Genomic DNA, 72089 nt, shown 5'->3' with positions numbered 1-72089 from the left:
GACTCTTACCTACACATGCCTCCCTGCTCTACACCCCCCCAATACTGTTCTGCCCTGAAAAGAATTGGTTTGACATAGTGAAAGTTTTTTAACATCCATTTTCCAGATGGATCGCTTTGTTAAATAAAAAAAAAAAAAAGGAAAATAAAGTTAAACCATGTGGAATGGGCCCTGCATACTGGGGCTCGCTAGGCTTTTTTATTCCATCTTATGGAATTTTATGATAAAATATCAGCAAGCTCATAAAGAAGGCTGTTTTAAAGACCATAATCTTTCTAACCATAACAAAAGGGTGGTAAATATATTGTACAAGAGTGCGATGGAAAAATGTGCTAAAGCATTTCCATAAATCAAATGTAGCGCTTTGGCATTAGCTAGAAAGCATTAACTTTAGCAAATTAGAACCAGATGATTTTAAAATAGAAACTTACATAACTTGATGGTGTGATTTTTTTTTCCTCAGCACCAGTTTATCTTCATGAAGTTATGTTGGCTGCAACTGTAATAGGTGTTTAAGAAGTAAGGCCAGTGTCTGGTTATTATTCACCTTGGTGGCTCCCACGGTGCCTATTGTGAAGTTGAGCAATTAATATTGGAGAGAAGCAAGAACTCTCTGCAGCCATTAACAAGGACAAAATAATCGGCAAGGAAAGATGATACTGACATCTAAATGGATCGTTTACAGGTGCACAAGCCCCTGTTCTGCAGAACCTAACAAAAAGGATGTCTTACTTTCCCTTTCATTGTTAAAGCTGTGCCCCAATCAACCAGTGAATCTGTGTCACCAAGCTCTGAAGTACTGTCACCCAGCAATTTCCTAGTACCTGACTCTCCTTTCTGTTTCTGTTATCTTAGTGGCTACTTCTTCTTCTTTCATTGCACAATGCTAGGATGTATCTGGTACCTCACGGACAAGCCAGGAGTCCAGTGCAGCACACTGAGTGTCTGTGAACTTAAGACTTCTATGTGGAGGACACATGAATGGAGAGATGCCCTTGCTCTCTGGTAGAGGGTTAACAAAGACACTTTCTTGAGATGGAAAGTAGCTAGATTCAAATTAAGTGAGGGGGAAAAATATTTTTATTACCTGTCTTAGGTTTCTACTGCTATGATAAAACACCATGACCAAAAGCAACTTGGTGTTTATTTCAGCTCACAGTTCCACATCACAGTCCACCACGCAAGGGAGTCAAAGCAAGAACTCAAGGCAGGAGCCTGGAGTCAGGAACTGAAGCAGAAGTCATGGAAGAATGCTGTTTACCGACTTGCTCTTCCTGGCTTGCTGGGCCTGCTTTCTTACACAGCTCAGACATCCTCCCATGAGCTGGCCCCTCTCACATCAGTCATTAACGCAGAAAGTGCCTCACAGACGTACCCACAGGTGAATCTTAAAGAGGCATTTTCTCCATTAAGGGTCCCTCATCCCAGATATAAGTAGCTGTGCATCACGTTGACAAAAGCCAACCAGCATGTTATGAGTTAGGTGTCTCAGAGCACACTTCAGGCATGGCTGATTCAGAGATGCAGACAAGGTCAGGACTCTCTCCATTCTCCTGCTCCTAGTGTCTCTGCTTCATTTTGTTTGTAAACATCCTTTCCCCCTAAAGACGTACGAAAAGGAAAAGGCATTGTGGTGATACATTATTTCTGATTTATTAAATCTTGCCTGAGGATTCAGAAAACAAAGTCAGCTTCAAGATATAGAAGCTAGGCAGTGATAGCACTTGCCTTTAATCCCAGCACTCGGGAGGCAGAGGCAGGTGGATCTCTGTGAGTTCAAGGTCATCCTGGTCTACAGAGCGAGTTCCAAGACAGAGAAACCTTGTCTCAAAAAACCAATATATATAAATGCATTATCCCTCATCAAGGCATTTACTGCTAAGCATAGTTTATAGTGCACGAGCCAAAGATGGAATAGAATTGCCATGACTTGGACATGGATTGCACGTGAGAAGTCCAATTCAGGTGAGGGTTTGGCTCTAGGTGACTGAGACAATGGTAGTGTTTAGAATAGCACTTAAAGATTAGATTTAAGTAAACAACATACATTTGAGAGAGCTTCATATTTGTGTTATTCTCAGAAACAACAGCTGCTGCTGCTGCTGCTGCTGCTGCTGCTGCTGCTGCTGGTGGTGGTGTGTTGGTCAGCTTTCCATTATAACAAAACACCTGAGATAATTAAACAAAACTCAAATGTTTATTGGGGCTCAAAGTTTTGACATTTTCCATCTACTGTGAGCCTCAGTGAGCCTCATTGCATTAGAGCCTGTGCCAAGACTGCATATTATGGTGAGAGCACGTGGCCTAGAAAACTACTCACCTCGGGTACCAAGGAGAGAAGGAAGAGACTGGTGCCCCACAATCATTTTCCAGTAATTCAACTCCTTCCTGCTGTGGACTTCATAAGGACTTCATAAGGACTCTTCTACCTCCCACTAGAGCAGTCGTCGTCAACCTTCCTAATGCTGCAACCCCTTAATATAGGTCCCCATGCTGTGCTGACCCCCAACCACAACATTATTTCATTGCTACTTCTTAACCGTAATTTTGCTATTGTTATGAATCATAATGTAAATATCTGACATGTGACCTAGGAGGTCTTGACCCATAGGTTGAGAACTACTTCAGTAGACCCAGACACTTAGATGTAAGATATTAGCACACGGGGGCCATTGGGAAACAGTTGTCTAAAGAAAAACTGTGTAGAAGAGGAGGTGGATAGAGACAGAGACAGACAGGCACAAATTACGATGATTATGTTTTAAGAAATGGCTCACACTTCAACATATGCAGGGCAGACTGGTGGTCAACAAAGACCTCTCAAGCTGATGAAGCAGCTGAGCCTGAGGTCAATGTAGACGGAATTTTAGCGTCCTCGGAAGACCTTGACCTGTTTTTTATTAAGATCTTCAACTGCTTGGATGTGTGATGAGGGATCATAGCTTTATTCCTTGTCTTCAGATGTTAACGTTAATCTCATCTATAAAATTATCTTCATATTAGCATCTAGTATGCTAATTTGTTTCTGGGGTCCATGGCCTAGCCAGGTTGAGACATAGAACTAATCACAACACATGAATATGGAGGTTTTATGAGACGTCACTGGAATATTTGGGCACAGTAGGAAATGAATTTGTGACTCAGAACCTACATCATGAGATGCGATCATTATTGGTTTAAAAGCAAGAGTGTCAGTCATAGGAAAGGATGGGCTAGAGAAACAGGGAGATGCAGAAGGCCAACGTGCTATGGATGGAGCCTTGCGGAATGCCTGCCTGAAAAGAAAACTTGAAAGGATTGGGCAGAGGTGGGAGAGAATGAAAGGGCCTGCTGTCTGTTTGGAAACCAGAAGGTGCATCTAGCTCAAGCCCGAGAAAGTGGCTGGGCATCAGGTCCAGGGAGAGGTAAAGGCTTTAGCAAACAGAGAAAGCCTCCAGTTTCAGCAATAGAGAAGTTGGTGGTTCATGGGGGAGCATGGCCCCTCAAATGAGCCATGCAGGCCTCACATTGGGCTACATGCTAGACAGACCCACAGTAGGCAGGGCAGAAATTAAGATTGTGTTCATTCTTAACTCTCTGAAACTCTGACAGCAATGCTACAAGAGCCATTTTATAGTGGCTGTAATAATTCATCGTCACTGTCATGGTCAGAAGTTTGTGTTTCATGAACCGTTCTCATCTCCTTGTTCTAGAAATGTAAAACTCTAGAGCTACATTGTTGCTGCTTAGAACAGGTGTTGATGGTTGGAGCAGAGGCAGAGGTATAGGGACAGAGTTAGAAGGCTAATGTGTGAGACCCTTTGCTCTCTGGCTACAGAGATTAGTGGGCACTGGGTAAGGGTCAGTCACAATCGGGAGACTCTGAGGACTTGAGGATGTATTTGGACTGCCAGAAATATACAAAATTCTAGGACTTTTACATAGCTTACTTGGACACAAACCTCCTAGGATTGACCCAAGGTTATTTCCTTCACAAATCCTCTAAAAGATGAACGAATCTGCTCATGGGATCAGCCTGTAACCCCAGGGGAGCCTTTGCAATCTAGGGTAACAAGGAGCTATGAATCTGTATATATGGGGAGAAGATCTGGATTAATTCAGGTCATGAAAGACTACGGAACTGAGGACAAATAGGATGGCTGGGGAGTTGGGTCCCTCACTCAACTTGAGAGGAAAGAAAGAGCTGTCTGGAAGAGGGACTTTTATTCTGACAACAGGAGGTATATAGTTCTTTCCTATATTGTGGGTTCTGCATTCTCCATTCAGTCAACTGTGGACTGAAAATGCTTGGAAAAAATTTGCATGTTTGTTGAACTTGCACAGATGTTTTTACTTGTTACTATCCCTTATATCACCTAGTTACATAGCATTTACATTGCATTGGGTATAATGTGTTAGCTGTCTAGAGAAGATTTAAAGCATACAGGAAGGTGTGCATGGGTTCTTTGCAAATGCTAGAACATTTTCATACAAGAGATTTGAGCATCCATGGATTCTGGTACCCATATGAGGTCCTATAAACCAATCACTCCCCTCCCAGAAATACCGAAGGAGGAAAGACTGCAGAGTGATTTGGGGATGGCAAATTGAGTTGTGGCTTCTGCCACCAAAGGTCAGCAGAGGCCTAGGTCTTGCTTCTAGTCACTACTTTCTGCCCTTCCTAAGACCAGAAGCTCAAGTTTAGAGCATGAGTCATGGAACCGCCAGTCATCAAAGTTTGAGGAAACCCTTGTAACACCCACTTGTCTACATCTTCAAGGATGAAACCACAGAGTGCCAAGACTCAGCAAATGAAGGGATCTCATACTCTGTAAACCTCAGCTTTTACGGAGTGCACATGAGTAAGACTGAGAAACTTGTGCCTGCTCATTAGCACGGCCTTCTCTTCAGCTTTTCATATGAAGAAGGGAACTGCCTCTTACTTCTCAGCTTCTGAGGGCAGAAAGGAATGCGCCATCCACACTCCACTGGGCAAGTTGAGGGTGGACCCCAGTGCCTCTGCCACCACCTAAGCCTGGGGCCCACACTAGATGGGCATTTAAAATAAAAGGTTGCTGATAGCTAGAATGCTCTTGTTGTTGTTGTTTTTTAATGAATCAAACTCTTCAAAAGCTAGGCTGGAACTGGGCACAGTATGCTGTGTCTCCAACCCACATTCTTCTCCCTCTGCCCCCTCCACCAAGCCCTGCATGGCTGGGATTCCATCTCCTGGCTCATCGGCACCAGCTGGCAATGAACTGGGCTGGACAAATAGGCCTGAGGCCCTTGGGTCTGTGGATGTTTGCTGATGATGTGGGGGCACAGGACAGACTTTCTCTGAGGATTGGAACAGCTAAGCTTCTTTAGGACTGCTGGGTGGGAGTAATACATCTCTAACCCGTAAATAAATAGCCGACTCCAGCAAAGTGGTCATTTGGGATTTCCAATCCCCTCCCTGCCCTGTATTGTCCCACCACCACTGGCTCTGGAGTTACTCTAGATGCTGGATGCTGAAAGTGACTGTCAACAGCCACTGTGCCCTGGAAATGGCAAAGCCCTTGACACATTGAAAACAGAGGACCCAGCCCCACCCAGGAGCTAGGACCCAGAGTCCATGGTTTCTTCAGCTTACTCCACCAACACAGGTACTGGGCAGGTGAGACAGGAGGGTACCTAGGGCTCTCCTGCCAGCCAGTCTAGTCTAAAACAGCAAGACCCATGTCCTGTCAAGAGAATCTGTCTCAAACACTAACATGGACAGGGGCTGGAGAGAGAACACAGCAGTTAAGAGTGCATGTTACCCTTTAAGAGAAGAATGCCCAGCACCATTCTGGGTGGTTCAAAACTGCCTGTAGCTCCAGCTTCCAGCTGTAGGGGGCTGGGAAGGATCCAGTGTCCTGTTCTCTGTGAGCACCCACACAAGTAGCATATACATACATGCATACAATACAATACATACATATATATTGTCCTCTGACCTCTGCAAACATCCACACCCATACACGCACAAACATATGTTACAATAAATCTTTCCACCAAAAGGGGAGCCCCACCGCCACGTATGCGCTTTACACCAGCCACCCACCCGAATTAGGCCCAAATAAATACACAGAAACTTGTATTAGGTACAAAGCTGCTTGGCCAATGACTAGGATTCTCATCTGCTAGCTCAGTCTTAACTATCATAAATCTATATGTGTTATAAGACTTATCTTATTGGACGCCTTATTGGCGTCCCTCCTTGCTGGTGGATCACATCGTGCCGCTGGAGCAGGAGCTGAGGGGAAAAGAGAGCCCTTCCTGTTTCTCCTTCACTTAAATATGAGTCTCCTTGCTATGTCACTTCCTGCCTGGATCAGCACTTCTCTACTACATTTCCCAAAATCCTCTTTGACTCCTAGTCCCGTCTACTTGCTGTCTTATTGGCCAAACAGTATTTTATTTAACAATCAATAAGATAAACATACACAGTACATTCCCCATCAGACATACACAAAGCACATACATCCACACACATGCACAATTAAATAAATTCAATTAAAAATAGGAAGAGTGTTTAAAGCAAGAAGTACTTTGCAAGCGTGACACTGTATGAGTATTAGCAAGGGGTAGAAACAAATGCCTTTGTATTTATCATTTAAAAGATGTTCTGCAGCACTGTTAAGTGGGGTAGTGCTTGTAAAAGAAAACTCTGTTTTATCCAGTCATGGGCTTCCTGTTTGTTTGGTATTGGCTGATCACCTTGACCTTAGTAAAAATTCACAATCTAAAGTTTCTATTTACCAGCAGAAGGGGTTTCCATGGAAGTTTCATATAACAAGTTGGACAAAGTAAAGTATGCAAGAACAGATCACCTTAAAGCAAGAGAAAACGGGCGTGCATCCTTGACAGGCAGCTTGCACATTTTTGCTTTTAAGCCCCTTCTGTTCTGGTGAACATTGTGCCTTAGTCCAACTAGGTACGTACTAACTATAGAAATATGAAGCTTTGCAGATTTACAGAACCCAATACATGCAAATCTTTATTGTATGCTTCTGTATTTTTCTTACAACTCCATCCCTCAGCTAAGTCTTTCACTGTTCCAAAGAAAGGAAATACTAAGTGCTGAGTGGAGCCCCACAATTGCTTGTCATATTTCACTAGAATTGAGTGAATTCACTTAGTATGTAATTTAAGCTGTCAACCTTCCTTAGTTCTTTAGGAAGAGAAAGAGCGGTAATTAAGTATTCCCAAGTTAACAGCATTAAACATCAAAATTTCACAGTTGCACAAGTTTTCAATGTAAGTCCAGATACTGCCCACAATCATTCACTCCAATTACAATGGTGTGCCTGGGTTTATGGATGATTGGCTGGAACTAAGACACCACTAAGTCTACCACTGCATTCTCAGGACTGGAGCTAGACATGGGAGAGGTAGCAGATTTTTTAGAAGACTGTACAGTGTCATGTGGTAAAAGTTTGGCTGAAGGTAAGACCCCATGAAGTCATTCCAGTGCCATGCAGTAAGAGGGATCATTTCCAATTCATGTAATTCAGAGCCCCACCTGGCCCCAGGTGACCTGTCATTGAGTTAAGGAGAAACCAAGTCTAAAGTAACCCAGGGAACATGAATCAACAAGACTTTTTAGTATGTACTACTTTCATCTTCAGAGACAAATTTTAAAGATATATCCCTCTGCCAACCCTTTCAGGAAATGGAATTTATTCCTAATTCACTGTTGCTAATAGAGAGAGTGGGAGGGAAGGGGTTAAGTAGCCCATGTCCCATATCTTCTAGGCTGGAATACATTAAAGGGGTTGGCAGGGGTGGTTAGGAGCTGTTGAATCTAACATGTAGAGAGAAGGCCAAACAGTCATGATTGTTTCTTAAGGGAAGTAGGATTTGGGAAGCCATGACCTTGGCCTTAAATGATGGGGACCCAGGGAGGGTGGGAGCCTGAGATGGGAGAGTAGGCAACAGTGAATTTTCCAGGACAAGTTTCCTGACAGAGATGGGCTGCAAGCTGGGACAAGATGAGATTTAGGTAAGCCAGCGATGAAAAGGACAACGAATAATGAAATGAACCGTGTGTGTGTGTGTGTGTGTGTGTGTGTGTGTGTATGTGTGTGTGTGTGTGTGTGTGTTGACGATATTTGACAGTACCACAATCTGCTTCTCAGATATGTCTAGTCCTTCACTAAGCTGTAGACTTACCCTTAAAGAAGCAATCAACAGGGTTCAGATGACGGTGCTGAGAAGAAGCCAGGCAGGCAGTGTAGCCTATGGTTGAGGCCACAATGACTCAGGGAGGAGAACGTCTGGGTTTGTACTGCAAGCATGTCACTCCTCTGCCCTGTAACTTTGTACAAACAGTATGTAAAACCTTCCAAAGTTTCCATGTTGTAATATATGAACTAAGGGCAATCCACCTCTTAGATTTAGAACACGAGACAAATGCTAAGGGAGATGATATCTGAAACTTCTACCTCAGAGCCCAGCACCTGAGGGATCTTGGGTCAAGGGTCATTGGACTGAAAGAGAAAATTCTCAGTGGCTTGTTTTTGGTAGTTTTTATAGAGTTGAACTCTCAGAGGCTTGTCTTTAGCAGGTTTTATAGACTTGACGTAGAATGAGAAGGTTGCACAGGCAATATTTTGGGGGATGATTTAATATATACAAAGGAAAAAATCTGGTATCAGACTAAAAATGGTAACACAGTCCTAGTATGTCTCTTAGTTTAGAACATAGCCTGCCTCCTCTGGCCACTTCTTCATTCAGCTTCCAAGTTGTTTCCCATGTAGAAGGCTCTGAACTCAAAGCCAGAAAGAATTTGTACTATTTTATTTTAGACCATAAGTAGCACATTTTCTGTGGAGAACCAGATAGTAACTATTTTACTTGTTTATTTCATTTTTGTGGGATTTATTGCTGTTTTGATGGGGGCGGTCCTCATATCACCCACCCTGATTTGAAATCACCCAGTGCTCCTCGGTGCTGGGATTAAAGGCACACGCTAGCATTTTATGTATAATATTTTATTATTATTTTGCTCGGCTATTTTATTATCTTATGATGAATATGTTCTTTGGCTCTTCGGTATTTGCTAACTCAGGGACAACCACCCAGGCCTACCTTTGTAGCTCAGCAGACAGTATGTAAATGAATAGTGATGGCTGTGTGCCAATAAAACTTTACATAGAGATGCAGAAATTTGAATTACACGTAATTTTCACATCTCTCAAAATGTTATTCTTTAGCCTCCTCCCAAGCCACTTAGAAATTGTAAGTGCTATTCTTAGCTCACACAGACAGAACTGACAGCACCCTGCCGTCGGTTGTGAAAAAATGCATTCTGTGTCTATTCTAATAAATGTAAATTGGAGGATGGTCCCCGGTAATTTTGGTCTTTTCCTATGCCCCTTCTGGGCACTGTGCTGAACTTGGAGGTAACCATGTGTTCTCTGAATTACTTCCTTATTCATCTGGCAATGACTCGAGCACCTACAAGGTATAAAGAGACAGAAAGATGGAGCTACTATCACCCTGTTCTTCCAGTGCCCGCCCCCCCCCCCACACAAAGCTGGAGAAACAGACGCCAACACACCATCACCATGCAAACATGGGAAAGCACTTTAAGAGATCTGTGTTCCAAGTACAATGGGGGCACAGTCAGGGGGAGGAGGGATGTGTTCTGAAAAGGCGAGGTGGGCAGGGTGGGGGCTGTGGACAAGCACACAAAGGCATCAGTGTGTTATGAGGCCTGGCAGCAGACCACTGCTAAAGGGACGGTCTGTAAAGCCAGGAAGGTACAAGCCTGGCCTGTGGAGGAGGAAACTCAACGGGGGAGGGTTGCAGTTCTCATTAACATCCATACCAGTGTGCCAACTCTGTTTCCTAAGGCATTAACATATCACCAAGAGATTGTCAAACACAATCTTAATGTCACCTGCTCTGTCCTCTGGGAATTAAATAGGTAGCATGCTGAAGATAGAGTCCCAGAGAGATCTCAAGTAAGGAAACTAAGATGAAATCAGTCGAGTGGAGACTCAGGAGAGTGGCTTAAGGTCCATAAGACTGCAGGGGGCCCAACCTCTGGGTGTCCCCTTTGTCCTCTCCATGAGGCTTTGGCTAGGTGATTTCCCAGGCAGCTCACAGGCTCCAGTTCCGAGACTTTGCCCTTTGCTCTTACAGAACAGCCACAGGGCTCTCTGCCTGAGCTATGGACAGTCCCAGCATTTGCTTGATTTCCATCTGTGCCCCAGCCAATGTCCAATGGCTACTAATAAAATCTCACAGTCCGCATTGGGTACCACATCCCTGACTCCTGAATGTACCAGGGTTAAAAGAGGCATCATTTTAGCTGAAGAGGCAGCTACTAAAAAGAACACTGGTGAATGCAGGGTGGGGCTGAGCCCCAGGGTTCCGGTCCATTCTGGGAAGGTACCAGTCCACAGGTTTCCTCCATAATTCAATTATATAGTGCAGTCTTAACATTCTTTTCACAGCAGTATCTCAGACAATAGATACAGAAAGGGCTGTTTCTTTATTCACTGAGAGAATTTGTGTTTCCCCAAAGGGTTCAAAAGGGAGCATAAGCAATAAATCACAAACAACTTGATGTTTTAGGGGGAAAATAGACGGTGTCTGCTCAGAACACTCCAGTGTCTTCCTGTCATGCTCAAGGAAAACTCCTAGCTCCCTTTCACCACCTATACCCCTCTGTTCTCCTCTGTCCTGTGTACTCTACCCAAGCCTCTGATTGCAGCCTCTAATACATGCAGCTCATGTCTCCTGCAGTTTAGTCCATGTGTCACTGCTGTCTGGAATGTTCTCTCCTCAAATCCGGGAGTGGTCGCATCCCACATGTTATTCAGATCTTGTTTAAGTATCACCTCCTTTAGGAGCTTCCCTGATGGTTCTGTTGAAAGTAAGACACCCACTCACCCTCCACACAGAGGCTGGTCTGTTTTACTCTAGAAATTTCCACTGTTTAATATTCTTCTCATAGAATTTGCCGCTGCAATTCATATTATATATTCCCTCAATTACTTTCCTCCATGGGGGACAGGAACTTTGTCTAAGCTACTTTAATCTTCTCCCTCCTAGAAAGTTAAGTGGCCCATGATAGACACTCAAGTGAGTTAAATAGAAAACTGCTGCCTATGCAAAGATAAGGCACAAAGGAGGGGGAGGCTGGAGAGATGGCTCAGTGCTGAAGAGCACTGGCTGCTCCTTCAAAGGACCCTGGTTCCATTCCTAGCAATTACATAGCAGCTCACAAACACACCTAGAGGCAGCCTTAGGGGATCCGATGCCCTATCTGGCTTCTGTGGGCACCAGGCATGCCCTTGGTGCACAGATAGACATACAGACAAAATGCTCATACACATAAAATAAAATGTAAAAATAAGACCCAAATGGAGGGATTTCTCCTCCTATTTGTGAGTTCCTACAACACTCATTACCAAGAGCAGCTTAACATCAGTGGTAGATTTCATTAACATAACAACTAAATATTTAATTCACAACACTAACGGTATATAACAAATATATGAGTTAAAATATATAATAAAACTTACATTGATAATTAAACAAGCAACTATACTTAGTATCATTTGTTTTATAGACATTATTTCATTTAATCCTCACTGTAACCCCAGCAGTATCATTATATTCTCTGTTTTATATTTAAGGAGATGAAAATTGTGAAATTTGTAGAGGTTCCTAAACAAGAGGGTTACCTGATAGGAATCAAACCCTCTAGCTGGAGAACGCAATTTCACAAACACTTAGCACAGGCTTCAGCAAACTGTTTTGCAATGCTCAGGTGGGGTGGGTTAGCCTTGCTCACATTCATCAACAGATGATTCAGCCTGGCTGCTGAAGAAGCCAAACTAAAGCTATCTCCATCTCCTGGGGCCCAAGGCACATCTTCCAGAGAAAAAAGACCTTTGACGCATTGTCCTCCTATGACTGTGTAGTTACAAGTCAGGCTTCCTGCAAACATACTTCACTACTGTGTCTTCAGGGCTGCCAGGATGATCCTTTTACTCACTGTGTTTTATTTGTGCCTAATCTGTGTCCAGAGGACCCTGCAAATTACACAGGTTCAGTTTTGCCTTGAGGCCAGGGAGCAAAAGCCATGACCTGGAAGAGACCTGAACAGGACTATCAACCTCACCCATCGAGGCTCCTGGGGCATTGTGTTGAGGAAATCAGAGCCACAGCCAACCATGGACTCAACTGTAAATGTGAACCCTACACCCAGAAACTACTTTTGTAGGGCATCTTCTCTCCTGTGCTTTTTGCTTCAATCTTTTTTTTTTTTTCAAAAGTTTTAATCCGATGGGAATTTAGAGAGAGAGGCAGGAGGCACAATTGATTCTGGTCCAGCTTAGTCAGGAAAAAAGTAAGCTGCTTTTTCCACCCGAGTCGAACAGTCTGGCTGGAATGCATCCCAACTAGGGGATAGTCATTGAATGCTCCAAGTCCTGAGGCCCAAGGAAAAGGAACTTCTGTCTTCTCCTTCGAGATTCTCTTTCTCTATAGAAATCTCCAAAAGGAACTGCTACACAAATCATGGTCTGTGCTTTACCAGAGAGAAGCTGTTCTTTTTTAACCAGGCTTATCAAACAGTGGGGTTCTTCTCCCGGGGTAATAAGTGTGAGTGGGTTAATGGGTCATTTTGGGGAGAGAGGTCAGAAGGAAAAAGCCTCAGTGTTCAAAGCCAGCAAAGAACATAGTGCTGGGTGGACAGGAATGATATATAGGGACTGTTCTACAGGACCTCCATGCGTTCCCATCTAGCCTTTATCCTCATCAAAGACCGCCAAGGTCTCTTAATGTGTCTGATACTCCTCTCTGAGGTCCTAGTGAGATGTTCTAGGCAAACCTGGTGCTTGTGAGTTCCTTTTCACTGAGGGAGAAATGCATTCCAGCTCCTAGCAGGCTGACTTTGCAAAGTGCTTTGAACACTGAAAGGGGGTGAAAAAGAAAGCAAACAGCCACAGAAAGGGGAAGGGAAAGAGAAAGGAACACAGAGAGAGAGAGTATCAGCAGGGGTGGTTAGTAAAAAAAAAGGGGGGGGTCTGGAGACAGAAAACCTTTTGTTTCCCCAGCTCGTTTCATGTAGAGATTGAGAGGTGAATGGCTTTGAAATGGGTTTATGAACTAGTTGCTGGGTCACAGGAAGAGAGATCGTCAGACGACTTTGTGAATTCGGATTCTTCAAAAAATTTGGGTTAATTTCAAAAGGAATGTATGTCCTTTGTCTGGTTCCTATTTCTTTCCTCTTTAAATTTTTTTATTCCTTTGGCGGGGTGGTTTGGGCGGCCTCCCCACTCTCTGTTTTCTCCTCCGCCTTTTGATAACGTGAAAAGAAATGATCATATTACACGCTCTTTGTCGGGAGTGTTTCAGAAGTTAGAGGTGGGCGGAGTGGAGGCATTACCTTCCCCCCACCAGCCAATGGCGGCGAGGTATGCAAATGAGGGCCGTGATCTGCGGGTCTCAGCCTAAGCGCTGAGCTCAGAGGCTCCGCAGTGCGCGGGAGGCGAAGGTTCTGCTCTCCGTCCTGCGGTGTGCTCAATGGAGCGGCAGACACTGCAGGGCTACACTGTGTGACTAGGATAGGACCAGGGCTCGTCCGATCACTGCCGCGATGAAGTATAAGGTAAGAGTGCCTTTTGCACGAGTCTCCTGAGAAGCTGGGGGCAGCTGTGCCTGCGGGATTCCCACCGTGACAACTGTGCAGGGATCCCTGGTGTGTCTGGTCTCGCTGAGCTGCGTCTGATCTGGTTTCCAGGGTGCCCTGGGGTTTACCCGCAAGCCGACTTGTGCTTTCAGATCTGCTAGCTTGCAACACGTAGCTCTGAAGGTTGCCCCGGAGTAGCGGAAGGCAGTGGAGAAAAGTTAGTGTAGGGGCGGCCGCAGCCACTGGAGGTTAGAGTCGCAGCAGGCAAGTCGCAGGTCACTGCCTGACCAGAGCCGACCTGGGGAGCCTTAATAAGAGGAATCAGAACTACTGAGTCTCTAACGGGCTGAAAAAGCACTTTTTCCGAGTTTGCCTTAAATACTCGATCTGCGAAGCTATCTGCTCTAGGCACTTTCGGTAGAAGCAAACTAAGAACCCAGACACTATCATAGGGCGGATGATGGAGAATTCCAGCATCCTTAAATAGTTCGGTTTTATGAATAAACGAGTGTTAGTCATTTCTGGGTAACACTTTATTGGGGTTTGAACGGGTCTGAAAGTATGAAGGCTCCGGCTGGCTTATTTTCCCTGACGCTTACAGAATGTCGTGCTCATATTTTGGCAGCATTATTTTCCATTGCATTTTGCACCACGGTTTCTGGGGTTACTCTTGGCAAAATGATTATGACTTGCTCAGCACATCCCGTCTGAGGAGGCAGTTTCCAAGGGACTTGGCCCAGTAGCAGATTGCATTGACTGAGCCATGCCACCCCACCCACCCCCTACCCCCCCCCCCCCCGCCCGTTGAATAGACAAGAGTCCTCGACTTTCAAAGGACAGTGCTATTACAAAAAAAAAAAATCATTTTGGTCAAGCGGCTTAACAGGTTCTGATAACTGATTTAGTAGGGGCTAACTTTGCTTCCCTCTGAGGTATGTAGCCTCTGGCCCTTCCTTTTGGATAGGTGGATGTAAACACTTGCTGTACCTAACAGCCACAGGCTAAAATCCATCTTTTGTTCGGTGTCTGTAAATCTTGTTTAGAAGCCCTGAACCAGAATACCCAGTCTTTGTGGCAAAGCATGGGAGATAGCTCTTGGGAAAGTTCCAGCAGTGTGAAGACCCAGGTATCCATTATCACCCCACTATCAGCTTTCGTTCTGAGCATCGGTGGGGAGGAGCAGAAGAAAGGATGGCTCCAGTATTCAGAGGGAGATGCAGCTTCCTACCTGGCAGGAACAGAGTCTTTTGGAAGTGTTTCTCCCCCGTCGCTAAGTCTCCTTGTTCACAGAATGGAACAAGTACTACATGGTACTTACCCTGGGATGGTTTTTTTTTTTTTTTTTTTTTTTCTCCCCGTTGTTGAATCAGGACTGTATTGTACAGGAAAGGGAAAGGGTTTCCTCCGTCTGTTACTGGGACATTAATGACTGATGTGAGCTTGGAGTGCCACAGTCTAGAGAGTGACGTAAAGTCTCTTTGATTTAGTGACCTCATCACGTTTAGCTTTGCTCTTTGTGGAAAGAAATGTCATGGGGACTGGTGATGTACACTGCAGGTGAGAAGCTGCCACTGGGGAAAGCCTTCCAAGTGGAAAGGTCTACCCAGAGACGAATGCATTGCCAAGCAACAGAAATGTGTGGCGGTTGTGTTTTTACTATTATTACTATTATCATAGGAAACCTCACCAGCAAAAATGCTGAGCTCCCCAAGAAAACAAATGATACAAAGGCACCCTGTGTTGACCATAACAGAAGTGAGCCACTTTCTTTCTGTCACAAAGTCTATTAGTTAATGTAAGATAACTTTCTTCCTGGAGGGAATTAGTCATGTTCCGTAGAAGATGCTGAAGTAGAGGCATGATGAGTAGCGAGTTACAAGACTGTCATATTGAACTCTCCCATCCCTCGAAGGCACACTCATTCTCAGATGTAGTAATTGGGACCCACAGAGGCCAAGTGATTTTCCCAGTACCACCACCTGATGAGCACGGGATTTAATACTCATGATTTAGCCACTACCAAGAGAAAAAACTAAAACAGAAATCATCTGTAACTCCTTAAGAGTTCTGGTCCCAGGAAAGTTCAGAACTATTTCATCCCAAATGTTCCCTCAAGACAGTCTTCTTTTGCCCCCCTCTCCATGGTAACTCTACAAAATGAAATACAAAGTTGGCATTTATTTGTTTAATTTGAGCTACTTAAGTAGTAAAACCAGATAATTATTAGATTGTAAAACCCAGGAGTCTGGAATTACGTCTTAAACACTATGTTGCACCATAAACTATAAATTTAGCATGGTCTTAAAAATGGATCATTGTCAGATTTATGTCAGGCTCAAAAGGTTTCTTTTTTCTCTCAGAAGGTTTCTGTTTTTCTTTTTTTTCCCTCCCCCCCCACCCACTGTTGTTAACTGGATGATCTTGTTTAGCTACTTCAGAGTTCATAACTAGGGAGCAGCCAACTTCTCTTCATTTTGTCCTTAAAATACACAGCTCCAGGCGGCTAGCAATTATTTACAATTATGAGGGCTATGGAATGCAAGCTATTGCTCTAGGTAAATCTTTCTACTTAGTACACAGCTAGTGTGTTTTCATTTTACTTATATTTTTATTTGTTCATGGGAAGACTGTCAGGGGTATTTAATGTTCCATTTCTCTTAGAAGAGTCTGCCTGGGTGACCGTTAACTGGGGAGTGCTTCCTTTGTTAAGATTCTATTTAAAGAAGCCAGGCATGATGAAGTTTACCTTGAATCCCAGGACTGCAGGGGCAGAGGCAGGTAGATCCCTGAGTGCCAGGCTAGCCAGGGCTACACAGTGAGACACTGTCTCAAAGACAATGACAACAACAAAGAGTTCTATGTAAAATTCCTTTAATGTATAGCGTGTGTTCTTCATGCCCCTGTGGCCTTGGCTTGCTTGTCCAGTTGTGGGTCTGAAGGTGGCTGGTAGGTGTTGCTCTTTGCCCTGTAGCTGAGGGACTAGTTCCAGTTCCTTGTCTTTAACAGAAGCCCTGAGGGCCCTGCCCACATAGTATGGGCCAGGAATGAGGCCCTCTCCACTTCATGCCCAGGCCTGGAAGATATTCAGTAAGTACAGACTGTGAGTGAGTTCTTGTGGCCAAGGGACTTTTGTGGCTTTCCAAATTTCAGAACTCTTGAGTATCTGCTGAAGTCAGAATCTAATCTGTTTTCTAGTCATTATAGAGGAAAAGGTTACTCTGAAATATTTTGACTTAAAAATAAAAAACCAAAGTATGGTAGAGTATGGCAATAGAGTTAAAAAAAAATACTACAGTCTGGAATTCAGATTACTGTGGTCCAGTTGAATGGGGACAAAGTAGTTCAAGGAAAAGAGAAGCAAATAACAAAAAGCTCCTAGGGAAGAACTTCGAAAATATTTTTATTTTGATTTAGGTAATATGGCTATTCATGACATATACAAATATCAATTCTCTGTTTGCTTTGATATTTCAGCTGTAAAATTGTTCTTGATAAATTGCTGTATTCAATTTAAATGTAGGAGCCTGTCCCTACCTACCTGCCTTTACAATGCTGTATGTGGTCTACGAATTTAAAAGCGCCAGAAGGTGTTTTGAAAAACATAGCTTCATTATTTATGGTCTTAGTTTTATTTAAGCAAACCTATCTCAGAGAGAAAGGACTTAACCTACATAGAGATGAGGCTTTGTCAAAATGCAGGTGTCCTGATAATAGCAAGTTTAGCATGTTGTACAGCACAGTCTGAATCTCTCCAATACCCTCTACTTACTGGACCACACATCATTCCTGTGCTCAGAGCCTTGTAAGGGCCTTCCTGTATTCTCTGTCCTACCCCCACCCCTGTTCCGCCACCCCCCACCGCACCTCCACCCGACCGCCATCTCCAACAAAATAAAACAAAGCTAGACAAAATCTTGCCTCGACACCTTTGAAAGCCTTGGCAAGTTCTGTCTGCCCTTTGTACTTGAATGACAATATCACATCTTACCTTTTCAAATGACACACTCCTTGTGTGTCTCTAATCCCAGACACTTGTGGGGATTGCTCCCACACAGCCCCCCACATGGACATGACACCTTAGTGTACACCCGCCGCCCCTCACCTTGGCTGTTCCTTGGACTCCCTGTGGGGGTTCTTACTCCTTTCATGGGCACATGACACCAAGCCTGTGTGACCTGAGTGGCCAACCACTTCCCACTAGTAAAGTCTCCTCATCTATCCACTCCATAAAGCAATCAAAGCCTGAACCTTTGTCTCCTCTAATCTCTGAAACAGACCTTACATTTTTTCACCTCTGCCCTACACTGTTAACACTGCCTTACTTATTAACCCCTCTCCATTAAACCACTATCTAAATGATACCAGCAGTGGGCTCCAGTTTTAAAGAAGCCACATTGAATACAAGAGGCCCATCCTTTACTGATAATGTAGGGGCAGACTGACAGACAAACCCTTGTTGAGAGTGTAATGTAGGCTCTGTCAGTCTTGAGCAGGCAGGGACTTGGCTTTATATACTCTTGTAATAGGAACAAGATAGGGTGTGGAGAAGGACATTGCCATTTCTTGTAACTTAAGGCCTTATTGTCTTGGGCAAATTAAACTCCCAGAGCCTCAGGTTTAGCTGTAAATTTGAGATGGTATTAACTGCTTTATACTATTATTCCAAAATCTAAGGCAATGTATCAAGTTCTTATCCTGGATCCTGGCACACAGTAAGTAGGCAATGCTAGCTGGCCCCAGCTCTCCTTGGAGAGTTATGCACCTGGTAGACATTGAAAGGATGGGGTGGGTTTCATGGCAAGATTATATCCAAACCCCAAATACTAAAATAAGCTGGTTGAGTATTGCTGTGTATTCCACAGCAGGCGTGTTCATGGTCAGAATGCAGAAGCCAGCAGCACGCCTATAGCACCCAGCCCCAACATGCCAATGTCTCCTGAGCTTGGTTTCTTCCGTTTTTTATTGAAAAACCTTGATTCCTGAAATTACAAGACCTTCCTCCTAGTGGATACTCAGAAAATACTGTATTCAATGGTGAATTACAGAATACACCTGTGCCAACAGCCTTTTACAAGGTTTCCAATGTCCTGTGACATAGGAAACGTATGTGTTTCAAATCCCACTTTTGCTTCTTTCTGACAGTATGATTTTCAGCACCTACTTTAGACCTTTGTCTTATTAGGCAGCTTCAAGAATATAATATGGGAAATATATTAAAGTCATTGGTTTCTAGAACATGGTAGGCATTTGATAACTAATTGCTATGTCATTTTTGATATATGATCTTATATAGATAGATAAACTACATATAGATACACAGACAAATCCATTAATAGTGATGGGATATGATAGTAACTTGGTCATGGATAAGGTGTGATCAGGGCCTCTGGCCATGGAGAGCTAGCTATACCTAAACAGATGTCAGATACATAGAGATATCAACATTATACAGTGAGGGAAATTTAAGAAGTCTTCTCTATAGTTGTTTTCTCTTGGAACAGGAGATGGCTCAGTAGATAAAAGCACTCATTGTACAAGCATGAGGACCTAAGTTCAAATCCCCAACATTGTATAAAAAGCCCAGTTGCTGCTCACACCTATCACACTGGAGCTTGGTAGGGAGGGGGGCTACAGAAGGATTGCTGGCCTTGCTGCCAAGCTGCCTACCTCTTAAAATGGTGAGCTCCAAGTTCAATGAGAGACCCTTTCTCAGGGAATGAGACAGAGGATGACAGAGCAGGACAGCCACCATCTTCTTTCAGCCTCAGTAAATGCATTTACACCACACATACACTCATACATACCACACCGGGGGTAGGAGAGGCTACCCTAACAGATGGCTGTGAGGAAAAGAGAAAGTCATTTATTTAAGTAGATTCAACTCATGGAAAGTGAGTTGGGGGTTATGTGTGACATTCATGATCAACTCTTCCTTATCCTGCTGCAGACCCAGTGACGTCAATGTAAAATAAGAGGTATCTATTTTTAGCTCATTTTAGGGTTAGAAAGCAGTGGACAAATTGATTTGGAATGCTAGCCCCCAGGACCGAGGCACTATCCTCAGAAACATATAGACTTAATTACCAAGCCTCTCTGCCAAGACAAACGCAGCAGGGCCCTTGGGAACAAATACAATATTTCCAACTTAAAATGCCAGAGCTGCTGGTTTCCTAGGCAATAACTGATTGCAAAGAGCATGGGCATGGAAAGAAGACAAAAATCCCCAAAGCCCTGTTTAGACTTCGTCAACAACACCCCCTCGGTCTTATTTACTTTGAACATTCCAGTCGTCTCCCTGCGGTAGTTTTTACTGGCTAATGAGGACTCTGCATGCCAGGGAAGCTGCAGTCTGCTGCCAGGACTGTTCCTGAAGGATCTCCATTGTAAGATGAGTGGTCTTGTTGGAGACCTTTTCCACCCCTAACTGAAAAGGCTGAATCTTTTAGAGGGTACTTTTAATAGATAATGCTATCTGGGTAACTTGAGGGAGACATATCATCTAGGGACAGTGGAATTGGTACTCCAGAGAGTATAGTATGTGTGACAGCAGCTTGTCATGGCTGAGGTGAGGCTTTGGGACAGCTGATTATGAAGATACTAAAATTGTCAGTGGAAGGGCTGAGGAGATGGCTTGGTCAGTAAAGTTCTGTGCAAGCCTTAAGATCTGAGTTTGATCCCTAGCTTCCATGTAAAAAGCCTATGGTCCCTGTGCTGGAGAGGCAGATAGTAGAGGATCCCTGCAGCTTTGTTGGCCAGGCAAGCTGGATGAATGGATAGGTGAGCTCCAGGTTCAGTGAGAGACCCTGTCTCAAAAACCAATGTAGGGAGCGATTGAGGACGACCCCTGCTGCTGCCCTCTGTGCACACATGTGCTAGCACACACATGTGAATACACACACGAACAACTACACACATACACACAAAATTGCTTCTGGAATGCTTTCCTCATTTGCCCGGGCTTTGCTGTATCTGCTAAATTCTATGTACGCTCCAAGGCTGGGGCCAGTAAGTTGGAAGATGTCATGTTTCTTGGCAAATCTTGGTGTTACAATTTTGAATTCTTTCGGATATTTCTAATATGTCACAGTAAAGATATAAGATGCTGCACCCTCCCCATGCCCCCAAAAAGTTCCTGTATGAAATGCTGATGTTTGTGCTCATGAAACAGCCATGGATGTGCAAAAGTACAAGCCCTACCAACCACAAAAATGCTTGGTGGCTCCCTTTGAAATCAAATCAATTTTAATTCCTTGTTTATACTTATGCAGAACAGCGAAGGGATGAGGTTCGTGTGTGAGGCTCAGTGGAAAGTTGCAGTAATCAAAATACTTGGAATGCTCAGATTGGAACCGTGTCTCCTCCCCTTTTGTTGAGGTGCTGAGTGTTTCAGCAGTGTGACATGTCCTGCATACTTGTCCTCATTTCTTTTTGTTAGGCAGAAGTCCTTTGGTGACTCCTGTATTTTAACACTAAGCTCATTAGTAGTCGTTGGTGGCTTATTGTGCTTAATTTAACTGAGCACCCATAGGCAATTTGGCTGAAACTCCTTACTGATAAAGATGGATCTGGGCTTTGCTGCCCTCCAAGGGCCACTGCCTGCTAGAATTAGCAGTAATATGCAAAACTTCACTCTGGGAAGGGCTGACACACAGATTTGTACACACTCAGGCCCTCTTGGAGATGCTATCTTTAATGTTCATCATCTGATGATTCTGTTTCTGTTCCTGGTCACTTGTAACACAGCTTAGCGCTTGGAAGCAAAGTGACCCGGGACTAACACAGACAGCAGAATCCTGAGATTCAAGCTTCCAGGGCTAGAACTTCAATGTTGAGCTATGATTCTCAGTCTCATTCCTCACCAAGCTCAATGTGATATGAAAATGGGACAAGGGGATGAGAACAACAGAAAGACCAAGAGCTGTTCTTCCTGTCCCCTTTCATTGTGATGTAGATTCCTAGACAATATCCCAGAGGTGCTGAGACCCCAGGAACATGTCCCGTTCCTTTATTAAAGGTCACCTTTAAGAAACTGAGGACAACCATTTTTCCCAATCACAGTTTCTTAGCAGTACCCATTTTTCTCTTGAATTCTTCATTTAACCAAGGTAGACATCCCTTAGCAAGAAATATATTTTCAAGGCTATCCTTTTGGGGGGGATGTGTGTGTGTGTGTGTGTGTGTGTGTGTGTGTGTGTGTGTGTGTGTGTGTGTGTGTAATTTCCATGGATGTACCCACATTTCACAAACCAAAGAATGGGACATATGGTCTGACAATGGGAAGCATATTTGAAACTGAGAACTGCCATGGAAAGTTCAGGAACACATGGCCACTCTACAGATGGCCAACAAGAGCTGCCCCAGAGATCAATCAATGATCCAAGGCACTATCCCGTTCCCCTTATGGCAGCATCTTGCAGGAACATATATAAGAACACTTTTTAAACGTGATTTGGCTGGGTTCTTCATAGAGAGTCATAAGTAACATTTAGTCATAAATAATAAGGCACTCTTTTATATCTTTGTGCAGGAATAGGCATCTTTGGAAATGAAAGCAAGCTCATTTTGAAGTGAGGGCTCATTTGGCACACCTGAGTGGGGGATTGTATTTCAGTTGTTCTCGCTTTAAACCTGCTCAGGTAGCTCCTTGCCTCGTAGCCTGCAGCAACTGTAACTATCCTCCCACCCTCCTTATTAAGATCTTAATTACAGATGCAACTTACTTCATGGCTGAAGGGAAGGAATTTCCTCTCTGAGCTGTGCCTGCCTTTGGTGTGGCAGGTATAATCACGATGAGATCATTTCTGGTCTGTGTTCTTTTCTTGGAGGAGTTTTGCTTTTAGGGCGAGTATGGTTAAGACAATATTCCCTGAGCTCAGCACAGTACACCACTAACCGCTCCTACCTCCTAGACCCTCTTTCTCTTGGAGACATCAGAGTGTTTTGCGTATGCAAGTTCATATGCTCTCATAATACTTCCAGGAAGAGCTTGTTTATGATCCAGACTTCGAAGATGGGGAAACAGAGGCAGCTGTCATTATTTTAAGTAGGTGGATAGAGATTAGACTTTCCTAATGAAGTTTAGCAGCCATTTCTCTAGTCAGTGGAGGCCTGGTCTGTGCACCCAGCAACATCCCAGGACTAGATTCCAGTAGCACAGATGTGTATACACACATTGTAACAACCACAAAATATCTTCAGACATGGAATGTCCATTGGCTGGACAAAATCTCTTATACCCTAAGCTACCATCCTATTTTTTTCCTGCTTCCTTCTGTTTAAAAATAATGACTTCATTGATTTTACGAGATTGGAAGCACAATATTCCATTCCCGGAAGTGTTGGCCACAATTTAATGATGACTGGGGTTGAGCTTAATGTGACAGATCTTAACCCCAAACTAACTTCCTCCTATAATATCAGCCCCCATTTGTTCATGGGAATATTACAAAATACTTAGAAGTATAAGAAAGATCTCCCTCAGGCCAAGTGTGAAACCTCCAAACCATCTCTAAGGCAAGCACTTCTCCCAAGTCCTTCTGAATCCCTTTCTGAGTATGCACAGAATCTTGGAGTATGCATCTACACACCAGCATTACAGAAAGCTGTTTGTTCTCAGTAACGTAACAAACTAAAATGCCGTAGCTTCCAAAACAGCTATGTGACCACTGCTCGGTAGCAACGCTGACAGTGTATGAGTGTACAAACCTCTTAGGCAAGGGTGTGGAGCCAAGCTTTATAACTCTTTGAAGAGCTCACAGGATAAGTAGATAATAGCAGCAAGGTAACAAATCCAGATCAAGTGACTTTGGGGGAAGGGATTCATATTCACGTGGGTGTGTGCATCCGTGCAGAGACTAGAGGGCAACATCAGTTGTCCAGTTCCTTTATGCATCATCAACCTTGTTTTTTGAGCCTGGGTCTTTCCTAACCTAGAGCTCACCAACTGGCTAGACTGACTGGCCACCGAGCTGCTGGGACTTACCTGTCTTCACTTCTTCGGTACCAGGAATACAAGTAGGTATCACTGTATCTGGTGTTTCTTCACATGGGTTCTAGGGATTGAATCCAGGTCCTCATGCTTGCAAGGCTAGCAATATACAAACTGAGCCTCTTTCAAGTAACTTCTGCAACAGTCCCAGCAAAGGGCCACATCCCAGTGTCATCAAATGGGCTCTGACAAGATGGTGATGTGCTTGAATTGATGTATTTAAGTATAACCTTGCATTCAGACTTTAGTGTAGGAAAAGGAAGATGTAAGAATGTAAAATTAAGAGGATCTTTTCATACTTCCAATCACTTTATAGATGTTATAGCTATGCATTTTGGTGCTTGAGAAATGATACCATTTTTGGAAATACATTATAACCGAATGGGTTGGACTCTCCTACTCCTGTTTAACTTAATTCTTATTTCTCTTCCCCTAGAACCTAAATGTTAGGGGATTTGTCTAGACAGGCTGTCAGATATGATCCAGTGCCAACATTGTAATTCTGGCTGGAATCCAGAAGGTTGTTTTATTGTTAATAAAACCTATCTTTTGGGTGAGTGGGTGTCAAGACTTCATCATTATATGGCGCCTGTAAGATTTATCTAGGGACGGAACCCCAAAAAGAGTTCATGCTTGCCCCATGGTTTTGATCCTTTGCCAATAAGCTATATTGAAAACCATCAAAACCAGGCAACTTGGGACAAAGGCTTAAAAATCCCAAGGCTTAACAGCAACATCACTAAATTCTTAGGTGTCTCAGGAGGGATATCCTGGTGGTGGGGGAGGAACTCTAGACAGGGAGATAACAAGCTGTGATCTCTGGCTCTGGCTCTGGCTCTGTTAATCTAATCTATGACCTTCTGGGCTGTAAAACAGAAATGCCTACTGTGGTCGGTTCTGGTCAAGCCATGGAGAACTAGGTCAAAAATGTAGAGGAACCTATGTATGCTCATCTTCTTTAAGTTCCTTGGTGCCCCTTAAGTAGAGCTCCTAGGCTGTGGGCAAGTGGAAGATTGAACTCTTAAGGATGACTGATTGGTAGATAGCTGTGATATCATATCATGTGATAGACACAGAGGTAACATTATTATCATCCTTATGGGAAAAAAATTAATTCCTTTTTCTTGAAGTCAAATTCATCTTCCATCACCAATTAAGACATACTGAGTGTATCAATCTACCTGCCCATCTGCAATGTTTCTTATACAAAGGGTTTTTCTCTGTTCAAGGCTTGCATCGGAACAGGTCTCAGCCTGTGTCCTCCATTTTTAAAAATTAGTTCTCTAAAATCCTAGCTTTTTTAGTGTGTGTATGTGTGTAGAGCATGTAGGTGGAGGTCAGAGGAAAACTGTCAGGGCTTGGCTCTCTGTTTCCACTATAGCTTCTAGGGAAGGAACTCAGGTTTGCAGTCTTGGTTGGCACGTGCTTTTACCCTCTAAGCTATCCTGCCAGCCCTCCATCAACCTCACGTCCCAAGACAATTTATGATAGCCTTTCAGGTGAAGGAGTAGAGCCAGCATTATAAGGAACACTCCAATGTCCTAGTATGCTGTCCAGATCGTGTAGCACAAACTCAGTGAGGCTGAACTTTCCTTATAACACTTTGAAGCGTTAGACGTCCTCACCTCCTTCAAGGAGGAACGTCACATTGGCTCATAAATCATCAAAAGAGCACTCATCAGATAAGAAGTGGTTACAGACCACTCATCAAATAAAAATAGGCCAGTGTATAGATTCATATGCCTAGGAGCCTTGTGGGCACACTCACACACACACACACACACACACACACACACAGTGCTACTACACACAGGGAATATTAATGCTGTCCTCTGCCTTGCCAAAGAATACCTGTTGGGACCTAATGTATTTAATGTCATATGTATTAAAGCTTCTTTCAGTAAGAAATGCATAAAACAGATTCTGATTGTTGCTCTAGATCACAATGCTGGGGGTGAAGTGAATGGTGTGAATATTCACAGAGGATCTAAGTTATTGGCAGAAGCTTTAGAATTTAATAAAAGCGGGTTCCGGAAAATAAGGATCACTGGTGGAAACATGGTCCATTGGCTAAGAGTAGTCTTCAGTGGGGAATGTTGAACAGGCCTCCTCAGTGGTCAGAAGCTCGACCAGCACTCCAAAGACCTAGTAGGAGCCTGCTACTGCCTTTCTGTGGACTCTTCCCAGTCACCCAGTGGAGGTGAGCAGAATGTAATGAACAATTACTCAGAAAACATCCATAGTGCAATCTCCTGTATCTTCTAGCTCCTGCGCACAAAGGTATCCTGTCTGTTACTTAATAACATCTAGAGCTTTAATTTATATGTATATTCCAGATCTTCATGTACAAGAACAGAAGTGTGAGCCAAGCCTCCAAGAATCAAACTCCTGATACTTATAAATAGCCATGCTTCCAGACCATGACTACCTTCCTTAGGAAAAGGCTGAGTACCCTCCCAACACACACACTTACACACACACACACCAAAGGTGCCCATGAGAAGCAGGAGGGGAAATGCAACCAAAGTGGCAGGACTATTCTCTGACTGGAGCTGATTTTTGTCAGCAGGAACAACAACAACAAAAAAGCACTAGAGCCTTCCTTTCTCTTCACCAGTGTGCCCTGGGGCTGACCTTGGCCATGTACATCTCTCAGCAGCTTCCTTTAAGAACTGATTTCCTTGACGATGGCCATTTCCTCTAGTGGGTCTGTTTCTCAGGATCTGGTCTCTGGGTGCCTGTGTGTGCATGTGCTGGAGTCTACTAGAGACCTGGGGGAGGGGCACAGGAAAGTCTTGTCATCAAGAATGAGGCAGCCCTGAGTCTTTGGCAGGTTCTCCTGCATAAATATAGAATGAAGTAACAATAATAAAAGGAAGCCAAGCCATTGATGATGCTATCGGTCACAGTGAGTGACACACCAGCCATTGTGTCTCATTTCTCTTCAAAGGACAGCATGAATGGTCATGGAAATTCCACATCACACCTGTCTATACTGGGAGAAACAAATAATTCCCCTGGCAGTAAAAGTAATACGCTTTCTTGACATTTTGATAGCAATGGGGAAAATAGGGCGGGGGAGGGAAGAGGGCAAAAGTTGTCATGTGACCATGGCTCTCCCATACAGCCAGGTTTGTTTTGTTTTCTTACTTTCCCACTCCTCAGCCATAGCTTGAGAACCCAGAACAGCAGAAGCAAACTTTCTGGTTAAGCATGTGAATGGCACTCTGTCACCTACCAGATGCAGAAGGGAGGGGAGGCTCTTAAGGAGACCATTGTATTTTATGGGCTGGGATGGTCAGTTCCTCTTGGCCCTTCCTGTTTGCTCAGTAGTTGCGAACACACCAGATTGGGAGGGGGGAGCAGGTTCCAGGATCTGCGGGATCTGCGTCATTGTCCTGTTTAAATAGGGAGGGGCTGGCATTTTCCTGCTGGCTGTCTCCCTTATTCTCAGGCTCTAAGCTGCGGTGACCTGGACACACTGTTTATGCTTCTGCGCAGATAGATCTTCCTTCCTCACCTCCATCTCATTTTTTTTTAACTAAGCATCTTGCTAAACTCTCAAGAAAACCAGTTCTTCTCTCCATGAAGAGGACCAGGGATGCAGAAGTCAGAATGCACCTCAATTTAGTAGAGAATGGATCTGGTTTTGTTTCACACACTGGGCTCGTGTTCTAGAAATGGAAAGGGAGCCAGGCAGCATCTCTGAACTCAAGCCCACAGCCTGGAACGGAGTCATGCAAACTTTGCTGTAAAGAAACAGTAAGCTGGAGAGATGGCTCAGCAAGTAAAGGTGCCTGTCCCCAAGCCCGACAATCCTGTTTGATCCCTGAGACCCATATGATGGAAGGAAAGAAACAATTCCTGAAAACTATCCTCTGGCCCCCACATGCATGGACACGCATGTACTACACAGCATGGTCACAAAGAAACAGTGTGATAGCAAGCTAGGTGGGAAGTGATCAGGTGGATTTTGGAAAGACACTTTTTCTGTTTTTATGGAAGATGGGTTCTAAACTGGGCAGAGGTTTAATGAAGTAGAACCAGTTGGGAAATGACACTTCAGGAAGTTGGAATAAACAGACAAAACAAACGATTATGGCTAACGTCCACACCTGGAGAGGCAGTGAGGCAGGATATGGAGTCTGACAACTGGGGCCAGGTAGTGAAGAGTGTTCCAACCTCAGGCTCACACCTTGGGCAGGTCATTCCGTATTGTGTTGATCAAGAGAGAGAAAACAGAAGGAAAGGGCTTTTCTCATTTGCCGGACTTGAGACCAAGATGGTCCCTCAGTCAGAGAAGTGAGTAAGAACTAGAGTGCAGAGGTATCCATTCTGTACTATAGATCTGGGTGGAACCCGTCTTCACCTGGGCGACACTTCACTTAGACAGCAATGTCATAGAGGAGAGGACAAGTGCAAAAGAGAGGTCCCCTGAGAGCATGACTGCTGAAGAGATGAGGGGGAATGGTCTATTGATGGAGAAAGAGACTGTGTGCTCCAGAGGAAGAACTAGGAAGCAAGGTCTTGGGAGAATAGAAGCCAATTTAAGTGAATTTTAGAGAGCATGAGGTGGGATTGACAAACAAGGTGCCTTCAGATGGGATTTGTAACATTGGTATCCAATCTCCATTAGAGTCACTATTACTGGAGTTTTACTGAGCCCTGGCAGCTGTAACATGCTAGACTTGGCCACCTGTAGTCCTTCCATCAATTAAATAGCTAATTGCTAAACTCTCAAGAAAATCAATTCCTCTCTCTCTGCGGGGAACCAGGGATGCAGAGGTTAGAACTCATTTCAATTTAATAGAGAATGGGTATGGCTTTTATTTCAGACACTGGGCTCATGTTCTGGAAGTAGAAAAGGAGTCAGGCAGAATAGTGAAAGTGGAGAGGAGATTTATTCAACATGGCCACATTGGTGAAAAGAACAAATAAAAGGGCTCAGTGAACTCCCAGCCCATCTTCTAGGACACTGGTATGGGATTTAAATTTCAACAGAGGACAAGAGGTATGCATAACTAAATAGCCTTGGTCCAAGTGCAGACCTGTCCATCACAGTGCCATCGGTGTCTGCCTCCAGTCTCTTCTGCAAGATGGTCTGACAGCTTGGCAGAACTGTGTGAAATCTCTACCCAGGAGACAAGTTCCTCCTCTGACTAACACCAGCCTTTCCCTTCCCCGCCACCATGAGATTCCTAGAGAAACTGCAATTGCTTAGGCTCCACTAGCTTAATAGTCTGCTAGGCAAAGGGAGGAGCACAAGTGTAGCCTTAGACCATCTCCCCTCCTCCCAGAAGCCTGGAAACAGGAGGCCTGGCTTCGTACCCAAGTCTTAAGGTCTTCTAGCCAGGTGGCTTTACAAATTATTAACTTCCTGAACCTTCTTTTTTCTTAGTTGTCAAGTAGAAGAGTTGGGCTCTTAACTCCTTGAAGATCCCTCTGGCTTTCAAGTTTTGCACCCTGCCACAACCAAGCTCTCTGCCTTTGTAACTGCCAGTCTCTGGGAACTTGGCATCCAGCTGGGTATAGAATTACCCAGCACTCTTATCTCTCCTTGATTTGTTTCTCTGTTGACCTCTCCCCACCTCCACCCCCAGATATAAACATCCAAGGGGCTGGGGCTTGAGAAAGAGTAGATCTTACTAGAGGACTTCTGGCCTCTCTGGTGTTTTCTTAAGATGTTCAGATAAGAGCTTCTGACTTTGAGGCCTCAGGGAATCACACCTTTTCTATAAAAACAGAGAATGACCCGCCCCCCCCAAAAAAAACCCCAGGAATTAACTCTTGGTTGGCCGTCTCATGAGTTAGTGTCCTTTGGAATGAGGGCCCTATGTTCTGACTTTTATCTTTTTTTCTGGACTATTGCCCTCTTACCAAGCAAACACACAGTGGCCACACCTCTTACCCAAGACTTTCTAAATTACTTTTATTTTCTGTGTGTAATGGGTGTTTTGTCTGCATGTATATCTGTGCACTGCTTGCATGCCTGGTGCCATGGGAAACTGAAAGAGGGCATTGTATGCTCTGGAACTGGAGTTACACAGGGTCGTGAGCTGCCATGTAGGAGCTGGGATTGAACCCAGGTCTTCTGGAAAAGCAGCAAGTGCTCTTAACCACTGAGGCATTTCTCTAGCTTTAGGATTGTTTCTCGATGAAAACTGAGAAGAAGAAAGTGAGTATAGGAAGCCTGAAATGAAATGCCACCCACAAATGAAATAAAAATCCACAATGGATTATCCCATCTCCAGCAGTGCTGAAATGTACTTGAATTCACTGATTTCATTCTCGTGACAAACTCACAAGTGTAACCCAGCCTTAACCTTGTTCTTATCCAGGGATGAGGAGAATAGCAATGCAAGGGGAGCAAACCCCAAAGAATTTGTTTATTCCATAAAAATGGAGTGAGAGGAGAGTTACCTTCAGAACCTTCTTGTATAATGGCAAGAGCTCAGCCAGGGTACAGACAGGAAAACTAAAGTAGCTTCCCAGAGAAGAGAGTCAACCTAGAAAAGCCCAATTCTATGTCCAGCTCTGATACCCAAGTGTGAGTCTTGGGGAAACACCAAATCTGTGTCTTCATCTTCAAAACAGAGCTACAGGCTCACAAGCTCTCTCCAGAGGTGTGTATGAGCTGTTTGGGAGAGTGACTAGCTATACACATCAACTATCTTTAGATTTCATAGAGGTTAAAGTACTCAGTCTTATTTAGCCAAAGCTGACATCTACCAGGGTATATTAATGAGTGTCAGCCTGACACTGGGGGGCTTGCCCACCAACAGCTGAGTCAAATTCTTTCTGAATCCCATTCTCTGTATGCAGTGAGAAGGCTGGAGAGATGTTGTGGGCAATAGGGCAGGAAATTGACCAGTAGTGCCCACTATTGCATGGCTGAGGGGGCTCTGGGGTTATCCTAGGAACATCCCCTAGGCTTGTGTGCAGGCATGAGCATGCTGCTTGCCAGGCAGTGGGAAGGTCACGGGGACAGAATACAACACATATGGAGCAGACTCACACGGGGATTTCTATCTGCTGCTAATCAAGTGTGGCCCAGCGCCCCACTCAGCACCTCGTGGTGTTCCAGGACTTGGAAGTGGCCCAACTGTGACTGCCCCCAGCTGATTGTGGTTGATGGAGCTGCAGCCCTTTTCCTGTCTACTGTTGTCTTTCCCTTCTTTGAAGCCATATGATTGCACAGCTATCAATCTTCAGCTCCCACGGGGCTGCTCTAACTCTATTACTTCTGTTTTCCTCTAGGGATTTCCTTCCCAACCATTCCCAGTTATTGAATGTCCCAGGAGAACAGGACAGAGAGCCACCAGCTCCCTCCAAGCTCTAAAATCATAATCCTGGTGTCATTCTTTCCCTGCTATCTGTGACAAAGGACTAGAACCTTGTCCTCTGTAAACTAACTCTTCTTTACAGTTACAGAACACCCAGAAGATGGGAAAAGAGAAACAGAGAGACCTTAGCATCCTAGCACATCCTTTAACGGCTCTAAAAACTAGGCAAGGATGTGGCTAGATTTTATCATTTTGTCTAAGAGCTTTTCATTGTTAGGAGGAACCCAGAGCTTCCTAGAATCCAGCTGCTAAGTAAAACCCTCAACTGAAACAAGAGCTTTGTGTTCCGCTCTAGCCGCCCTCACTGCCTCCCTGTGGAGGTCAGAGAATTCTTATCTCTTAGTGATGGTATTTGTGGCTCCATCTCCCTTCCTTAAATGATGTATTCACTCTAAAAAAAGATCGGGTAGCCATCTGCACTGTAGTCCCAGCTCTCAGGAGGATGAAGCAGGAGGATTTCTTAAGTCCAGCCTGCCTGGGTAGTATAGCCATGTTTACAGAAAAAGGCGATTCCGAAGTAGTTGACCAAGACAAAATTAAAACATACTCCATGGTTTTTTTTCTTTATTTATTTTTGTTTGTGCTTTTTGTTATTGTTATGGCTTAGTAGGTTTTGACCATTTGGAGGTTTTTTTTTGGGGGGGTGGGTTGTGGGGAAGACAGAGAGGTGGGATATGAAATTAATAGGGTAGAGAGTTGGGAAGGATCTGAGCGGCCTTGAGGAAAAGCAACAACTAAGATCGAAGTATGAAAAAAATCAAAAATAATTAAAAATGTAATGAAAATAAAGCACTTCAGAAATGGAAAGCAGTGACACTGGACCTCTCCTACACTCCTGAACAGAGGCAGACCCCTCCCATACGCAGCCACTCCCCAGAAGAGCACTACATACAATGTGAGCCCTGTGGTTTCAGGCAGGGTCCAGGAGGAGATGATTAATGCATGTCCGTCTTAAAGAAATGAAAAGCATGGAACTGAGAGATCAAGTCCACATTTCTGGAGAGGAAAACAGGGGCAGGAGTCCAAAGAAAAGCAGCCACAAATATGTTATGGTGTAAAATAAGTCATAAGCATGCCCCAGCCAACCAGCAGTCTTTTGCTCCATAAATGATTCCCCACCACAGTGACACTAAGTGCATCCAAACGCTTAAATGACATATGACAGGGGTCACATGTAGTTTTCCTGAGGCCTGCTATGGGTTCCCTATGTTCCCCACTTCTCTGCACCCTGGGAAGAGGCAGGCATGCGGGACTGGCTGCCAGTGTACTGGGAATCTTCAGAGCCTTTGAAAGCCTTCCAGGAATGTCAGCACAGACTGCCTGCCCACTCTCTGCTCAATGCCCACTTTAGCCGTCTGCTGAGGACTGGATGTGCCAGGCAGCCTTCATACAAAGACAGAGAGTGTTCTGAGGCCATGAAAGGAAGACACAGCCTTTCGGATGTGAATGGCGAGATTTAAGAAGTAGGTGACTACGTGGCAGGGAAAAGAAGGACTCTCAGAGAGTTATGAGAGAGACCAAAGCAGTGGATGAGTGCATTCCTGGTACCTTCCCACCGTCAGTCTGGAAAGACAGGCTGCTATCATGCTGTGTCCTTGCCTGATTACTATAGTGCATCCCTATGCTTTTGCTTGTGGATTCTTCCTGCATCCAAGGGTCTCCTTAATCATAAAGATATGGTAAGTCCTGCCAAGGCACAATTATGTGTACTTCCATTTACATTTCAATGCTGAATAAAATGTCTGTTTGTAGTATGTGTCATTTAGGATTTTCTGTGACTTATTTTTTGCCCAAAATATATGAAAACATTGAGAGCAGTCCACTGTGGTGCACAAAGAGCCTGGAACATTCTTCGCCTTCAGCTCACTTTGAACAAGTTAGAAAAATGCTTTGCCTGGTGACCCCTTCCTAACTCTTCAGTGATGCTAGCCCAGCGCCTTGGCAAAGCACCCACGTTGGAGGGAAGATCTCTTCTGGGGTTTTGAGCTTTTTTGAGGAGGCTGTCTGATGTCACTGGTGGCAGACACAGCATAGCTGTGTCTGTCTTTTGTCTGAACCATCTGCTTTCCTTCTTGCAGGCTATTGTTCATAATTCTTCTCTTTTTCCAGGAACCGTGCCTGTCTCTAAACACATGGGCTCTGTAAGTGCTAAAGAGAAAGCCCTAACATTCTAAAACCGCTTCTCTCTTTTTCCCTTCCTAGAATCTTATGGCAAGGGCCTTATATGACAATGTCCCCGAGTGTGCTGAGGAGCTGGCCTTCCGAAAAGGAGACATCTTAACTGTCATAGAGCAGAACACTGGAGGACTAGAGGGATGGTGGCTGTGTTCCCTACATGGTCGCCAAGGAATTGTCCCAGGCAACCGGGTGAAACTTCTCATTGGTCCAGTGCAGGAGACCTCCAGTCATGAGCAGCCTACTCCTGGACCCATGCATCAGACCTTTGGGCAACAGAAACTATATCAAGTACCAAATTCACAGGCAGCATCTCGTGATACCATCTACCAAGTGCCACCATCCTACCAGAATCAAGGAATTTACCAAGTACCCACTGGCCATGGTACCCCAGAACCAGATGTGTATCAAGTACCACCATCAGTTCAGAGAAACATTGGAGGCACTAATGGGCCCCATCTGGGCAAAAAGGTAAGTGATTAACTCAAATTTTGTTCCTTCTTTTATGCCATTCATTGTATATAGAATAATAGAAGCAATCCCCAAATAATAATTAGATATTTCCCAAAAGCAAACATACTAAATGACTTACCCCAGATATCATTATTGCATTAAATTTCCATTGATGAGTCAACAAAAAATATATAATTTCCAAGACAGAGTCTCAATATGTTCATTCTAGGTTGTCCTTGAACTTGAGATCCTCTTGCTTGGACTCCTGAGTGCTGGGACTATAGGCATGTGACATCATATCTGGCAACAAGACTTTCTTGAGCTACCGTGTGCCAAGTACTATTGACAGCCAGCCAGTATAACTGGCATTTCATTCTGGATCAGACTTAAGCACACAACTGTATCTCTTCAGTTGTGTGATGGGTCTGCTAGAGCTGGATTCTGTGTATAAATGGTCTGCAGTCTTCTCTACCTCATCCTTCAGTAGTGTGGCCCCAGTTGTCACTCAAGCATACTGACACGGTGCGGATCCTTTTTCTTGGGCCAAGAGCTAAATTAGTCTGGCTGAACAACAACAACAAAAGTCAATCAAATGCAGATGAAGTAAAAAGGCTGAAAGTACATCCTGTCTACCAACTCATTCTTCGGAATTTTGGGTTTAAAGACTGATTAATTCAAAATACATAGATGTTAGTGGATTTAGGAAGAATGTATCCTTGTTTCCTTGAAGTAACTCTTTTAATAATATCCAAGGTAGAAGGTGAATGAGTATTTAGGAAAATGTCATTTTTAAAAACTACAAGACAAATGTGATATATTCTTCAGATTTTCATCACTATAACCAAATACTTGAAACTGCTAACTTCATAAAGAGAGAACATTTGTGTATTAACCTCAGAGTTTTGGTGGCTCTGGGACCTGCCTTTGACATTAGCTCAATTGTGGCAAAGGCTCTTCCAGCTGTCACCATGTCTCTTCTGGGGGCCACTCCCCCAGTGACTTCAATTCTCCCGTTAGCACCCATCCCTCAGAGGTTCAACTGTGTCCCACCCTGGAAACCAAGCCTTTAATAACAGCAGGTTCTTGCAGGGGGTGGAGGATGGGGGAGGGTTACTCAGACCATACCTGAATCACAAGACTAGGGGCCACAACCTGTTAGATTCTCAACCCAGAACATTTGAGATGACTGGAATTGCATTCATTAAATAGTGAATATTGACATGTTTTGTGTTGGTGATAAAGTTGTGAATTAAAGACTAAACAGAGCCTTCACAATGCTTACAGTGCAATGAGAGAAACAATAAACTACAAAGTCAGATGGTTGTGTCCTGGGAAGAAAACAATGACACTAGATTTACAGGCCAACAGCCAGACCCACAATGTTTTTGTGCCATTAAAAGGGAGGGATTTCCTCTTTCGTTTGTCAGAACTTTCCAGTGGTTCCTTCAAGGTTTGCAATTAAAACTAGACTAATTTCATACAATGAGAAAATATCTCCAGATTACGAGAAGAAGGGTGAAGTTGATACCAGAAAAAGTTTGTAACTCTACAACACAAAACATAGATGAATTTACAAATCTATGTAAGCTAGGTAATATTTGGTTACACGGTACTAGTACTTTTACTTTCTTCTAAGTAAATCTATTTTAAAGACTGATTGTTTTTTTACTTGTATGTATGTAAGTGGTTTGCTTGGCATATGTCTGCACTGCCTGGTACCCAAGGAAGCCAGAAGAGGGAACTGGATCCCCTGGAACTGGAGTTAACAACAGTTGTAAGGCACAGTGTGGGTGCTTGGAACCAAACCTGCAGTCTTCTGCAAGAACAAGTGCTCTTAAACCACTGAGCCATCTCTCTAGCCCCTGGAACTCTTATTTTTTTAAAGGGAACAGGGAAAGATTTATTTTTGGATTCCTTAACCACGAATGCTTTCCTAATCACCTATTATAAAACATATTATAAAATGTATGTTTAAACAAAACACATCTCAAGGACACATGATCTCTGAGTTCTGTCTACCAGGAGGAATTCTCTAAGATGCAGAGAACAGCTTTCCCTATCCCCAGGACAGGGATCCTGGCTAAAAGCCATGTGACCTTCCAAAGCCCTTCTCACCCCCAGTGATTTCAGCTCCAAAGGGAACGCCAAGCCTGGCCTGTGTCCCCAGAGGGGGACGAACAGTTGAAAGGTGTCACTATAAATAAGTAAAGCTTTCATTCTTAGTCTCGGAGGCTTGCACCTTAAAAATAGCTCTCCCTCATCTGAGCTGGTTCGAGGCAGACAGAGGAGGCCAGAACAAGAAATGCTTGGCTGAAAGGCAGAGGGACCAAACTTTCATCACAGTTTATTTTGGCAGAAAGGTGACTTGTTTTCCTTTTTGGTCTCAACCTTTTCAGTTCCTTGTCTGGGAAGCCTGAAGCTTCAGACCTCTCCCCAATGCCTGTGTTGTGGATAACAGCAGCCTTCTCCTTGGCTCCTCTCCTGGTCTCCATTGATGTCAGGGGCTGAGGCCCTCAGGTGGCCCTGGGTCACTCCACATATTGTTTTGTTTTAAAGCTTCCACGCCCCTGAGCCTTCTGTGTTCACCCTGCAGCAGTGAACCCACTTCTAAGAAACTCTGCAAGCCCTTTAGCAGTGTAGACCAAAGCAGGCACTCCTGGCACCTGAACTAGGAGCTTCCACAGTGGCGGTCTGACAGGTACAGGCTAAGAGGACAGGAGAGGTGAGCCTAGCTCTCCCATGCCACGCACCAGGGTCCTCCATGGCATACCCTGTGCGAGTGTCTTGGTGCCTTTGAGACTGCAGGTATCCTGCTTCCGTCCCCCTGAACCACCGGCTCACACCCACAAGGGAGTCATGTTGCCTCTTCTTTCCATCCCTCACCCACTGTATCTCTTCCTTCTTTGTCCTCTCTTTCCTTCTGTTCTCTCCCTTACCTCTCCCCATCTCCCCTTCCTTTCATCCCTTTCTCCCTTTCCCACACTCCCCTCTCTCTTTCCTTCCCTTCCTTTCCTACTTTCCTTCCTGATTTTCCTCCTTCCCTTCTCTTTCCCCCTCTCCCTCTTTTTCTTACCCCCCTTCCTACCTCCCTTATCCCTCCTTTCTTTCTTCTTAAACTTTCTTTGCTAATGGAGACAGCTTAGCTGCTAGGAGGCGATTGTAACATTGCAGGCAACAGTAACTGCTTTAAGACTTCCAGCCCCAGCTGGGCGTTGGTGGCATACACCTTTAATCCCAGGACTCAGGAGGCAGAGGCAGGCAGATCTCTGTGAGTTCGAGACCAGCCTGGTCTACAGGAGCTAGTTCCAGGACAGCCTCCAAAAGCCACAGAGAAACACTGTCTCAAAAATCCAAAAAAAAAAAAAAAAAAAAAAAGACTTCGGGCCTCATCTCCCTTTTCAGTGGTAACTCCCAGTGGGTAGGAGTCCTAGTGACTTAAGTCAGACTCCAATCTCATTGCACAGGACAGCAGATGTGAGTTTGGTTGTTATTATTTCTCATTTTAGGTGTTTGGCTGGCTTGCTAAATAACTCACTCATTTTCTCTTCTATTTTTCTGTCTGTAAATGGTGACAAACCAAGGCCCCGGCCCTTGCCAGTTATTCTAGCTGTGGTATTTAAAGGCTGTTTAAGGAAAATGAGGAAGCAGTTGGAACTTGTTCTGAGCTTGTAGGCTTTAATGAACAAGGCTGACACCCAGAGAGGGAAAGACATCGATTCAGATGCAGACTCCTAGGCCTGCCTCACAGCCCCTCCTTCGGGGAATCTAGGAAGGGAGGCCCAGAAACCTACTTTTTCTCAAACTTTGTGCATAGTCCAGTGGGAGTTGGTCCAGGACTGTGCTCAGAGAAACCCTAAGGAGGTACAGTGGCCAGCTTGGATATGTTCCAGTCTGACTGTGATCGGGGCTTTCCATAGTTCAGAACTCTCCTGCATTGTTACAGCATGGGTTTCAGGGTTCATCCGCCACTGTGCCCTAATGAAATCACTCCAAAAAACTGCACCACGAATTCTGCCTTCTGCCTTGCCTTTCTGCTTTTCTGGAAAGTGCAGCCTCTGCTGGCCCTCCTGCACCCCACCCATGTTAACCAGCAGCCAGAATTTGCTACCTAGGGAGTGCAAATGAGAATCATACGCCCACCCTCTGTGAACCAGGGAGGCCAGAGCTCTGTGGACCTTAGTCTGTCCCTCCCTCCCCCTGCCCCGTGGCTCTGTGGCTTTGTGTGTGCAGAAAATTACAGGTGTTCTCTCAGACATTGCTCCTTCATTTGTGAAGTGGGAATAAGCCTGTTCACCACAAAGGCTACTGGGAAAGTTAACTGGAACAGTAGGTAGAGCGCTGCATTGTGGGAGCTTCAAGGCGAGTCTTGTCTCCTGCCTTTCTTTCCTTTCTCCTTCCTCAGATTATTGTTTGGGTTTTGTTTGTTTTAGACAAAGTCTCAAGTGAGCCCAGGCTGGCCTCAAACTTGCTAAGTAACTGAGAATGGCCTTGAACTTCTGGTCCTCCCGGATTCTGGGATAACAGGTGTCTGAGGTCACACCCAGTTTTCCACGATCATGTTCAATATATGGAACGTGTGTGTTTCTCAGTATGTGCCAAATATGTACATACTCTATTCCCAGCAAATGTGCTGAGCTCTTTGAGCATGCAGGTCTCTCCCTGGCTCTGTAAGAATTCTAGAAAGGGTGGTGAAGAATCAAAGTCATCTGGAAACCTCACACACTGACACTTTGCTTGGTTTCATGGGTTTTATGTGCAGGCCTGCTTTATTCATCAGGCATTATGGGCACAGTGCCCGGGGCCTGTGCAAAAGTTTGCAAGCTGAATTAAAAAAAGAAAACTTTGAGCTGCAGAATATGAAGCTTAATAAGTGCAAAACAGAAATTAATCAACACATAGACACACGCTTAGGAAAGAGCATCATGCAAGCCTCATTAATCCTCTGTGGGGCTCGTGACAATTCCATTACATTTGGAAAACAATTTGTAAGTTAGAGCTTTCTCACTCTGCAAAGACTTCTAAATATGTGTTGAGATTGCCAAGAACTCACAGACAATTCTAAATTAAATGAGTTACTCATAGTCAAATAATTTGAAAAGCTGAATTTAAAAAAAAGTTTTCAGTCTTTAAAAAGGGAGAATTCTACTTAAAATATGGAAGTTGGATCTGGGTTGGAGAACTCAAATGCCCTAGAGTCAAAGGCCTTCAAAGGTCTGAAAACAATCTCACTTCTCTGCTTTAGTGATCATCAAACTGCCACGAGACACACCCGCTTCACACTCAAGCTGCATGGGGAACAATATTGGTTATTCTTTTCTTAAAGCAACTATTTACTTAGCTAAGTTTTTGTAAACATTTATGTATTTCTTTTCTGTGTCTGTGTGCGCGTGCGGGCGCAACGCACATGTGGAAGCCAGTGAACAGCTCATGGGAGTCGATTCTCTCCTTCCACCACGTGGGTCCCCAGGACTGAAATAAGGTCATGAGGCTTAATCGCAGTGTCTTTACCCACAGGGCCACCCCACCAGCCTCGAGGGTTGCTCTTTAGACTTACTGCTTTAACCCTAACCAGCAGAATTATAGATTTTCTGCCTCCTTCTGAAGTGCAGCTTGGAACTACCTTCTGACTCTAGGAAGCCGAGCTATGCAGCTAAATGTCAGCACGCAGATCAGACGGACGCGTGAACGAACAAGCAAGTAACACCCTAGTGAAGTTTCTTAACCTCGAAACTAACCACCAAAAGGTGATTCTGAGCTTCACACTCACCCAGTCTCCTACTGGTCACACCTTCCCCAGCAGCTCATGACCACATGGTGTGGCAGAGAACAGTTTCCCGCCAGAGGCCATTAGAGGATACACCACTCATTTTCCATAATTGTAACTGCCCTTAAATAATAAATGTGAAACCAAAGCAAAAAAAAAAATGATTGACATAAATTTGGGGATGGGGATAGAGCTCCATAAAAGAGCACTTGTCTAGCATACACGAGGCTCTAGATTTCATTTAAGCCAGGTGTGGTGACACACACCTGTGATCCCAGCACTCTGGAAGCAGAGGTGGTCTTATCAGGAGTTCAAGGCCAGCCTGGGTCACATTTGAGTTAAGGATCAGTCTGGACTCCATAAGACCCTGTCTCCAAAAAATAAAATAAAAATAAAACAGAAAAAAAAAAAAAACCCCTGTTATATTGGACTTGTCTGAGGCCTACCTTTTTTGCCTCGTATCCACAGTAAGACTAGTAAACTCTTAGTCTCCTAGAGAGAAAACTTATACTTTGTATATGACTCTTAGAACAGTCTCTGTGGGTGCCATGATGTCTAGGATACCTTCCCTCCTGTTCCATGTTTTCAAACTGCTCGCACCTTAAAACTCATCTCCAGTCTACAGTTTTTACTTGGAAACCCAGTATTTTCTTCCCATTTTCTGATCCCATAATACGTGGACACCTCACTAATACTGTAGAGCTCATGGGCCAATTGGAAATGGGATGAGCTGCCATGGTAGTCTAGGCTGGGGCAAGTACTATTTTGTGGTGGCTACTTAGAAAACCCAAATATTGTCAAGATTTACCAAGCCCAGTGACATCATCTCTAAGATGGGCAATTCCAAAATAGGGCACAGACAAATGCTGGCAGGAAATGACTCAAAGGTTTAGGCAGGTCTTCCAGGCTGGTTCCTAAAAGGTAACATAAGATCCTGAAATGCATTAGTTATGGTGTCTGTGCCTTCTTAGACACTGAGTCATCACAACTAAACACACATACACACCGACACCCATGACTGTTGGCTTTGGAACCAAAGACTTCCCTTGTTGGCATGTAGGCATTTTGAAATCAGTTGCCCATAGCAACCTCAGATACCAACCAAGTAACTGCTATGTATATTAAGCAATATTATTTGTCTACTAACAAGTGAAAAATAGATTTAGAGGAAATCAAAGTTTCCGGAGATGACAAACTCTGACTTTTCACCTCCCTTTCTTTTGTTCCCTGTTTGTTTGTCTGTCTGTCTCTGCCTCTCTGCCCCCTACCCTCTCTCTCTCTTTCTCTCTCACACAAACAACTAAAAAGTTAATTCCAGGCAGAGGACACCCCCAGCTTTTTCTTATATAATAAAGTCAGTAAGTACATTTGTGTCCCAGAAGTATACATGTCTATATAAAGATAAACCTAATAAATAATCCTGTGTCTAGTTTATAAAATGATCCAGAGAACTGAAATGTTACCTAAAATGTCTCCCTGAAAATTCAAGGTACATTTTACATCTTACACACAGCCTTGGAGGTCCTCAACAGGGAAGGGTGGGGCTTGTTGAGCTCACCCTGAACTGAAAGGCTGTGTTACCAGACGGTCACCCACGCACGCCAAGGGAATGAGCAAACCCTAACACCTCCGTAGCTGAACAAAGGTCCTTTATGTTTGGTCAATGCCAAAGTATTCAGATTCAGCAGCAGTCTGTCATAAAGTTTGCAGATAATATGAGTTTCTGAGGGGCGGGGGGCGTTAGTAACTTTGTACACACCCACACCAAGATCACAGAGACTAAGCTTCCCCTTCCACTGACTGCATTCTAAGTGACTACTTATCTGAGTGAATAAGATGTCTCCTGCCACAGCAGGCCTCACGGCATGGATACTGCTCTCTGAGGGAGGGAGAATGGGCAGGAAAACTGCTTATTTTATGACTGAATGATAAAACCTGGATTATCTTGTTTGAATTTGTTTTTAAGAACCAAAAGAAAAGAAGGAACCGTCTCACCAGAGTTCATTGCGAAAAATGTGGGGCTAGAAAATGTCAGAGGTCAAAGCACTCCGTCCTAAGTCATCATACCTTAACCATCGTGTCAGAGAAACAGCCAGCATGCTTGCCCAACCTTTCTGACGCTGCACAATGTCAGCGCCATCTACAAATATCTTGGGCGACATTGTTGCTAGCCTAGGATACATGCCCCTCACACACTGCAGATTGTGCACGACTGATATTAGAGGCGTTCCCAATCTGTGTGACGTGGTTTATACACAGGACAGTGACTTTTTCAGCAGTCTCTGTTAATTTCTGCAGAGACCTAGGGGGTCCACTCTCCAAAACAACAGGTTCTGAAACATGGTGGTGTTAAATCACTCCATCTGCAATGTGACTTCGAATCTGAAGTAGAGTTGCCTCTGAGCCTCTGCTCCATTTTGAGGGCATTTTATATTCTATGTCATCTAACCCTCCTGGCAGCTTGTGACATACATGCTATAACTCCTCCCACCCAAAGAAAGGGCTGAGTCTGAGAAGTCAATCTGCCAGAGTTAACTCACTGTCTCTTACAAGAGGCAGCCCTGATTTGAGCTCATGTCGGTCTGACCCAGTGTCTACATGCCAGTTAACAGGTGGTATTGCCAGGCCTAAAATAAGAGGGCACATTTACTTCATCAGAAATTCTAGCCCACCAGAACCCTGGGCGCTAAGAATCATTGTATTAGCCAAAATACAATGCTGCAGAAGGCTCACACCACATATCCACATAGTAACCAAAGACTGAAAGAGCCAAGCCACAGATATTCCGGCTACCCAGCTATAAGTCTAAAGCACTCATCCGGGAGACATCAGATCTGTGGTACCACTGAGAATATGGCCATGTGGACATCTTCTCAAATGACATCACTGCTCTAAATGAACAAGATCATGTAATCAAATGGATTTGTCTCCCCTACTGAACAAACTGTAGATACCTAATTTTCAAGCTGTGTCTCTTGTATATGGAAATCACTTCCTTCTATGTTTCTAGAAAATATGTGGTATGTGTCACTATTGACTGGCTGAGTGACCTCCTGTGCTCTAGTTCCCTGGACTGTGAAATGGCCACTGAAACTGGGTTCTCTCTAGTGGTCTTTGAAAAAAATTTTATGATCCAGATAACCTTATCTGATTCTTTGCCGGAATCACTTGGAAGATTTCATTAAATGACCTACCCTCAAAAGTCATTTAAAAAAAGATCAACTTGACCCCAAAACATTGGCAGTTTGTTCCTTCCCTCCTTTAGGACCCATCTCATCTTCCTATCCATGGCCACTGTGCACATTAGATGAACTTCTAGAAGCAGCAAGGGCAGATGGAGGCACAGGGGGACAAGGGTTGTGCTATCCTAGCCAGTGAAAATCAGCTTTTAACAGACACAGGGCTTGTACACAAGGAAACTTCCAGGAAGTTCGTCATTTGGAGAACTGCCCTCCATGTTTAGCACATGACAGGGAAGCAGCTCCTCCCTGTACTTGCTATTCTCGACCTTCTTTCCCTATTTAAGCCTCATGGTCTGGGCAAAGAAAGACCTGGTGCCTCTCAGCATGGCAGCCGTCTTCAGAACCAGCACCAAGTTCTGCCAAGTGTGCCATTTGTCCCGTCAGCCATCACATCCTTCCTCCCACTAAGCTGGCAGAGGTCTCCTACTCAAGGAGACACAATACCCACAGACTTTTGAATCCCAAACTTCTCTTCCGTCACCTCCCATCCATGGTCCAACAAGGCAGCCGAGGGCCTCTTTCTAAATCTAGATGTTGAATTTATTCAGATATCAAAAGAGCCCAGATGCCGGCTCCCTTATGGTTTTATTTTTTTTTAAGTATTTCAGTAGATTTAAAGGGATATAAAAATTAGCTTTCAATACCTAATTGTCACAGACTGTATTCAGCTTTGTCCCATAAAAGACCTTGGTCACTTGGGAACCCAGACGTCATTTCTCACCACGGTTTGATGTTCAGTGCTTCTCATTGCTCTTTGGTGCCTGGTCAGTCCATAACTAAATATTGCTTTAGTACTCACTGTACAGAGAGCTTCCTGGCAGCAGCAGGGGAGACATGTTAGGGGGTTCAACAATCAGGGCACTGTTTCCATTGAGTGCTTTGCCGCACAAAGCTGTGTCAATGCAAGTGACCCGAGAACGCCGTCCCACGTCTGAGCCTTCCCTTTGCCTTTTCCTTGACTGGAGAGAGAGGCTAGCTGGGATTTAGATGGCTTGCAAAAAGTTTAGTTCCAGCATAAAACCAAATCTCAAGTGTCCTTAAAGGAAAGTAAGGCCCCCAAAACAGAGAGAAAGAGGTCTCCAACAAAGCAAGAGAAGCAAACAGTAGGGTGGGCTAAGCCTGGATACGGCTCGGGAGGGCGTGTTTTTAAGGTCAGACTGAGGTTTCATTATGTTGTTGCTATGCAAGTAAACAAATGAACTCACTGCTGCACCCAAGCTGAGCAGAGAGAATTTATAGAGAATTAATAAATCCGGGGTAGACAACGTGTGGCTGTTCCTCTCCTCATAGGCGTGTAAGACACAATCTTGGATTTCAAACAGGCAGTCCCACTGTAGCTCTCTCCTTTACTGAAAACTGAGCCCCATCCTAGTAGGCAGGCAATGGTGGGAGTGACATTTCTTTTCCTAGGTTTTTCTTGAAAAAGGAAGAGGGCAAGTTGGTCATTTAAGACAGAGGGTTATTGCAAACCCCAATAAAGGCTTTGGTGTCTCTGTTAGTGCTTTTTTATTTTATTTGAGTGGAATAGTTCCTATCTAATAAGTAAGCAGTTTTAGAAACCCACACAGTCTTGTTAATGCACAAAACCTAAAGAGAGGCCGTAGAAATAAATCAAGGGGGTTAGAGAGGCAGAGAGCAGCTAATTACAGTTCCCACCCTTGCCAGGACAAAGCAATAGATGCTAGTCATGTGGCATGCTTGTTCATTAGACCATCTCAGGGCTTGTTGATGGCCAGGCTGCATGTGGGTCTGTCGTTGCAGTGGCATGCCCTCACCTCTCATCAGCACCCATTGTGCTGTCTGAGAGGCTTATTTCCTGGGTAGCCTAGTTCTGGGGAAGGCCTTAGGGCAGAACACCAGGGCCTGGTTATTGACCTTCCTGCTCTGCTCCATCCTGGTCAGTAGTTTAGGCAACATCGCGTGGGTGAGTGTGTGCATGCATGCATGCTTGTGTGTGTGTGTGTGTGTGTGTGTGTGTGTGTGTGTGTGTGTGTGTGTGTGTGTGTGTGTGTAATATATATATATATATATATACATATAATTTAAATAGCATATAGTAATTATACATATTTATAGGATATTTTAGTACTTGATCAGTTGGGGTGGGTTAGCCTGATCATCAGGTCAAACATTTGTCATTTTCTGATGTTGGGGACATTTGAAATCCTCTCTACTAGCTATTTTGAAATACACAATTGTCAATTACAGGTACATTTCTGTGATATGGAACTTTAGGATTTTTTCTTCTATCCACCTGGATGACTGTGTACATCCACCATGCTCTCTGCGTGCCCTGCCTCCACCCATTTCCCAGCCTTGGTTTAACCATCATTCTATCCATTCTACTCTCAACTTCTACTATTTTGTCCCTCATGGCTGCTGGTAGCATGAGGAAATAGGGAAGGGACAAGATGCTAAAGGAAGAATAGAGAGACATGGGAGAACCTGAGGATTTGGGGGAGGGATCATTCATTGCCTTCATGAATGGTAGATGGCTGCTTCCTTCCTGCTTCTTTTAGTGCCCCAGTGAGCTAGCAGCAGGCAGCTGAGGGGCTGAAGTTGTCCTAAACCCAGCTCTGCATTAGGGAGGTGTGACAGATACCCAAGGGAAGGTACAACCCAAGTAGCCTTGCGGATGCCTTGGCCCCAGTGACGGGCATGTGAGAAGTTATCTCTAGAGCAATGCTTTGCTTATACACATCGAAGAGAGCAGGCTCCATGCCCTGCTTGTTGGTGAGATACTCTTGACAAGCATTAGAGAATGAGAATGTTAGCCACGTGTCCTGAGCATAGGCCCTCATCACCTTTCTCTTCAGAAAAGGCCTTCATCTATAAAGCACCTCTTCCCTAGGGCTTTCCTTTGGAGTACCTTGGCCTACGTTGATGATAATCATGATATTGGCAAAACTGATCGAATAATAACCCGAGTAAATCTGGTGATGGCTGTTAAGAGGCAAAGTCCCCTGTCACTCGTGGCTTTGCTTTGAAGTTCCCAGTGCCTCTTGGGCCTCGCTTTCAATGCTTCACACATGTATAAAGATGACTTTCTTTTCGTCTAACTTAAACATAGAAGTTAGTAGGTTTGGTTTCATCTTCATGTTTAATCGTGAAACACTTTGAGATTTTTGTACTAAGATACAAACTACATCCCTACCAGCAAGCAAGCAAGCGCTGGGTCTCCTCCTGTTGCTATGGTCTTATCTCCTGTGGCACTAGTTCTCTGGGCATCTTTGACACTGTCATTTAGATCATTTTGGTAAAAATAAGTTGGGGTCTATGACATGCTCTCTACCTCCAGGGAGGATTTTCCTTCCATCTGCCAGTCTCATAGGCACAGATAAGTCTAAACTCAAGCTTTTGTAATAACTCCTAAGTGGTAGAACCCCAGACAGGTCCGGCTCTACCCAGCCCCAGCTTATGTCATTAACCGTTTTCTCTGCAGAGCCACTGAGCTTTTCAACCTTTGGTACATAGTTCTCATGGCAGGAGGGCTGTCACATGCCCTGGGAACTGAAGCACAATGCTTAGTCCTGTAAATTATGTTTTCTTTCTGAGGCCAAAGGAGACAGCAGAGTACACTGTCTTCTTCCTCCCAGCACAGCTGCTGATGTATTTGTTAGTGGTTGCTCATCCACATCGAACAGTCATCGTGTCTTGGCTCTCTCGGTAGCTCCCTCACCATCACCATGGCTAATACGAATCCTGCCTGTTAGCCTGGGGGTGCCACTAACTCCAGAGCTGGATGACCTGGAAAATCAACTTACTCTATGTAGGCAGAGATAGTTTACCATCCTTCTAGCCCCATCTTTTCTTAAAAATCTGTTGTATGCAAGGCACAGTGGTAAACCCTGCTGCTCATATATAAATGGATAAGAATATATATAGCTCCACCATATTAAGAAAAACCATGAGGCAGCCAAAAGAGTCAAATCACAAATCACACGCACCATCGGAAGTGTGAAGAAAGTACTTGGGGTGTTACAAGGACAGAGGTAATCCGTCTGTCTAGGGAAGGCTTTCTGGGGAAGAGGCATTCTGCTTGGCTCTGAAAACAATGAAATCTGAATATAAGGAAGGGAAAGAGTCACATAGACAAAGCAGGTGCCGATGTGGGGGTGTTCGGGGCATTTAAGGAAACTAGAGTCTTTTAGTCTTGATAGCAGAACTTGGGGTTTTCAAGGTCCGAAAGGAGGAAGGGGAAAGAATACATAGACAAAAACAAAAACAAACAAAAACCAAAAACCATATAGGTGAAAGTAAGCCAGACAGCCTAGGGACCAGAGACGCCGTTTATTCAACCAACACAAACTTTGAAATTTTGAACCAATTTTGAAAACCAGATTTCTGTATTCCTGACTTCCAAATGCATGCAAGATCTGACAACACAGCCCAGTACTGGAACACAGACATGGCTGCCTACCTTTCGGTGGAATGTGCACTTCCTCCCACAGAAGCATGACTGTCTCTCCTCTGCACCTATTTATTGGGCCTTCAAGAGTCTGGATGTAGGATCTTTGGCTCTGCTATGGTACAAGCCCAGGTGAACTGAAAGTGGAAAGATCAACAAAAAAACCCAACAATCTCTCCTCCAAACCACAGACTCAAGCCCTCTGCTAGCCAAATGGACCTTTCTTTTAACTCCATTGTGCAAAGCTCTCCAAATTATGAATCATGAAAGTAGAAAGACCCCTGTGTCATCTCTGGGAATTCACTCCAAAGACCCTTTCAGATCCTTACGGAACATGGCATAATGCTTGTCTAACCTACACATATCTGCACGCAGGTGTTGAATCATCTCTAGGTAACTTACAAAGCCTGTTGCAATTAAATGCAGTGCATACACTTGTTAGACTGTATTGTTTAAGAAAGGATGACAAAGAAATGGTAGTCATCGTATGCTCAGTGCAAGTGCAAGTTGTTTTCATGCATTTTCCCCCCTGAGTTTGCTTGAATCTGTTACTTAAGACCCTGCAGCTACAAAGGACAGGCTGTGTCAGGAACATCTTCAAAAGCTGTCCCTACAGTCAGGATCTAAGGCTCAGTGTGGGGAGAATCAAAGACCACTGAAGTGCAAGGCAGAACTGCTGAGGTTTCCTTGGCTTATGTAAACACATTAATTAGAGGGCTAGAATGTCTTTTCACTCTACCTGCCAGGACTCAGCCCTAGACATAGATTCAACAGACTCTTTGCTTGTAAATGCTTTCAGTCAGTGCCTACCACCTGTGTGTGTGTGTGTGTGTGTGTGTGTGTGTGTGTGTGTGTGTGTGTGGTGTATGTGAGACTATCACACTGAACCCCATTAATATGTACAATGAAAAGCTACTGAGATGGCTGGGTTGGTAAAGTGTCTGCTATGCAAACATGAGGACTTGAATTGGGAACGCTGGCACCATGTAAGCCAAACATGAGTGTGTATCTATAATTCCAGCACTGGGAAGGTGGAAACAGGTGGATCTCAAACTCCTTGCCCAGTCAGTATAGCCAAATTGATGAGCACCATGTTCAGTGAATAAGATGAGGGCTAGAAAGATAACTCAGGGGTGAGGATCAATGACTTCTCTTACAGAGGAGCCAGGTTCAGGTCCCAGCACCTACATGCTAGCTCACAACTGTCTACTCCAATTCCTGGGAATCTGACACCCTCTTCTGGCCTCTGAGGATTCCAAATGCCCATGGTACACATACATAAAACAATACTAAATATTTTAAATCCTTTTTTAATAGAGAATTTTAATGTGAAACATTATTATTTAATAGCTTCATAGCTAAGAATTTAACCTAAGTCTTCAAGCTTCTTGCACACGACTCATATAGTCAAGAGGTGAAGGAGGGGTATTTGGGGATGTTTCCTTCTGGTTTTTGTGTTTGTGTTTGAGGGAGTATTGCTATGTGCCCTAGGTTGGCTTCAAACTCACAGTCCTCCTGCCTCAGCCTCTTGAGTACTAGGGTTACAGGTGTGTAACTATTACATCACACACAGCACTAGTAGTATCTTGACATCTAACACAAACAGATTATGGGCATCTAATCTTAAATATTTTTAAAAAATAAAGTTGAGAGATGGTTGAGGAGTCCCCTGAATCAACCTTTGGCCTCCACACACATCCACACACTCACAATGTGCACACACACATAGCACACGCACAAGTATGCACATTCGTCTCTACATACTCACACCTATACACACCCCACACATTCATAAGCACTCATACATATCACACACAAGCATGCACACACATGTCACATCCACACACATCCACACACTCACAAGCACATACATCTACACACTCACAAATGTACACATACACACACATGTACACACACACAACCAACTAATGAGAGTTGATTTAAAACATTTTTAAGGAAAGGAGGGAAAAAGCCAAGTGATTCCAGTCCCTCTCTGCTTCATAAACCTTCCGGTTAGGTAACAAGAGCAGAATTCCTCATCAGGACAGAGACAGATCCACATGCAACTGTGCAGACCCCTGGCAGCGAAATCACCTGACCTTTCGGGGCCCCAGCCCACCTCACGTCTTAGCTCCCTGGGAAGCAGTAATGAATTAAAAGGTCAGCTTGGTAATTTTTAGGGCTAAGCCTTTGTCACTATAAATAAAACCATAGAATAAAAGGAATGCACAAAAGAAAAAACAACAGAGAGAAAGGGAAAATGAAAAACCCGACTTGGTTTCATTAAATTCGTTTGAAAATGCCCCTGTGTGTGTGGTGATTTCATTAATGCCCAGGAGAATTCTTCCAAACTCATGGTCTTAGCCAGCTCTTGGTGAGCCTTTTGGGCTGAAAGTCAGTAGTCCTGGGAGGTTGAAGGAGGAGATGATGCAGGGTGCTTTTGTGTGTCCCTGTCAAGCAGGAAGAAAGAGCCGGAAGGTCAGGTTGGCCAAGCACTTCCCCTGAGGGGGGAATACACCATTGGCATGGAAAGGGTCCTAGCAAGCTTGGGGGCAAAGTTGGCACTGAAGAAGACCTCAGAAATCTTTCCTAAATTGCCACATGGATCACCAAATGCTCTGGACTTGTCCCTCCAGATACAAAGCTTTGGTCCCACTGAAATGTCATCGGTGGACCCATGTGAGTTAGAGTGTAACATCAGGAATGCTGGGATGGGGAAGGCTGTATTTTATTGGCTTTTTCCTCCCGTGGTTTTCACCATCTGTTTCTTTAACTGCATAAACAAGGGAAAATGACTGGTTTGGAATGCGAAGTTTTAAACACCAGATGACCACAGGCATCCTCCAAATGAGAAAGAGAGAGCAAAATGGGGGTTCTGTGACATTTGTCAGGAAGTGGAATGGTAAATACCAAGAAGCCTGAGTGTGCCCTGCCAGGGAAGGGCCACAAAGGCAGGGGATGGTTTGGTCCCCCGCCCTTCCTAGGGGTCATGCCTTTTCAGCTTTCCCTAATACCACAGTCAGACACCAGCACTGCTCCCTCTCCCTCCCCCGCCCCCATTTTCAAACTAAAAGATGAAAAGGGATGTAGGACTTCAACTTAATGAGCATTAGTTCACTAGCATCCTGAAGCTGGCAGCTTGGCACGGAACCCACTCTTAGAAGCTTCCACACTCAACAAAAGCAGGGTTGTGAGCATGTTCTATTACAAAGCTAAATAGACAGCTACAAACAGACCAGCTATAAGATCTTCATATCTCTTCACAATGGTTAGTGAAAAAGAAAAGCCATACAAGGGCATTAAAATACTTTAGCAAACGGCCCTCTGCTTTATGAAGGAATATTTGCTGTGTACAATACAATGGCTGCTTCATAAAATGGTTCCGTCACTCCATGCCAACAAACTTAAAGCCTCGCGTTCCTTTTCTAAACCCAAGACAATGGAGAGACTGGATGGAAGTGTTTGCTGCATACTAATCTCTTTTACCTTCAGTGCAAGAAATAATCAGTTGTAAGCATCAGGCATTTTAGACAAAATTGGACAGGGAGGCTTTGGAGCCCCTGGGGTACGGACCCTGGTGCACTTGGCTGTGTTCCACTGGTTTCAGCTTAAGACGGACATGGAACATTTTTCACATAGTTTTGTAGGCAGCCTGATGCCAGAGTTTTCACGTTAAAGGGTGAAAGATGAGGGCCTCCTGGGAAGTGACAGCTCCTCCTAATTTTTGGTGTCGCTTCCCAAAGACACAGTGGGCAGTTTTAGGCATGGACACTGTTAATGGTTTGGTAGTAGGGAGTCAGGCAAGAATAAGACTGTGGCAATTTGCAAGCCCTGAGAAGCTTAAATCAATTAAGTTGAAATAGTGTTTCTATCCTGCTTAGAATTACCAATGCAGTACCTAGAGGAACATAGGAGCCCACAATGAGTGAAGTGCTTGCTGTCCAAATGAAAGGACCTGAGTTCAGATCTGCAATGCACATGGAAAAGCCAGGTGTGGTGGCCTGTGCCTATAACCCCAGTGATGGCATTGGCACTGAGAAAGGCAAATCCCAGGGCTTCACAAGCCAGCCAGTCTAACCAAGTGATAAGCTCTTGGTCAGTGAAGAGATGGGATCTCAAAATAAAGAAGGAAACAAATAAATAAACAAACAAATAAATGAGTGGAGAGAAATAGAGAAAGATACATGAAATTGGTCAACGGCTGCCCTCCACAAATGCACATACCAGAGAGTGCATTCACATAGATGCAGAGGGAGGGAGGGAGGGAGGGAGGGAGGGAGGAGGAGGGAGGGAGGGAGGGAGGGAGGGAGGGAGGGAGGGAGGGAGGGACAATGGGAAGTAAGCAGGCTAGCCCACTAGGTAAGATTCAATCTGCTAACTTTGACTCCAGATGCCAGGGTCCATAGTGAGTCTATTTGACTTCTGATACCCGCTGGATGTAGGTGCTATTGGGGATATTTGGTTCCCCAGTGGAAATGGGGAAATGATTAGAGATTAGAGATCAGAACACTTCAAAGTTGAAAGTTCTGAGGGCTTCCTCACTGACACAGTTTATCCTCTGCAGCATGGGTTCCAGATCAGCGGAGACAGCCAGCTCCAAGTCAAAACTATTTAGAAAATAATTGCCTCTGCAGTGAACCTGTGTAGACTTGTGTCATTGTTCCCTAAACAATACTGTATACCATCTGTTGACTTAGTCTTTGTAAAGCACTGAAGACCATAAACTAATGTGGAGAGGGTTTTAAGTGTGCCAGATGATGTATGGAGGTTCCATGCAAAGCACCACACCCCATGGGCTTGAGCATCCAAGGACTTCAGACCCAGTCTCCCATAGACACTGAGGGGAACTGTGTTTCCATTGTTTCATAAATGGGAGTGAATGCTCCCAGGCAGCTATAGTGGCACTGTGAAAGGACTAGGGTGACCCATGGAATTTCAGTTATAATCACAGTAATAATGTCAGATGAAGAGACATACTGAGGAAGATATGAGGGGAATTTTAAGTAGCCAAACTACTTGTATTATGTACTTTACAAAACCTTTGGAACCTTTTCAAAACTGGAGTGCTGTGCTTCGGCCACTCCAAAAGGATCAGCTAAGACTTTCCTTATTCTGTTTTACTGGGGCTTGTTGATTTTTCTGCATGTACATGAATGTTTTACCTGTGTGTATGTATATATGTATGTACCACACATGATCCTGGTGCTGTTGGAAGGCAGAAAAGGGGATCAATGCTCTAGGACTGGAGATACAGATGGTGGTGAGCTGCCATGGTGGGTGCGGGAACCAATCCCGGGTCCTCCGGAAGAGCAGCAAGTGTCCTGAACCACTGAGCCCTCTCTCCAGCCTGGCTGTCATAATTTATGTGATATAAGACAACTTTATGGGGCTGGAGAGATGGCTCAGGGGTTAAGAGCACTGACTGTTCTTCCAGAGGTTCTGAGTTCAATTCCCAGCAACCACATGGTGGCTCACAACTTTCTGTAATGTGATCTGGTGCCCTCTTCTGGCACACACCGTATACATGATAAATAAATAAATAAATAAATCTTTAAAAAAAAAAAAGACAACTTTATATCTCCTTAACTATAAGGAATTGAGACTATTGATGAACTTGGATGGGACTTTTGGGGAATCCTTAGGAAGGAAAATTATGATATTTCAGACACTTCCTACATATTCTGACCTTGTGTCTTCATGTCTTCTTTTTCTCCCTCTCACCCTCTTTTCTTCCTTTCATTTCATCCTGTCTTCCTTTTCTCCTCTTTCTTTCCTTCCTATGGGGGATTTATTAGGGATGTGTGCCTGATTACAAGCTGAGAGGTATGCTGAGGACTCGGGGTTGTCATTGACACATCTGTGTATTTTCATCCACAGGTGATCACCCCAGTGAGGACAGGCCATGGCTATGTGTACGAGTACCCAACCAGATACCAAAAGGATGTCTACGATGTCCCTCCTTCCCACACTGCTCAAGGGGTAGGCAATGGGAACACCACCAGGGGAGCTGGCCTTGTGGGTAGCACATCTTCAGGACCACACAGGAGAATCGGGTCACCAGTCACAATCTCATGATATGGGGTTCTAAGCTACCTATCTAGGGATTTAGTCAGTGTTTAAGTTGTGTTTTCTGGGTTTTCCATATCAGAAAGTTTAGTCTTCCATCTGAGAAATAGCTTATTGCTTTGTCAGTTTATTTCTGGAAATGTGCAAATTTAAATTATCCAAATTAGAAAGCAAATAGTTCACATAAGATCATTTTCAAATTCAATCTAAATCAAAGAATGCAAAATTTATAAAGGAAACTTCCATTAACCTCAGATGTCATGGGGTGCTGTTAAAAACCAAGTCTATATTGACCTGATAAATAAATCCATAAGGAAACAGTAGCAAGAGAAGTAATATATGACATTTCTATCCTGGGTAACTAAGTGTTTCTCTTCAGGTATATGACATCCCTCCTTCATCAGTGAAAGGCCCTGTGTTTTCAGTACCAGTGGGAGAGATAAAACCTCAAGGGGTATATGACATCCCCCCTACTCAAGGGGTAAGTGCACTGGAAAAGCACTGGGTCTGGATGAGTCTGTCTGTGTGTATGGTGTGGTGGTTATGTGTGTTAATTCATTGGGATAAAATAAGAATGGCATACTCCGAAAGGGAAAATCCATCTTCATGTGTAGGGGCAGCTGTAGCCACGCCTTCTTAGGGGCTGACTACAAGGGTACCTGAGCAGGCTTGTGAGGGTGTGGTCAGAGTGAGTAGGGGGACTGCGTTTTCGGTTTCGGTTTCTCTTTGCTTCTTGCTGTACAGACTACCACCGGCTGGCTGGTTCGCTCTGTAAGTAAGGCTTTTCCCTATTAAATACCCTTATATTTCTACCTGACTCCGTATTGGTAATTTCCTACTATATCTGGTGTCAGAAGTGGGAATGGGAGAAAGAGGGAAGAAGGCAAGGAAGAGAAGACAGCAATTGATTATAAATTTATAATCGTAATCACAAATTTAGAGGGTCCCCTGAAATAAAGAGGTGTCAATAATGAGAGTCAATTGGAAGGGAAGATAGTGAGTTCAGTTTTCAATATCTAATACATCACATATTTCTAGAAGGGTCTACAGAAGTGGTTCTTAACCTTCCTAATGTTGTGACCCTTTAATAAAGTTCCTCGTGTTGTGGTGACCCCCACAAGCATAAAACTGTTCCATTGCTACTTCATGACTGTAACTTTGCTACTGTTATGAATTGTAATGGAAACATCTGATATGCAGGATATCTGATATGTGACCCCTGTGAAAGGGTCATTCACCCCCAAGTGGGTCACGCCCCCCAAGTTGAGAACCACTGGTCCACAGCTTCCTCAGTTCATGTATAAGAGGTAGCTCTTTTGGTTTTCTGTCATTCTCTGAGAGTGCCCACACTTCAAACACAGCTAGCTTTGCTGAACAGACAGGGAACCCTGCCTCTGACTACTAAGGAGACTCAGGCAGCTTTACAAATCATCTGATGACCAAAAAGAGAACTCAGTTCGTCTCTCAGCATGGGTCACCCTGGGCAGGATAGTTAGTAAATGGTTGGAGACACAAGACTGCAACCTAGTGGTGACAAGTTAGGGCTCTACGCCCACGGCAGCCAGCATTGAGAATGGTAATGAATGCTCATGTGTATGGATGAGGGCACATAGCCTCTAAGGACCATGCTACACCCTGGGAAACATCGGAAATTAGTAAATGGTGGGTGGAGTGAAAAAGAAGATCTAATAAACAGATCTGTGCACTCTGGACCACACCTTCATGGACTGTCATTTTCTGCCTCCATCCAAGATCCAACTGAACAAATAAATTGGCTTTTGACTTACTTTTTAGGTCTATGCCATTCCACCATCAGCTTATCGAGATGAAGCAGGGCTTAGGGAAAAGGAATATGACTTCCCTTCTCCAATGAAACAAGATGGAAGACCAGACACTAGACCTGAGGGGGTTTATGACATCCCTCCAACCAGCACCAAGACAGCGGGGAAGGACCTTCACTCCAAATTCACCTGTGATGCCCCAGGAGCTGCAGAGCCAATGGCACGAAGACACCAGAACCTTTCTCTGCATCATCCTCCCTCTCAGCTGGGCCAGTCTGGGGGAACTCCGAGTGATGCTTATGATGTCCCCCGGGGAGTTCAGTTTCTGGAGGCACCCACAGAAACCAGTGAAAAGGCAAATCTGGAGGAAAGAGATGGTGTTTACGATGTTCCTCTGCACAACCCAGCAGATGGCAAAGGCTCTCGGGATGTGGTAGACGGCATCAACCGGCTGTCTTTCTCCAGCACCGGAAGTACCAGGAGTAACATGTCCACATCTTCCACCTCCTCAAAGGAGTCCTCATTGTCAGCCTCCCCATCTCAGGACAAAAGGCTCCTACTGGACCCAGACACAGCCATTGAAAAACTCTATCGGCTCCAGCAGACCCTGGAGATGGGTGTCTGCAGCCTCACGTCACTCGTCACCACAGACTGGCGGTGTTACGGATACATGGAAAGACACATCAATGAGATCCGTACCGCAGTGGACAAGGTGGAGCTGTTTTTACGCGAATACCTCCATTTTGCCAGGGGAGCTTTGGCTAATGCCTCCTGCCTCCCGGAACTGGTCCTCCACACCAAAATGAAGCGCGAACTCCAAAGAGTCGAAGATTCGCACCAGATTCTAAGTCAAACCAGCCATGATCTGAATGAATGCAGCTGGTCCCTGAATGTCCTAGCTATCAATAAGCCTCAAAATAAATGCGATGATCTGGACCGGTTTGTGATGGTAGCCAAGACAGTACCAGATGATGCCAAGCAACTGACCACCACCATCAGCACCTATGCAGAGACCCTCTTTAGAGCAGCAGGTCCTGGCAGTTCCCATCTGAAGAATGGGCCCGACAGCATCACGAACTCAAGCGAGTACACGCACACGGGGTCCCAGATGCAGCCATTGCGCCCTGGTGACTACAAGGCCCAGGTCCACAATAAGCCATTGCCTCCCACTCTAGGCAAGGAGCAGCCACCAGACTGTAGTAGCAGTGATGGTTCCGAAAGGAGTTGGATGGATGATTATGATTATGTCCACCTACAGGTAAGGAAACCAGACCCGTGGACCACCCACACTCACATTCAGGGAGCCGAGGATGGATATCTATAGGCCTGACAGCCAAAGGGCAGAGCACACTGAGTGCTAATCCAAGTGTTGTGAAAATTAAGGGTGGAGCTGTACAGAAATTGTACAGTCACTTTATTTACCTCCCTGGGCCCTAATTTTATTTTGAGAATGCACTAACTCAAAGGGTTGTATTAAAGCTCACTGATCACATACCTCAGCAAGCAGGAGGAGACTCACCAATGGGGAACAGTGGGTCCACTAGTCATGGCATCAATTCTTATTTATAGCACAGTTCCATGAAACAGCCCGTAGTAATAGAAAGAAGTTTTAAAATATGTCACTGTTAAGAAAATAAAACTATTGAAAATATCTGTTCATAGAGTTTCTAAGGAACTCTTGAGACCGTGTGTGTGTGTGTGTGTGTGTGTGTGTGTGTGTGTGTGTGTGTGTCTTTCACGGCTTACAAAGAATCATAGCCCCATCAGATTTAGAGGACCTGTGATCATTTGCCAACTGGCCAACAGCTTGGTCTGCATTTATTAAACTCTGCAAACTTCTTCCTAGAAGTATAAATTGTGCTAGTTCTCAGTTGACCTAGAATCCTGAAAATGACCCCTGCTTTGAAGAATTTAGACACTCCACCATAAACTAGTACTTAGTATGTATTTAATGTCTTATTCTGTCATTCTTTTCCATTTGATTGAGGGCCATGAATTATGCTGAAAACTGTTTAATACTGAAATCTCCCAGGTGCAAGAGAGTAGAAAGGATCACCTGAGCCTCATCTCATGCTGAGGAATGGCCTAAGCTGGATGAAGGCATTTAACATCCATCTCTCCAGGCTTCTGATGGTGTATCCTGGAGGGTACTAAGTACGGGTGGGGAGATATAGGAGATTCAAAGAAATTGGAAGTGAAATATGCACCCATTTTTTACCTTGGTTTGAAAGTGCATGCGTTTACATATAATCCATTACAAAAGAACCATGAAAAATTAAAGCCTCTTAAGAAGCATAAAGAGGATCATGGGAAGTTCTCCAGCTATAAGGAGCAACAACCATGGCAGCCCACCTGGAAGCAGGCTTCACTTTTCAAGCCTGTCTCCACACTAACTCTGGAAGCCCCTGTCAGTGGTTTACAATGTCTAGGGGGACATGAGGAAAGTGGCCAGGGAACAATGAGAGTCTGAGTGCATTTGTCAATGAAGCTGTTCTAAGTGACTCCCAGTGGTGAGGTAATGCAGTCTTTGTGCTGAAAACAATAGGGCAAGGAGGAGTTCGAGAGACAGCAGAAGGAGCTCTTGGAGAAAGAGAATATCATCAAGCAGAGCAAGGCCCAGCTGGAGCATCATCAGGTAAGTTCAAACAAAACAACGGGCTCTTTGGTGGAAGAAAGGGCTCCACTTAATAGGGAATGGATAACTTCAAAAGGCTGGGGTCCTGCCAGCACGCTGGCATGAAGAAGTCCCAGGCGTATAATAGGACATAAGAACAAAGTGAAGGTTTGTGGTCTGTGACTCCAACTGAGTATACCTGGCTTGCATCCAAATGATGGGGTTTGTTCGGGCTATGCCTGTTAATCTGTAACACATTAGGACTATTTGGGTTAAAGCCTTTGGTCTCAAAACACAAGTCCAATCAGGCTGGCCCAAGCTAATTGGTTTTCTATTGAGGCCACAGTAAGGAAATCAGGAGAATGAAAATGGAGCCAAGACCAACAGGATCAAAGGCTATCTTTTCTCCTTGTTTACCTTGTGGTTCTCTTCCAATATTTCCTTCATTCTCCTCTACTCTGACATTTTCTTTAGTCACCTCCTCCCTCAGGCCCCATCTAACTTTATAAAACTCACAATGGACACTCAAAGTCCTTTCTATGGGACTTTGTTTTATTATGTTATGCCTTGAGATAGGGTCTCACTATGAAGCCCAGGCTGGCCTCAAGCTTGATATTCTCCTTACTCAACCTCTTGAGTGTTGGGAGTGCAGGGGTGTGCCATTGTGCTGAGCTCCAAAGCATGGTGTTTCACATGGGATTCCTTGGTTAATGGTCAACCCCCTTCTGTGGTTATCAAATTCCTAAGAGAGTTTGATTCTAGCTCTCTCCCCAACCCTATCTCTCTACCTGTCTTTTGCATGGTCCATTGTAAGGGTCAAAGGGAATGATCCAATGTTTGTGAGACATACCCAAGTCCATTTACCAAGGGTTCTGAGCAGAGCACATTCACGTAAAGGGCTAATGAGCACCGCAGGTAAGGATAGATACTTCGAAGTCAAGGGCATGAAATCAAAGAGAAATTGACTAAAGATACAGACTCTTTAAGATGAAATAAATAGCTGATGTGCTATTTCACAGCACCACACCATGAAGTGACAAGATGCCTTTAGAAAACCTGAGTTCAAACCCTTGTTTGTAGCCAACAGGTGTGTCGACTTGAGCATCATGTAATGGGCCAAAACTTCAGTTCCTTCTCTGTAAAATAGGAAAGTACTGCCCTCTGTGAACACATGATTTGAAATCAAACTCATTATTATCAAATAATGTTGGAACACCACCCTATGTCTGCTGTGTTTACATTGGCAATTGGCCCCAGAAGACAGCAGAGCTTAAGGGAACTATCACACACTAAAGTAATTCCTAAGAATTCTGTGCAATACAAAACTGACTAACTATGTATGCACTTCTCAGGGCAGAGGGCAGGGGCGGGGCGAGCAGGATGCTATGGTTCCTGTGCTGACTCAGCTCTGAGTCCTAAACCTGGGATTCTTGGTGAAATAGCTAGAAATTATCATTTCAATCAGAAATCACAGTCCAGTTAGGGATACAAAGAAGAGAAAAAAAAAAAAAAACTGACGCCCAAGCCATTGAGATGGCTCAGTGTTGGGGACTTGCTGCAGAGCCTGATGACCTGAGTTTGATCCCCAGAAACCTCCTGCCATGGATTGTCCTCTGACCAGCACACTCATGCTATAAAATACAGTAAGCAATTAATGCTGGGATTTCCTCGTGTCCTTTCCCCAAAGTAGGTGTGCATTTGTAACACTTGCTTGTAGTAAAGAGTCATAATATGTACATCTTGACAGACAGGGTAGGAGAAATAGAGAAGCTTCATGAATTTTCCATCTTGAAGAGAGAGACAGAGCCTAACCCAGGAAGTGGCAAACTGTCAGTGATGTGTTTGACAGAAAGGTCACTGTGTCTGGCTTTCCCTTACTGTCTCTCAACATTTAAGAAACATTTACACAGGGCCTGCAATTCACCAAACACCATTTCCAGCACTGTGTGAAAAATAGTAATTCGCTGAACCCTCTTAATGGCATAAAAGGTGAGGCCTGGGTTTAAACCCAATGTTACCTTCCCATCAGAATGCAAAAAAGACAAATGGTGTCATCATGGGTCAGGGCTGGGGTATCCCTTAGGGATCCTCTTCCCAGGGTCTGTGTTGTACAATTTAGGAAGCAAGGCTTAGCCAAGGTCTCATAGCTCCTAAATACCTGGCATCTATTAAGGATAAAGCTGGTATCTTTTGACTCCACACCCACGTTGCTCTCCCTGTACAATGCATGTCTTGTCCTTAACAAGACCTCTTACCTTCCTTCCAGTTGAGTCAGTTCCAGCTGCTGGAACAAGAGATCACCAAGCCTGTGGAGAATGACATCTCTAAGTGGAAGCCCTCCCAGACCCTCCCAACCACAAACAACAGTGTGGGCGCCCAGGATAGGCAGTTGCTATGTTTCTACTATGACCAATGCGAGACCCATTTCATATCCCTTCTCAACGCCATCGACGCCCTCTTCAACTGTGTCAGCTCCGCCCAGCCCCCACGGATCTTTGTGGCCCACAGCAAGTTTGTCATTCTCAGTGCGCACAAACTGGTATTCATTGGAGACACTCTGACAAGGCAGGTGGCTGCCCAGGACATTCGAAATAAAGTCAGGAACTCCAGCAACCAGCTCTGTGAACAGCTCAAGACGATAGTGATGGCAACCAAGATGGCTGCCCTCCACTACCCCAGCACTACCGCCTTGCAGGAGATGGTGCATCAAGTAACAGACTTGTCCAGAAATGCTCAGCTGTTCAAGCGTTCCTTGCTGGAGATGGCCACCTTCTGAGAAAAAATGGAGGTGGAAGGGACTGGGTGAATAATTACTAAAGAAAACTGGAAATACGATCTGGTTTTTGTAAATGTTATCTATTTTTGTAGATATTTTATATGAAAATGAAATATTTTAACATTTTGTGAGTTAGTTGATTTTCATCAATTCAGGGAGCTGGTGTGGGAAATCTTTTTTTTTTCCCCTGTGTGGTTCTTATATATACATATGAGTATCTAAAACATAGCTGTACAGTAATGTGTCCATGTTTGTCTATGCCTATGTATCCATATTTGTCTGTAGATATGTGTCTGATACATTCCATTGAAAACCTGAATTAAGAAGCACCTTAGTAAGCGCCTCCTAATGCTGCATTGTTTGGGTTTTGTAGAAAATTATACCAGTTGGTTGTAATATTGCTCTGCATGTACCAGTAGCGATCTGAACACAGCACACCCAAATCTGGAACTCACAGTATATTTGCCAAGTGTTCACCTCCCACATAACAAGTCATGGTATGGCTTAGTGTTGTCTGAAACCTTTTTCAAACTTGACTGTCTTTAACATGGTGGTAAAAGATTCCACTTTGGTTGAAAAGTCTAAGGGAAGGGGGGAGGAGGGGGGAGAGAGAGTGTCAAAAAGAATACATTAACCTAAATAAACTAAGGCCCAGTGTTTCAGGTGCTAGAGAGAGGTGAGCGACGTGTGTCCTGGACTAGGAGACTGTCTACAGCTGTGATTATGCTGTCTCAACTCAGAAAGGAAGCTACGAAAAAGAGAGAACACTTGTTTCCCTGGGGCTGCATTTGTGAGTGATTCAGCCACTAGGTTTTCTAAAGGGTGTTTTTAGAGTTGAGTTTTAAAAAGAAATGCAATAGGAATTCATGAAGCTAATATCAGACTGTAGTTGTGGACAAAATGAAGCAATTAATGACTACCAGTCATTAAATGACGGTCTCTCTGAGGGTTTGCTACCCTCATTATCCAAAGGAAAATGGCCAGCTCCTTCGTCACTAAACTTCCTGCTGTCTTATTGCTTGGTGTATCCTGCGCACTTTTAAAACTTACATGTCAGTCCCAACACTCAACACAGTTGCAGAGATCTGATCTTCACATCCCCCTGTGGCCATGGACCTTGTGGTAAGTCACATCACCGTGTGACAGCTAGTCAGTCACAGCATCAATCCTGCAATCTGTCTCTTCTGTATGGCTACAGCACAGGCACCAGGGTGGCCAGACTCACCATTGGCAGATGAACTATTCCCCTATTTCTTTATGACCAAGTCAAGAAATGTGATTCTTGTAGTCTCTGTCCATGGAAATTATTTCCTTCTGGCCTATTTGGAGATGTGTTTTTATTTGTTATATGTGTCTTGACTGAATTAATGTTACTTGTTTTAAACACCAAATTATAAATGCAGGGAGGGGCTTAGGAAGAACTTGTGATCTCAGTGTGATTTTTTTTTTTTAATCAGTGGAAGTTTTCAAAGAGAAAATGGTGCTTTTTAAAACAAACCACAACTGCAGTTCTCAAAGTTCTGCGCTGCCAGAAGATGAACAGCTGAGCTGTTGGACCACAATTGACTTGATCTGGAGGAAGGGGGTCCTGGAGCATCAGTACCTCGGGATGAAGTCAGGAAGGGTATGCTTGTAGTTCTTACTGTACAATGTATATCTGTTGGGAGAGGGCTGCCTTGTCCTAACCTGAGTGATGACATTCCTTATTGACAAAACCAAACTATTCAATTTGTATTGCCTGTTGTCATCTTGTATATACAAGCTATTAAATTTTTAGATCATTCTCTTCATGGCTACTGGGTTTCTTTTCCATGTGTCTGTCTTTATCACAGAATTAATATCGACTCATCGGGGCTTTCTAAGTATAGAAAGTCAAATTGGTCTACAGACTCTATGTAGACCAGGCTGGCTTTGAAGTCACAGAGATCTCCCTGTCTTCCTCCAGAGTGCTGGTATTAAAGATGTGAGCCACCGAATAGGGCTGCAGCACCTGCACAATTAATGAGAGAAGGGTGATTTCTATTTCTACTCTGTCATTAGGAGTTTTAGAATCAATGGACATTGTTTTACTCATTCTGGAATAGGCACAAAGAAACAATTCAAAGCAAATTAGAAGAAAAACAGATTCCTAACCACATGAATTCCTAACAACTGAGACATAGAAAGTATTTGAATGCACATGTGTATTAATTATTTCTCTTGTGATGATGGCCACAAAATATCCTATAGAAACAATGCAGGAGAGGTTCCTTTGGACTCACAGTTTAGAGGGTGAAGTCAGTCTGTCCATCCCCAAAGATCTGGATGTTGGCTTGGTTCCTGGAAGTGGAAGCTTGCATTGTAGCTTGCTCAATCTTGTTGGATTAAGAAGCAGATAAAGGGTTCACCCAGGCTGCAAGTGGAGCTAGTTTTGTACCTATAAGACCCACACCCAGTCCAGGTTCTGTGTCTCTAAGTAGCCACAACCCATGTGCTTATAGCTGAGGAACAAGTGTCCAAACAAGTGCACCTGTGAGTGAAATTTCAAAGTCCAAATGTAAAACCTGTATCTTTTTGTCTATGCATAAAGGCAATACATAAAGGTAAATGATTTTTGGCAAAAATAAGATATTCCAGTGGGGGAGATGGAATGTTTTTGCAGAGAAAATAGTGCTATATTAACCAGATCTCTCTATGGAGAAAAATATTAACCTTATGCCCTGCACAAAAATTAACTTGCATGGAACACAGACCTACATGTAAAACTCTCAGACGTCTAGGGAAAATGTAGGAAAAAAATCTTTTACGATCTTAAGCAGATAACAGTTTCATAATTAGAAAAAAAAAGAACCCTGTAAATATAATTACACATGTTCAAACTTAGCAATGGCTCAGCAGTTAAGAACCCTAAGATTTTCCAGAGGACCTGGGTTTGGTTCACCCACACGGTTACCCTCAACTGCCTGTAACTACAGTTCCAGAGGGTCCAACGCCCACTTTTGGCTTCCACGTGCACTGTGTACTGCTCTGTCATGGTGCACCGATACATACTCAGGAAAAGCACCCAGCACATAAAATAAAAGTACATAAACATTTTAATGTTTATTCTTCTAAAGAGACTGTTAAGAAGACAGGATTAATTCTGGATATGATGTAGCCATGGTTCTCATGAGCTCACTGCAAATACAGTGATCAGAAGACTAGGCCAACAGGATCAATTGACATCACAACAGGCAGCACTAATCGAACATGATGGGTTAACAAAGCAAAACAGGAGAAGGTGTGAAGTGGGCATTGACACATGTTAGGGGTACCTGAGATGGGGGAGTTGGGGGATACGATCAAAATACATTGTTTCCATGTATATGGCCGTCAAATAATAAATAAAAGATGTTCTGCTACAAAGAAAGGTTGGTTGGTTGGTTGGTTGGTTGGTTGGTTGGTTGGTTGGTTGGTTGGTTGGGTGGTTGGTTGGGGCCACCAACATGGCTCAGTAGGTAAAAGTGCTTGCTGCAAAAGCCTTCTGATCTGAGTTTGATGCTCAGAACCCACAGTAAAAGGAAAGAACTGACTCTAGAAAGCTGTCCCCTGATTTCCACACATTAATCTACACTCGCTCACACTTGCTCACACTCGCACATATACACACGAACATTATACACACCCACAAGGACAATAAGTGAAATTCTAGAGAGAAAACAAAATTCCACTTAAATAAGACTTTGGAAGCTGCAAACTCCAGGCCATGTTGTATTGCATGCCTGTAGTACATCACATAACCAACACGTAAAAGGGGACACAGGACGCAGATGTTTGAGGTCAGCCTGGCTACATGGCTAATTGAAAACATACAAACTGATGTATAATGGCAAATATCAGTAGCCATTTGGGGAGAGAAGGGATAGGCCCAAAGGGGCCCAGGGGAATGCAAATGATGGAAAATATCCATTTTCTAGATGTTATGGATGGTTTCATATATGTGCATTCAGACTACACAACACACTACTATATTGAGCTTCCAACAACAATCTCTTTTTAAGTAGGTAATCCAGATACTTCCATTAGAGTTTTGAAGCAAGGCTATTTAAAAGACACCCCATTTAAGTGAAAATGCACAGATAACAGCAAAGGAATGGGAAGAAATATGCAATGCACATTCCAGTTCTCTTCGAGAACAGCTAGAGCAGGTGCATTGAAACAGTGCAGAATTCACCACAGAGCAGGGAGGACATATCACAATGCAAGAATCGATTTACAAGAGGCACAGCATTCATTCCTAAATAGCATACACCCAATCGAAAATCCTCAAAGCACACGAAGCAAAAACTAACAGAACCAAATGAGAAAAAAATGAAACTCTGTAATAGTAGGTAGAGATTTTGGCATTTCTCTCTCGGTAACAAATATAACAGGTAAGCAAACAAAATCAGTGATCGTTGGTAATATCTGAACTCTGCTATACTGATAGAGGGAATCTAATACCATGTGCTGGAGGAGGCGGTGGGGGAGTCTGTCTGTGGGAAGGTCATAGGCCCAAGAGGTGAAGCTACTGGCATTATTTGGTTAAATGATTATATTCTGCCTGTTATATTTCATTCTAAATGTCTGTGTTTATACCCAAAGATTACTGCTGCTCTCCACCTAGCTCACAGAGAGGAAATTTGTTTTATGAGTGGACATGGCTATTGCAGAGACTCATAACTGGTCAAATGTGCTTAAATATACGGCCCAACAATCAGATGTAAATGGAAGAAATGGGAAACATCTGTGTGGCCTACTCCAAGGTTCAGAGAAGGTTATAGAAGCAGGATGGGGCGGGAAATGGTGGAGAAAGGGGTGGAGTGTCATGTAGCTATTTCCTGAATACAGAAGCATTCCCTCTGGAAGGGGGGGGGCGCTTGTGAAACCCACAAGAAAATTACATGACTCATGAAGTTCAACACCAAGATTATACAGGCAGTAAACAGACCGGGGGAGAGGAGACTCTTCAGTGGAGCTGCCTGCGAGCTGTCCAGGGAACCCGAGAGTTGCCACCCATGCAGGTGAGCTTGTTAGTGAGGAAGCTGTGTTTGTAGTAGTCCTGAATGTAATTCCTCACCCAGGTTCCTGCTCACGACCCAGAGAAACTCAAGCTAGACTTGGGAGGAATTGTTTCTTTGATCTGTCGCCGGTGCGGGCCGGTGCGGGTAGAGTTCGCTCACGTGTCCTCAGGAAAAGTCACACGACAACGTAAGGGGCTTGAGAAACTACCCAAAGGATTTGAATCCCAGAGCAGCTGAAGAGTTTTTAATAGGAGTGGGATGAGGCCAGGCTTCTGTTACCAAACATTTTGGAGAATGATCAGCAGAGGCCTGTGGCGCTTGAGAGCCCAGTCAGGAGGCCATTTTGTGGGCTCTGCCTGAAGCGGTTGTGGTATCTGGGGTCAAAATTAAAGAGGTAGAAATAAATGGAAAGGGACAGGCTCTGGGGGTGGAGGAGAGGATATTACATCACATGTGGTTCAAGATGGAGACAGGGAAACGATTGAAGGGTATTGTTATGTGTGTCTGTGTAGATGCCAACCAATCGACCAATCGGAGAGGTGGGGTGTGAAGGGGGCTCCGGTACAGCTCCGACCCCCTTCTAGACCCTAGATAAGGCACACACCACACCCAAACACCATTTTTTTTTACAGATATCCTTTATTATGCAGAGAAGAAATGTTAAAGTGGCTGCTTTCTGACTCAGACAGAAAACAGCAGTAAATGATCTAGCAGGTGTCATTTTGTTTTTTGGTTTTTTTTTTTTTTTTGGTTTTTTTTTTTTTTTTTGTGGTGGTGGTAGTGGGGGAGTGATGGGGAATATACTGTGTATGTTTATCTTATTGATTGTTAAATAAAATACTGTTTGGCCAATGAGAAAATAAGTTAGACAGGACTAGGAGTCAAAGAGGATTCTGGGAAATGTAGTAGAGAAGTGCTGATCCAGGCAGGAAGTGACATAGCAAGGGGACTCATATTTAAAGAAGGAGAAACAGGAAGCGTCCCCCTTTTCTCCTCCGCTCCTGCTCTAGCATCGCAATGTGATTGACCAGCAAGGAGGGACACCAATAAGGCGTCCGATAAGATAAGTCTTATAAAATATATAGGTTTATGATAGTTAAGACTGAGCTAACAGATGAGAATCCTAGTCATTGGCCAAGCAGCTTTGAACCTAATACAAGTCTCTCTGTGTGTTAATTTGGGCCCTAACTAGGGCGGGCGGCTGGCGTAAAGCGGACATGTGGCGGTGGGGCTCAGCGGCTTTTGGCGGAAAGATTTATTGTAACGGGGGGGGGGTGTTGTTTTGTTTTTATTCTATGTGTTTTTACATCATTCATCTTGATCCCATTCATTTCCAGTTCCCTTCACATCCGTCCTCCACCCCTGCACCCCACTCCCCATAATAAAAATTTAAGAAAAAAAGAGGAAACATTTTTTTTAAGGAAACATTTTTAAAAGGGAAAAAAATTTAAATCTCATCATGGAAGCTGCAGTGTGGCACAGTGAGTCTCGTACTAAAGCCCTATAATTGTATATAATTGTATATAATTGTCCATATAATTCTTGCAAGTGTTCATTGCACAGAGTCATTGGCCTGGTTCAAGGCTTCTGGTTCCTACTACACTATTGATTTCTGGGAATCCTGTTGTTGCCCTGTGTTGTGGAAATCCTGCAGCTTTGGGTCTGTGGGTCAGGTTCCTTCACTTGCTCTGTCGGATCATAGATGGGGTGGAAGATGGAGTGGGCCAAGTCATAACGCTGGTTCTGGGCCTTGGCAGCTATAGGGTTGGTCTGGCAGATGAGAAACAGGGACAGCTCCCCCACGTTTACAGCTTCAGGCTGGCTCGGCCACACCTGTGCTAACAGGTTTGGCTCTCTGCTCCTATGAACTCAGAGCCAGCTCTCACACCTGCCCCAGGTGTCGATGAGGGTGGGGGCAACTTTCCCTGTCCATGCTGCCACAAGGCAGATGGGTAACGGAGGAGGAAAGGGGGAGGTCTGTTAGATTGTGGTGGTAAAGGAGATGGGGACTAGGGAGAGGCACAAGGAAAGGAGCAGGGGTATTTGCCCCAGAGGGACAAAGGACTGCCTCTGGACAGAGAGGAGACAGATGTGGCAGAGGCCAATGGCAGTTTATAAAGACCAAGGGGGAACAATCCCCCACCCCCGTGTTAGGATGAGATGTTTAATTTTAATTGGGCATGTTAATTAGGTGAGCCAAAGGAGGCTTCTGATTGCTGGAGTTTGGTATGAGCCTCAGGAGAAGGAAGTAGCCATGTAAGGTAGTAGACCTTGGTGGCTAGCTTTAGGAATGTCATCTGACGGTTTTTAACCAGGCAGAGGGAATGGAGGAGAAGGACAAGGCTTACCAGAGCCACATGCTCCAGTAGGCTATGATCCTTTAGGGTGCACCAAAACTCTCTGCGTGTCCATTGCGCCAGAAACTGGAGCAGTCCTGCCTGGCACTGAGCAGGACAGGTACAGAACAAGACGGGGGGAGAGTGGGGGGGCATGTTGAGAAGGAAACTCCAAACTGCAGTTGGGCCTGGGAGTACATACAGTCCTTCCTGTCAGTCTAGCTCAGGCGAGCTGAAGAGAGGAATCATGAGGTCAGGGCACCCCCCTGGATACAGGCAAGGCTGTACTTCAAAAAGAAAGGGGAAAGAAGAGGAGGAGGGGAGGGAAGGAGAAAAGAAAGGAGGGAAGGGAGGGAGAGAGAGAGAGAGGGAGGAAAGGAGGAAGATTGGTTGGTTCTTAGGAAATATATAAATCACACAACCTGGAAAAGATTTTAGCCGATAGAGGCAAGAACACAGGGGATAAACGAGGCAACTGAAAATTCTGCAACTAGAATTTACTATTACCTGTGTGTGCAAGAAATTCCTTTGCAGCCTTGAGGATAGAAAAGGAATCACGTCAGAGCCTCATAACATGACCTAAGTCCTCTCCCAAGTACTGTAATTAAGAAAAACTGAGTTAACAGAGTGTCTTACATTGTCTTCTCACAGACAATTTTCCAGGGAGACCAGAGTCAGCAAAGAATGATGTTAAATGAAAACATACCCTTAGTTTTCCCTCGCCTGCCTGGCAGCCAGGGTACCGGCAGACACCAGACACTGCCCACCTCCCAGTGGTCATCCTCCAAAGGCAGTGTATGAGTCTCCTTTTATGACCCAGCAGCCAGAAGGAGGTGTCTGAGAACATCTGAGCTCTTTGGGGATTCAGTCCCTCAACAAGAGGTCGCAACTTCGTGGAACAATGGCTGCCAACAACATTTTAGAAGTGGTCAAAGGCGGAACTTAGTTCAGAGTCTTGCACACGGTGGAAGATAAGTGTCAAAGCAAAGGACTGTCATGAGAGTGTTTTCTTTTTTATCATTTTTTATTTGAATTACAAACAAGATTGAATTACATGATAATCCCAGTTCCCTTCTCCCTCCCTTCCTCCCCTACCACCCCCCCAACTAAAGCCCTACCTATCACATATCCTTTCTTCTAATATACACCTGACTCAACCTTTCTGCTCCCTCATGACCTCTGCATCCTTCCTCTGCTTCCCTTCTGTGAGAGTGTTTTCAGGAGAGTATAAAAACATAAGTGAGGGCTGGAGAGATGGCTCAGAGGTTAAGAGCACCGACTGCTCTTCCAAAGGTCCTGAGTTCAACTCCCAGCAACCACATGGTGGCTCACAACCATCTGTTATGAGATCTGGTGCCCTCTTCTGATATGCAGATATATGTGGAAGCAGAATGTTGTATACATAATAAATAAATAAGATCTTTAAAAAAAAAAAACATAAGTGAACAACCTAAAGATATCCTTACCCTCAAGCAAGGAGTTCCATCTATCTGTCCAGTCCACACATGCAAGGGCCTAAGATTTACAAAAAGAGGAGTTTGGGTTTAGTGATAGTCCTGTTTGCCAAAGGAAATCAACATCCAGGGAACAAAAGCTCTGTAAGGCACACCCCGTGCAGGACTTGTAGGGACCTGTGAAAAACACCGAGCTGGAAACAAATTAGCGCACTTTGCTGCTTGCAACCGAGGTGAACGAGGTGAACGAAGTGAACGTGGGGAGTTGGGCCATTCCAGATGACAGTCTCTGTTGGGTAGGGTCTCCCAAGAGTTAGTTCGTTATCATCCTCCAAGTGCAGAGAACCAGCACCCCTTCACTTCAGTAAAGAGCTCTTTGTACTCATCTGAAGCCATGTCCTCTGAGTGCCCAGTAAAGAGCTCTTTGTGCTCATCTAAAGCCAAATTCTCTGGGTGCCCGCTCAGGGATGCTGCACACAGTGCCCCCTTGTGGTACAGTGTGAAAAACTAGGAGCCCCAGGGATGCTGCACAGAGTGCCCCCTTGTGGTCCAGTGGGAAAATAGAAAAGCCGAGGTGTAGTGGGATATAACTAATTCCTCCACTAACCAGTCTGTGAAATGGCTAATGAAGGCTTCGCTCAATGCTGTGAAAAAAGGCTTTAGGATAATTTTAAATGCTCCTCAGACACATAAAACACTAATATTTTAAGCATCTTGGACTGTGAATTCATCTCTGCCTTCTGATGTGGTTCACACAAGGAACTCAATACATGTTTGTTGACAGACCAATCAAATGAAGGATGGAAGAGACTTTCTAAAGCAAATGGGACTTTGCAGAATTTTTAAATATATCTACTTTTGTTTTATTTATGTGTGTAGTTCTGTGTCATAGAAGCCAGGATAGGGAGTCTGATCCCCTGGAATTAGAACTACAGTGGTTGTGAGCCACCTGGTGTGTTAGGAAGAGAATCCTTAAATATCACAGATAAAAACAAAAATCCTTTCAAAGGACAGGATGCCCATAAGCTACTGCTGTATCATTTCTCTCTATGGGAGATTACCTCATCACGTGTTAGGTATGTTTGCATCGTTGTGAAGAATTCCTGACTAAAGCAACTTAAGGGAAGAGAGCAGCTTTGGTGAAGACCATGGTTTCAGAGGGTTGCAAGCTATCATGGTGAGGAAGGCATGGAGAAGTCCATGGCAGAAGACCAGGAAGTAGACAAAGCTAGAATAGACCCAAGGGACAATGTCAAAGGCTTACTCTGGCGGCCAGGGCCCACCTCTGGTTCCACCCATGAGGCACCATCCCAGATTCCATGGCCTTCCAAACGGCACCCATGCTGCTACTGAGCTTCCAAAGGATGAGACTGCAGAGGGTTTTCAGACGGACAGCTCACAACAGAGCACCTATCCTGTAGCTGGTTAGCTATAAGCTCCGTGTGGTTTGTCCACACCTCACAGCTATGCTGTATGTTGCTTTGCAAAGAGAGCATAAGCGGACAGAATCTGCCTCTGGATTTAGCATTCATGTTTTTGTTTGAGTCTGATGTTAATCACCCCATGCTCCATCTCAATATGGCCAGTACATTTGTGAGTCACCCAGCTTGATCTCAGGACTTCCATGAGTCACAGCACTATAGTGTGGTGGCAACAGGTAAAATGATTAGACAGACAACTGACAGGAGGCCAACTTGAGGAACAGGTTTTATTACCCATGAGTAAATTAAAATGATACATATTCATATTTAGTTAGGTGCCAGGGAATACCTTCTTCCTGAGAAATTGATGATATTTTTCTGTTTTTTTTTTTAAATACGTTTTTCTTACGGAAATTAGGTGTTTGTAGCTAACTGATCATGTTTTCTTTTTTTTTTTTTAATTTACTATCTAGGTCAAAGGCAAATCTGATGCTCAGGGCAGTGACTATAGAGCACAGTTCACACATCTCAGTTCTAACTTCTCTCTTTAATTATTTCTATCTAAATTATTCTTTGTCTTTTCTTTTTAGATGCCTCCCTTGAGCCATGTGTAGTTATGCACATGGATGTGGCTTCCCCCTGTACAGAGTCAAAATGTTCAGTCTTAGGCTGGGCTTGCAGGTCATTGTCAGTTCTTTTCGATAACACCCAACACAAGGGTACTACCGAGTAGACTAGCTCACTCTCTCTCTCTCCCTTCTTCTTCCCTTCTTCCCTACCCCACACTTTGGCTGATACCTGGGATTGAACCTATGACCTCGTGCATGCTGCTCAAGCACTCTTCCACGGAGGCACAGTCCCCAAAATAGCACGTCTTGTCATTTTCACACACCTCATCAATCTTGCCCTGTAGCTTCCTCCAGACTGTAGTAGTGTAACACTAGCAAGACTTCCCCTCTTGGTTACCATCTGTCAGCCTTCAGGGAGGTACTGCCCTTTCCTCAAGTCTGACCACAGACATTTTTTAATATATTTTGCCCTCAAAGATGGCCACCAGGGTGGGCTCCATTCTTCTTTTCTTTTCAGGGCACGCCTTGGCCACATTATAATTTCACAAATACAAGCTTGAGTCATCAGAGCCTAAAAACATCCAAGCCCCAAAATGCTCTGGTTGTATCTAAGATCTAACCAGCTGCTGTAGCCTCTGCCACTGCATCAGACTCTTCAGCTGAAGGTTGAGGGAGTGTGTGGCTCCTTGTCAATCAAACCTCTTAAGACCAAGTGCACTGAGCCCTTATAGGTGCTAACCAGAAAAGGCCCAGGCTTAGGCACAAGTTCCCACAACCTACTACAGCAAAGGCATGAAACAGTGGGGGAAATGACAGCTTGAGCATTTACAAGAAGCATCTAAGGACAGGCAGCCCAGGTTATTTACCCAGAATTCATGCTGGATGGAGTAGAGGAGTGGAGTAAGTGGGGAAAGCTTTGGGATGGGAGGTCAGTTCATTGGTACATGACACTCCGGTGCTCATTGGGGTTAAGAGCCTGAAAAGTTCATATGTAAATAGGACAATGGTTCTCAGCCTGTGGATT

General features: G+C 44.3%; 1 protein-coding gene across 1 annotated transcript; it reads left to right on the top strand.

Annotated features, from left to right (window-relative positions):
- Positions 1–13502: 13502 nt before the first annotated feature.
- On the top strand, positions 13503–62050 carry Nedd9 (neural precursor cell expressed, developmentally down-regulated 9). The gene is made up of 7 exons (XM_027410412.2): positions 13503–13633; positions 33188–33631; positions 52905–53006; positions 53473–53574; positions 54888–56132; positions 57420–57509; positions 59755–62050. Exons 1-7 carry the CDS (start codon positions 13622–13624, stop codon positions 60262–60264), a joined length of 2505 nt encoding a protein of 834 aa, XP_027266213.1. The 5' UTR covers positions 13503–13621; the 3' UTR covers positions 60265–62050.
- Positions 62051–72089: the final 10039 nt, after the last annotated feature.

This window comes from Cricetulus griseus, chromosome 3 (genome assembly GCF_003668045.3).
Source record: "Cricetulus griseus strain 17A/GY chromosome 3, alternate assembly CriGri-PICRH-1.0, whole genome shotgun sequence".
Taxonomy (NCBI): Eukaryota; Metazoa; Chordata; class Mammalia; order Rodentia; family Cricetidae; genus Cricetulus; species Cricetulus griseus.
The sequence above is the reverse complement of the archived record's forward strand: the minus strand, read 5'-3'. Positions and strand labels throughout refer to the sequence as shown.

What these genes read in the sequence shown, in the direction of transcription:
- Nedd9 (XM_027410412.2), top strand. An exon ending in CTTCCCACACTGCTCAAGGG is followed by an intron (nt 53,007 to 53,472) that starts GTAGGCAATGGG and finishes GTTTCTCTTCAG; the next exon opens with GTATATGACATCCCTCCTTC. An exon ending in ACATCCCCCCTACTCAAGGG is followed by an intron (nt 53,575 to 54,887) that starts GTAAGTGCACTG and finishes CTTACTTTTTAG; the next exon opens with GTCTATGCCATTCCACCATC.